The sequence below is a fragment of the Vigna angularis genome, chromosome 5, assembly GCF_016808095.1.
Source record: "Vigna angularis cultivar LongXiaoDou No.4 chromosome 5, ASM1680809v1, whole genome shotgun sequence".
Classification (NCBI taxonomy): domain Eukaryota; kingdom Viridiplantae; phylum Streptophyta; class Magnoliopsida; order Fabales; family Fabaceae; genus Vigna; species Vigna angularis.
This window is the reverse complement of record NC_068974.1, coordinates 21,741,378-21,813,466: the sequence shown is the minus strand read 5'-3', so window position 1 is coordinate 21,813,466 and position 72,089 is coordinate 21,741,378. Positions and strand designations below refer to the sequence as shown.

At 36.8% G+C, this 72,089-nt stretch overlaps 2 protein-coding genes across 3 annotated transcripts; one reads left to right on the top strand and one right to left on the bottom strand.

The window, feature by feature from the left end:
• Positions 1 to 1,815: 1,815 nt before the first annotated feature.
• On the bottom strand, positions 1,816 to 2,727 carry LOC108340102 (protein NDR1). Its single transcript, XM_017577328.2, has one exon. The coding sequence runs from the start codon at positions 2,603 to 2,605 to the stop codon at positions 1,967 to 1,969; it is 639 nt and encodes a 212-aa protein (XP_017432817.1). The 5' UTR covers positions 2,606 to 2,727; the 3' UTR covers positions 1,816 to 1,966.
• A 20,632-nt stretch (positions 2,728 to 23,359) lies between these two features.
• On the top strand, positions 23,360 to 48,178 carry LOC108340163 (pentatricopeptide repeat-containing protein At4g04790, mitochondrial). 2 transcript variants are annotated; one of them, XM_052878369.1, is made up of 17 exons: positions 23,379 to 23,453; positions 23,580 to 23,767; positions 24,000 to 24,053; positions 24,196 to 24,813; positions 26,320 to 26,499; positions 32,771 to 32,835; positions 35,629 to 35,736; positions 39,136 to 39,249; positions 40,985 to 41,080; positions 42,268 to 42,366; positions 42,637 to 42,756; positions 43,120 to 43,224; positions 46,841 to 47,005; positions 47,077 to 47,207; positions 47,312 to 47,390; positions 47,519 to 47,736; positions 47,836 to 48,178. In XM_052878369.1, the coding sequence occupies exons 2-17, from the start codon at positions 23,587 to 23,589 to the stop codon at positions 48,020 to 48,022; spliced, it is 2,520 nt and encodes an 839-aa protein (XP_052734329.1). In that variant the 5' UTR covers positions 23,379 to 23,453; positions 23,580 to 23,586; the 3' UTR covers positions 48,023 to 48,178. The 2 variants fall into 2 exon arrangements, with proteins under 2 accessions (XP_052734330.1, XP_052734329.1); XM_052878370.1 differs by lacking the exon at positions 47,836 to 48,178 and having other exon boundaries at positions 23,360 to 23,767; positions 47,077 to 47,214; positions 47,519 to 47,660.
• Positions 48,179 to 72,089: the final 23,911 nt, after the last annotated feature.

Genomic DNA, 72,089 nt, shown 5'->3' with positions numbered 1-72,089 from the left:
CTTTTTAGGAAGTACTTGTCCCCTTCAGTCTGAATAGGAGTTGTGCCTATAAAAGACATTTCAAGTCTGAATAGGAGTTGTGCCAATAAAAGACATTTCAACCCTCAAGTTACCTAAATGCATCAAATGATGATAAATGCGATAATGAATGTAATTAATGTACCTCGTAAGATGTGTCATTTATACTACTATTTATGAATCCTTACCTGTCCTTACTTGGATGAGCTTGAACCATGTAGCCTAATTATCTATTAATATTAGGTTAACATTTTTCTTAACTTGATTATGGATTATCATAATTAATATATATGTCTAGCTAACTTGATGTCATCCTGGTCGAATATATATGGACGAGTACATGTCAACTTAGTCTCCTGACATGTACTCGACAAGGAGTACATCCTATATTGTCATCGCCGAGGTGTATTTGAACGTTTAGCCTGCCAAGCTTAACTTGCTATATGTTATAGATTTGTAGAAAGCTTATGTGATGTCGGATGTCGACCTTTGTTCTGCTTGAAAGGATATCGGTCTTCGCCACTCGGTGACATCAAACCACCCCTTAATCATCGTCGTGAAGCCTCTCCCACTTGCAGGAAACCAGATCCAGCAAAAACGAAGGCCACCACAACAGAGCTAAGATCTCCTTCGCCAACAACGATCCCAACAGATGAAACGCAAAACCATCGTCGCGATTCTCCACCTGCAAACTCGCAAACCACCTCTACTATATGTGAGCCATAGTGAACCCTAAAAATGTGAAGTTGAGCTCGCCGTCGTGACACAACACGTCTATGCCATCGCAACTTTCAGCATCGTGAGCATCTGGATCTAGAACGAGTGTTTTCCCAACGTTTGAGTGTAAGAAAAAGACCCAATGACGCACCAGAAAGGAGATATACCAAATTTAAGGTTTCTAAATATTAGGATTCTATATTGGGGTTTTTCTATGATTTTAATCAAAAACTATTCGAAAAAAACATTCATTAATGAAATGAAAAAAAAAGATTTCATATAAAATCAATTAAGCAAACAAATTCTAAATTTCAAAATATGATTTCTCATAAAATTGAAAAAGAAAATTATGATTCGTACCAATTAATTAAAAACTTCGTATTTCATAAGAGTGTTAGGAGGAAAGCAAAAATGTCGACTCCCATTAAATGTTAAAAGATGAGATAGTAATTATATATATTAATTATACTTTCTTGACATTGAATAATCTTTTACACCTTTTTATCTTATCCTTCATCATCTATATTTTCTTATAAATATAAAAATAAAATTTCCTAATAACAATATTATTTTTAAAAATGAATTGTAAAAATTAATTGTCAAATAAATGAAAAATGTTAAAATATCATTTCCCTGTTTCTCTAAAATCAAAACTTGGTGCTTTGTTTTCGTTATGTATCATGACGTCTTATCTTTTTTTTCTTGAAGTTTGCTATAGACTAAGAAAAATGAATATTTTTTATTTTTATAAAATCTATTTTGCAATTTCTTCTTCTTGTTACATTTACGAAAGCATGCCTGAAAAAAAAATGTAATTTTAATAGTTAAAAAAAGTGGAAAATATAATGCACTAACACAAATAATATTTCAAATGAATGACCTATTTTTCTTCCCTGATATTGCGATATATGATATTTAACACTCATTAAAAAATTAAGAGAAATATTTCAATTAAAAATTCATTTCTAAATTTTTTAACTAGGGTTAGTACTAATTAGTATCTATCTTAGTTAAAATGTGTGAATACATAAAAAATTTAACATATTTGGTGTTTCTTTTTCTCTTATAAATCAATGACAAGATACTAAAAAATGACAGAACTATTCTTAGATAACACCAATACTTACCACCATTTCCGATTGCATGAACTTTTTTACCCACCATATCAGCATCAAAGCAATTCAACACAATATAAATTACCAATTATAATTAAACATATCACACTCAATAGTCAACCGTCAACACAACTGAGAAAAAAAACTGTGACAAAAACTCCAACAACCGCCACATACGAACTCCGAACCATCGCAGCTCGGGACCCGAGCCTGGGAGGGACGTCTCCGAGCCTAATCGCTTTAGGCTCCACCTTCTCCCCGGAGCTAGCATTAATCTCAACATTAGCCCCTCCGACCAAATGGTGCCGTTTAATGTAAAACGACAGCCACACCTTGTACTTCACCCGAGTAGCGAACTCCACGCGCAGGAACACATTCCCGTTCTTCACCGCCGCCGTGCGGTTGAGTCGGGCTAATAAGCGCGGCGCCACGGCGGAACCCCACTTGCGCGCGGTTTTTCGGCGTCCCTGGTAGAATGGGAGGAGCGTGGCGTTGGCCAGAGGGCGCGTGGTGGTGTTGTCGAGGAAGAGCGCGAAGGTGACGAGAACGACGCCGTATTTGACACCCTTGTCCTTGTTGACGTTTTGAAGGGAAAGTTGGAAGACGACGGTGTCGTTTTCGGTGAGAAGAGAGAGAGATTGGAGGGAGCATTTGGGAGGGTCCGTGCGGAGACTGAGCCAGAGGAAGAGCGCCGAGAAACCCAGGGAGAAGACGATGCCGAGGCAACACTTGCAGAGGTCCCGGCAAATATCCATGCACGTGACCGAAGAAGAAAAAAGAAAAGAAGAAGAAGAAGGAAGTGCGTTTTTTTAAGTGAACTGGTGATGTATTGAGATGCTGACACGAGAATCGACGATGGAGTATTGCTGTTTGAAATTCTTTTCTGTTGTGGCGGTCTTCGAATGTGGTTACGTGAATGTGATGGAGCTTTATATTTAATTAAGGATAACGATTCTTTAAGAATATTTTTTTGACAATATTTTAACAGTATTTACATGTCATTTTATGATTGGTCTAAAATTATTTTATAATTAATAATAATAATCATAAATACCAACATGGATCAATTACATAATAATACACGTAGATGATGTTAAAATATTATCAAAAAAATGTTGTCAAAGTATCATTATCCATTTAATTAATTATCCTTACATAAGTCATTGGAAATTTTGACATTTCAAAAATATTTATTTCAAGTTTAACCGAACTGAACAAGATTAAAAAAACATAAATTTTTATTTTTAAAATAACCATATTGTTTCGGTACATAGGGACGACCGTCTTGTTCGATTGTTTTTCGATTCACTCCAAGTTGATTGGTAATTGACTACTTTGACGCTCAAGTTAGATGTGTCTCTCAAAAAGGTATAAAATGTACTTAATTATGTCACAAGTGTTTTTACCTCGATATCAAACCTTTATTTATAGAATTTTTAGTAATCAGACTTATTAATTAACCATTACTAGCCATTAAGATGTGAGTTAACCATCCATTAACGACCGTTACTATATTAATGAGGCTTTAATACCCTTTAACATCTATCACTTCTTATTGGTCATGTCCTGTCGGCAGTCAACTCGCTTGGATATATACCGATCGGTATAACATATGGTACATAGGCCCCTCGAGTCCCAAGCGACTTTAGTTGCGATGGGTTTATAGTTGTCACCGGTCGGTTAAGGTGTTGGTGCTGGAGCGCGGTTACTTGCAGTTACCATTATAAATTTAACCGTTTGTTAACCGCTGATCGTGGGACACATGGATACACAAGATTTGTTTTTATGCTGAAGATGAAAGGTCAACCATCCTTTGTTGTTTGATCAAAATGCGATCAACAGTCATGATCAAGGCCCATAAGCCCCTTTTATCGGCTATAAATAAGAGGTGGGGTCGTTGACATTGTCACACTTTTCTGCTTATTTCCTACTAAACCGATCGTTCTTCTTATCTTCGGATAATTATGTCGTTTGAGATGGAGTTGTCCGAAAGAGAGGGTCGGGGGTATGTCGATGATGCGACGGAGGCACTCTCCTCATCAGCTCAAAGGGCCGAAGATACTGCTAGGGTTTCTCCTATCGAGGTCAATGATTCTTCCGAGGAGGTCACAGAGGAGGAAATCGTTGTGGAGATAGAGATCGATACTACTAGAGAATGGAACGGTCGTTGTGTTCCTCTTGTCGTTGCTCCTGGGTATGGCTGGGCTCCTCATGAAGTAAGGCTTTACGCTCCTTCCTTCGTTACTGGGTTATCCTTGGAGGAGCTCGTCGGACGCGTGTACATCTTGGCTAGTGAAACTGACGCTAACAACATTAAACTGATCGTTTGTAAATTGAATGAACAAGCCTGTCACGGGCGAGAACAATTTAGTAGTGACTTTTTCTATGTGTACTCGACCTTGTTTCGTGACTTAGGCGTTCGTCTTCCCTTCTCCGACTTTCAAATAGTCGTTCTCCACGCGCTGAACGTTGCACCTACACAGCTCCATCCGAATGGGCGGGCAAGCTTTCAGCGTCGTTTGCACCGCCTTGGCTCTTACGCCCACTCTTGCTTCTTTCCTTTATTTTTTCCGAGCGTTGCCTCATCCTAATAAATCGTGGATATCGCTGATGTCCGTTAAAGATCGTCAGTTGCTCACATTGTTTAACACGTCGTACAAAGATTTCAAAACCAAATTTCTCAAAGTCGCAATAACAAAAGTCGGTCGGTCCAACTTCTTTACAGACGATGGTCAGCCGAAGTTTCCTTTCTACTAGACCGAGCACCCTAAAAGGATGATTTCATGGGCGAAGTCTAGTATGACCCCCGCCGAATGGGACGCAATCGGCCAGCTTGATTAGCTACCTCGTCGGACCTCTTCCCGGACGCTCATCGGCTTCTTGGGTTCCAACGCGCTATATACTAGAGTGTTCGGTAAGCGCTTTAAAGTATTTCTTGTTGGACCGTCATTTGTAACTTATCTAAATTTTAGTTTGCGTTGTTATGGACAAGGGAACAACCAGTGCTTTTGCCATGATGATGGCCCAGCGAAAAGAAGAACTCAAGAAGATGGGAGAAGGAACATCCTCTGCTTTCACTTGTCCTAAGGTTCCCAAGTCGTTGCCCTCCTCCTGGTCGGTCCTAGCCGCTTTGTGAATAGCCCCTAAGCCTGATCCCTCTTCTACTCCTAAAGCCTCTGAGTCGACCCCATTGCACAAATTTCGGCTCCCAAGGGTAAGATGTAAGACCCTTGAAATTTGTTGTAATTAAGATACTAGATATTTTTGAAATAAAAAATAATTTTATGTATAAATGCTACAATAAAATACGTATAATTTGCTTTTGTCTAATCCTAAATATTGAATATGGAGTATTTTGTTTCTGGATGATCTTGAATTTTGAATGAGAACATGCTTCTGTGATGAGACACAAGTTTGATGGTTGTAAAACGTGATATTGATTCTGTTATGCTAATTGTACGTTATTATTACTTAGAACATTTAGTTATTCCTTTTGCAATTTTGGAAGGATGAGGAGTTGTCTAACCGGCTCTGCCAGATTCAACTTCTTGTTTCCCCAGACCTTTTGTTGTTTCTTATCTCTTTATATTGTATTTTTGGAAGGACGAGAAGTTGTCTAACCGGCTCTGCCAGATTCAACTTCTTATTTCCCCAGACCTTTTATTTCTTATTTATTTATATTGTATTTTTGGAAGGATGAGAAGTTGTCTAATCGGCTCTGCCAGATTCAACTTCTTGTTTCCCCAAAAATTTTATTGTTTTATTTATTTTTTTTATTGCATCTTTCTTGAAGGATGGGAAGTTGTCTAACCGGCTCTGCCAGATTCAACTTCTTGTTTCCCCTGAATTTTTATATTAAGATTTTTTGATGGTAGGGGTGCTAATCCTTTCTTACATATGATATTTATACATATTATGATCATGAATATGAGTTATGAACATGTTAAAATTTTGGTAATGATAGTTATCTATTCACTTGTGTAAATTTAGTTTTCATGATTATAATTTTTCTTACTTTCGAGTTACTGTGGTAAAACATTCCTTTTAATTGTTTTTACCGTTGGATTTAGCTAAAATTTTGATATATGATTCCTAAGAAATATTACTATAATTTGACCGTTCGGATTCGTAATTAGAAGTCTATGTGTTGAGAAATAAATTTCGAAATTTTGAAAAATATGATGAACACTATATTTTTGTTCTTAAGTTATCATGGTAAAAACTTCATATATATTTCATTTAACGTTACATTGAGCCCAAACTTTAATATGTAGTTCCTAAGATATATTGATGTATTTTGGATGATCTATGACCTTTGATTGGTGAAAATATGTTGAGTTATACTCGTTATGGGAAAAAATGAGTTTATAATATGAAGTATGATATCTGGCAATATGTTTAATTTATTGACACCAAAATGGGTTATTGTCAATTTATGATTAAAGAATGAACATGATTGAGTTAGGTGGATAAGAGGGTATGAATTGTTGATTTTATGAAATGTTGGAGTGGATATAAGAAATCATTACTTATGAAATGATGTTTACTACTAGGAGTAGTATGTTCGGTTTATACCATGAGAGCTTGATATGAGCAAAGTAACACCCGAGGTTTATGAAAGCAGGCAGAAAGTGGTCTGACCATAAGGCTTTGACATAAACATATGATTCGTAAGTTTTATAGAAGCAGGCAGAGAGAGGTTTGACCATAAGGCTTCAGAAAGTAAGACATAGTATACAGGTAAGGCTTAAGGAAGCAGGCAGAGAGCGGTCTGACCATAAGGCTTCGTGAGTAAGCATGGTATACTTGTAAGGTTTATGAAAATGAGAAAGATGATTTTGAAGAAGTTAAAAAAAATGAATTAAAGACATCGGGATAATGGTATTTATAAATTGCAGAAATACATGATTGAAACATTTATATTATAAGTAAATTTAATGATTGTATGATATGGTTGGCTTACCCTTATTTGTCTGTGCTATGATCATATAACTCATGTTATATGTGAGCAGATAATGTTGCAGATGCGGTTGAAAAAACTTAGAGATGATGAGAGAGATGCGGGAAAAAACTTTCAGGGATTTTTGTAAAAAGAATAAATTTGCATTGGAAAAATATGTTGTGTAAGACTTATAAGTTTAATTTCGAAGTTATGTTAAGTGGTGAAGACTATATTGTTTAAAGTTTGTAAGTTTGGAATTGTAGTTTGGAAGAATTGAAATAAAGTTTGATTGTTTATATCAGATATCAAATTAATTTAGTCTTTACTACCAGTAATACCCTTTAAATTATTTGGGTGTTACATTGTGGTATCAAAGCAATGGTTTTCGAAAATATTTTGGGACTGTGGGGAGTGAAATTATTATTCTTAGTAAAACTATTAATGGTTTATGATGAAAATGACTATTTGAAGAAATTCATATCATATGCTAAATTGTATTATTATCTTTTTGAAGAAATCATTTAAAACTCGACAAAGATGCAGCAACAACAAGTTGATCAAGTACCTCAAAATCATTCTAGCTTGAATGACTTCTTAAGGCATGATCCTACTAAATTTAACAAGGAGGCTAGTCCTGATGAGGCCGACTCTTGGCTAAGGCAGAATGAGAAGATTAATTGATTTTCAATCCTTGTCATTAGCTCAGTTACAGTGCTTCCAATCCTTGATTTTCAATTAAGCGAAGATTAATTGGGTTTTCATAAAACGAATTAGGCAAATGAATTGCACACTAAGCATGTCCTAATTACAGTTGCACAAACAGATTGGATGTGAGCAAAGCAAGGCAGCAAAATTACATTGATAGTGCGAAAATCTCAAGGAAAACACTGCAGCAACACTAATGACCAACCTAAACCAGTTAAGCTTCAATTATTAAAACATAATGTAAACAGAACCAAGAACCAAGCATTGGCAACACCCAAACTCAGAAACGAAAACAAAATTGCAAAAATAGAATTGAAACTGGACAGCAAATAGAAAACGTACAACAACCTAGAAAACGAAATTCAATGAAGAAAATGCAAGTAGAAAACACAACATAATAGAAAACGAAATTGGGGGAAAACGAAATTAAAAATGGAGAATGGAAATGCAGAGGACAAAAAAAATGAGAATGAAATTGCAATCAAATGATAATTTGAATTTAATACATAGGAAAGGAAAAACGAAAAACAAAAACCAAACCTTAATGAGAGAGCCTCCTCTATCCAAGAGCTTCCAAATGTGAGAAAATGTTGAATGAAGGAGTCTCCCCCCTTTGGGCAGTAAACCCTAGGTAGTAAATCAGCCCCCACAATTGGGCTTCTCCAAAATGACCAATAATGGTAAGTCTGCCCAAAAATACATATCTGGTCCAAATAATAAAGGAAAAACGAAATTACAATTTAATTAAAACTAAAATGTTGATTTGGAGAGTAGAGAATAATGTGGCAACTCTCGTAATGTCCCAAAATGCATTTCCTAAAATTGTCCTGAAAATAATAATGGAAATAAATAAGCCCAGATAATTCAAATTAATTAAAATAAGAATTATTGGTCAAATTAAGACCAAATAGTGAAAATGAGACAATAATGGAGAATTAAACACAATTCATTAATACAATTCGATGCAGAAAGCTAAGTGAATAGTACAAAATAATGATTCATCAAAATAGACTACAAATAATCTTTTGCACTCTTGGGAAAAATCAAGATGCAGATCAAGGAACAATTCAGAAGACATCAAGATTGTGACACAACCTTAGGACACAAAAACAAAAAGACACAAACAGATTTACACAATTCTCAATGAATCTGGAAAAAGAAAATTAGTAGACAACATCCAACACAAAGAATCAGAGAAACCAGATACTCATGGAAATCATCCAAGAAATCCAGACATGGCAAAATAATCAATCAGCTCAAGAGGTGAATCAAAAGCAACAGAACCTCACAGATGCACTATCACTGTATCTCTCAAGTGTTTAGGGTAAACAATGTCAACTCATTACACTCAAGAAAGCAAGAAACAAATAGATTTGGCAAGGCTTTAATATCAACACTCAAAACATATGCGTGTTTAAATCGAAAGGCCTTTTCATGGTTGTAATGCAGTCAAGGACAAAGGAGGATAAAATATGCATGAGAAGCTACAAGCCAAAAAGAATAGAGGAGCAATGGGGAACAAGTGAAAATACAATCAAATCACACTAAAAACCTCTAATTCAATCATCTTCTTGACTCCATTATTCAAAAAAAAAATTCTCATTTTTTTTTATCTTTTCTTGTCTTGTCTCTTTTCTTTTTTCTTAGAACACAACTGCAAGAGACAAGATACACAACATATTGACAAAACAACTAAGAAGAGGAACCAACTAGCCAATTCATAAGAATCCCAAGAAGACCACACTTGTTCCCAAAACAATTCCAAAGCTCCAAAATTCCTTAAGGTTAAGGTAATCATGGTTTTTCACTTAAGGCTCATTATTGAGCTTGAAAGCAAAGAACAGGGGAAAACATATTGGCTCAAGGTAAGCTTATTTGACTAGAGAGGCTCAAAAACAAAATTTTCTTTATCACTTCCAAACATGCATATCAATCAAGAATTATCAACAAGAGTCAAGCTTGTTGAAACAATCGGTACCGTTATAGAATTTTGCACAGCGGAATAACTTATAAAGCGGAAAGCGTGTTTAGTCAAACTCTTAATAAGATGGTCAGTTTTAGAAATTTAATTTACTTAGAGACAAATTTCCAAACAGTTGATGTGTATAGAACAGTAAAGAGTATAGAGAGCAAGAAAATTCAACACAGAATTTTTATCCTGGTTCGATTCAAAAGAATCTACGTCCAGTTGTTAATCACTATAAAAAGTGATTAACGTTTTCACTAAAAATAGTTTCACAAGTTTACAATAGAGTGAATGAAACAGAAAACAGATAAAACCTTCCTTCGAACGAACGAACCGGAAGAACAGAAACTTTGCCAACTTGAAGAGAACCGCTCCGACCTTTGACCCACAAAGCGCGAGCTTCTCCTTTTCACAAGACTAGGCAATGCAATGAACAAACTTTTGGAACTTCCTCAGATCACACTGTATTCTCAAAAGCTTTTTGTTCAACTCTTTTCATTCTAATTTCTCCAAAACAAAATATATAGCCAAGTACACTGAATGCCAAAGGTCAACTCTCAACTGCCATGAATAATCGATTATTGTAAGTGATAATCGATTATTCAAGTCCGTTATAGGTTTTCGAAAATGTGATAATCGATTATATGAAGTGATAATCGATTTATTCAAGTATGACTTGTGATAATCGATTATTGCTTCATCATAATCGATTATTGTAGTTAAAAATGTAAGTTTACAAGTTTTACAAGAATTTCCTACTACATTTAATTTCTACAAATTTCCTTTTAACTAATTCTAATATCTTCTGCAACTAAAACTTCTTGTAGCATCATCAAAACAAATTTCTTCAAGATTTACCAATACTCCTTATTGGTAACAATCTCCCCCTTTTTGATGATGATCAAAAAATTTAATTTTAAAAGCAAGTTTGGCTTACCTGCAAAACATACAAGCTAACAAACAACAACAAGGTTAGCAATATCTGTAATAATTTATACTTCTCCCCTTGTATTATTCTTCTCCCCCTTTTTGATCAGAAGCAAAAAAATCAGATGTTAAAGGCTCCCCCTAAATATGATCTCCCCCTCAATTAATTAAAGGATGCATATAATCAAGAGATCATTTTATTTATGAAAATAAAGATTACATTGTAAGAAGACACATAACAAACAGAATTATAACATAGATGAAATGGCAAGTAAACAACAAAACAGTCTAACAGAGAACCTATATCTAAAACTCAGGACTAGGAGATCTCGCGGGAGGTTGAATGTTGAGATGATTCTCGATGTTAGATAGGCGAACATCAAGATCAAGAAATTGATCAACCATGTGCTCATCAACAGATCGTTGCCAATCATAAATCGCCTCAAAGTGAGTCTTTTGTGCAAGACTCATATCCTCCAATTGTTTAGATAACCTTGCAAAATGTTCTTCCATAGAAATTGAGGAAGAGGAGGGTATGTTGGATGGTCCAGCATCAGACGGAGCAGCGGCACTTACTGGGTCAGCCATATGAGTGTCCATGTCATCATCTTCATTTACATCAGGAGGATCATCATCTTTGTGAATAAGGACTCTGCCTCTAGTAATGAATCCCATCTGACGAAAGGTAGTATCGCCAATTTCCGAGCCAACAACTTGAGTGGCTTGGACAAATTCTCCGTCAACATTGACACCTTTGTACTCCAAGATTCGAGAAATAAGAAGAGCATTAGTGGTTGCGTAATTTTCTTGGGCAACATCTGAAGTCTTGAAAGTGTAGTAAATCACTCTGGTAGCTTGTCAATCTTTTGAGTCAAGACATGCCCTAATGCATAGTTGGATGCATCACACATTAGTTCAAATGGAGCTATCAAATCTGGTGCCTGAATGATTAGAGTTTTGGTCAAAGCTTCCTTAAGGCAATCAAAAGCTTGCTTACTTCTATCATCAAATTCAAAATCAACATCTTTCTGCAACAGTTTGGACAAGGGAAGGGATTTCTTGCTAAAATCTCTTATAAAGCGCTTGTAGAAACCTGCATGCCTAGGAAAAGACCGCACCTCTCACATACAAGAGGGGTAAGGCAATTGTGTAATAACAGATATCTTAGCAGGATCTACTTGAATACCCTCACTTGAAATGATATGCTCTAAAACTAAACCTTGTTCCACCATAAAGTGACATTTCTCAAAATTGAGAACAAGGTTGGTTTCAATGCATCTTTGAAGAACTCTATCCAAACTGTCTAAACATGAATCAAAAGAGGATCCATATACAGTGAAATCATTCATACACACCTCTATGCAACTCTCAAGAAAGTCACTAAAAATGCTAAGCATGCACCGTTGGAAGGTTCTAGGGGCGTTGCATAGGCCAAAAGGCATCCTCCTATAGGCAAAAGTGTTAAAGGGGCAGATGAATATGGTCTTTTCTTGATCTTTAGGAGCAATATAGATTTGAAAATATCTAAAGAAACCATCAATAAAATAGTAGTAAGACTTACCTGCCAGACACTCCAGCATTTGATCAATGGAAGGCAGGGGGAAATGATTTTTCCTTATTGCTTGATTAAGCCTCCTGTCAACACCCAATTTCGTCCGGATCATTTTTGAATTTTTACTGTAGTCTTTTCTCCTAGGTTTCATTATTTATTTATTTTTATTTATATTGTTGTTTTTATTTTGATTTTTATTTTCGTTTTTATTTATTTATTTATTTTTTATCTATTATTATTTTGTTTTTATTCTACCTTTATTCATATAAGTTATCTTATTTTATTTTATTCTCCCCTTTATTTATTATTTCTTTTTTATTTTTTTGTTTTGTTTTACCTCTTTATATTTTATTTTATTTAAATATAATTAATATAACTTAAAAAAAAAGAAAAAAGGAAAAAATGTTTGCATGTGTTGGAGCGAAAGGGGACAGAAACGATTTTCTGTAGAGAGCAAAAGTGGTGGCAAAGGCGGTTTTGGCATACGGATTGGCAGAGACGTTGGGGCATACGGATTTGGTACAAGGCAATTTGGCACATACAGAAGAAGCACAAGAAAAGGGGACGAAAAGAGAAAAAGAGGGATAGATTTGTTTGGGAGAGGAGGATCAGAAAGCAAGAAAAAAACTTTGCTTCATCAAGAGCTAGAGACGAGCTATCTGGGCATCATCACTGCCAGCACCAACTCCACTCCTGGCAGCCGTCGCTGGAGACGCCAAGCAATAACACAGGAGCTCCAAGAGTCTCTATGAGGAGGATTTCACACACTGTCACCTTCACCATTGGCACCTGCAAAGAAGAACAAGAGACATTATTCACAACAAAGAGAAGGGAAAAGTCAGCTACTCAAGGGAGAAGGGGATTCATTGGAGACGCAAGGTTGACCATAGCAAGCGGATCTTCGAGAGGTAAGTAATGTTGTTTTAGTGAGTTGTTTGCTTGCTCTTGCACGTATCTCTGTTGAAGTTGCTAGGCTTGCGTATGACTGTCGTTGAGTGCATTCTTAGTGTTGTGGATATTGGTTTATGAGTGTTATCGATCATCATCTTCATCCCTTTCCTCTTCATTCTCATCTCCAACACCTCATGACCACGGCCCATCATCTTCATCCCTTTCCTCTTCCTTCTCATCTCCAACACCTCATGACCACGACCCAGGGGCACGGGCTCTCCCATCACCACAAACCTTACCCGTAACCACCCCAACCACTTTTCCTTTTTCACTCTCAACTCCATTGCCTCCAACCCATCATCCATATTCACCCACTGCCACAGCCATCTTGACACCCACGACTATCATCAACACCTTTCCACTATTTCCATTCTCATCCTTCTCTCCTATTTCCCCTACATTAAAAAAAAACAGATAAGGTCAAATTAACATCGAGTTCAACTTCACCCATCTCACCAATAACCCATATCCACCCACCTACCACGCACAACCTCAAATAACCTTCACCATTTTTATTCATCTGAATTCATCATCCATCATTTTCCCACCTTCCATTTATACATTAGGACCCTCACCCTCAACCTACAAAACCAAATTCAAAACCAGAGATAGCCAAGCCGCCATAAACCCTACAATCCTTCTTCAATTCGGCTGATCCAATCACCCAAACAGTAGCTTCAACATCTTTCCCACGCGAGAATTGACTCAGCCACCGTGAATCTCCCTCACTGTTCCCCATTCAAACCGCAAGACCATCTTTTTCCTACAACCTCCACCCCCGAGTGCAACAGCCACTTCAAACTAATCATCACCGTGAAATCCCCAGCACCACCATTCACCATCACAAAACCCATTTGTCTCAACTCTCAACCCAATTCCAACCCTCAGGATTTCCTGCGCAAAGTTTTGATATAGCCATGGAAGAGTTTGAGTCTGTGGAGCGTGCCGCTAAGGTGGCGGCGGCAGCAGCGGAGAAGAGAAGGAAGGAGGTAGAGGAGCGAGGGCTTGGCGTGGTAACTGGCAGGATCTAAGGCAGCCATCGGCGCACTGGCGGCGGCCGGTCTTAGCGGAGGTGGTGGCGCACGTGTAGAGGAAGCAAACCCCTCCTTGGGTTGCCGTTTTCGAATGGAGAAGAGGGAGAGAAGGTGGTGGCGCCGCGGCCGGCAATGGATCCGGTGGCGTTCGGTGTCGCCGGCGAGGCTATGGGATGAAGTGGGTGCTTGAGGGGTGGAGCGAGTATGTGAGGGAGAGACTTGGATCTTGGATGTTGAGTGCAAGTGATAAAATGAGAGGAAGGAAGAAGAACCCCTGATGAGTTTCTGAGTAAAGAAGCTTTGGGCCTAGGCCAAGAATTACGTAGCGTACCCCCACTGCCCACTCGCACCCCTGTTCCGTTTTGGGCTTCAGCCCACTCTGTTTCTGCAAACAAACTTAACAACCCCAGTTTTGTCCTTGCACCCCTGATAAATACCAAGCTGGAAAGAAAAGGCTTTGACCCAAACTTAAGAACCTCAATTTCATTATGCACCTCTAGTTTTTATCTCTACACCCATATTCCTATTGGACTATTCTCTTGCTTTAATTTCATTTCTTGTTTTATTTCTTTATAATTTGTTTTATTTTGTGTTTTATTTTTATTTATTGGATTTGTTTGTTCCCCGCATTTTAAATATTAAAAAATATGATAAATCACAAAAATACAAAAATAGTTTTTTATTTATTTTCTAGTTTCTATTGTTTTATTTTAAACACTTACATAAATGTAATTTTATTTTATATATTCTTATGAGATCATTATTTTTATATTATAAAATTAAAAAGGGTAAGAAATAATAAAAACGTAAAATAAAATATAAAAATAAAATATAAAATAAAAAATAACAAAAATACGTTTTAAAGGTTAAACAAACGTGTGACCGCTCGCGTCGTCCTTGTGCTAAAAACCTCTTTCTCTTTCTCTTAAATAAAAATTTACAAAAATACGTTTTAAAGGTTAAGCACACGTGAGACCGCTCGCGTCGTCCTTGTGCTAAAAACCTCTTCTTCTTCCTTATATAAAATTTACAAAAATACGTTTTGAAGGTTAAGCACACGTGTGACCGCTCGCGTTGTCCTTGTGCTAGAAATCTTCCCTTCTTTCTTAAATAAAATTACAAAAATACGTTTTGAAGGTTAAGCACACGTGTGACCGCTCGCGTCGTCCTTGTGCTAGAAATCTTCCCTTCTTTCTTAAATAAAATTACAAAATACGTTTTGAAGGTTAAGCACATGTGTGACCGCTCGCGTCGTCCTTGTGCTAAAAACCTTTCTCTCTTTCTCTTAAATAAAATAACAAAATACGTTTTAAAGGTTAAGCACACGTGTGACCGCTCGCGTCGTCCTTGTGCTAAAAACCTTTTCTCTTTCTTATAAAAAATAACAAAAATATGTCTTAAAGGTTAAGCACACGTGTGACCGCTCGCGTCGTCCTTGTGCTAAAAACATTTTTCTCTTTCTTTTAATAAAAATAACAAAATATGTTTTAAAGGTTGAACACTCGTGTGATCGTCCGCATCGTCCTTGTGTTCAATACCTTTGTCTCTTATTTAAATAATTAAATAATGATATGAGTACTTGTGCGATCGTCCGCATCAGCCTAGTACTTAATATCTTCAATCTAAAAAATTAAATAATGGTATGAGTGCTCGTGCGATCGTCCGCATCAGCTTAACACTCAATACTCTTAAGTCTTCCTAAATAAGTAGATAACGGTATGAGTGCTCGTGTGATCGTTCGCATCGTCCTAGTGCTTAATATCGTTATTTCTCTTTTAAAAAATAATTAAAAAATATTTAAATACCATTCTAAAGGTATGAGTACTCGTGTGACCGTTCGCGTCGGCCTAGTACTCATTACCTTCTTTTTCTCGAAAATGTAAAAAACAAATATATAAAATCTTCAAAAGCTAAAAACATCAACACGTTCAAACAAACAAATAATCTTTCCCCCAGAACTACGTGATCTTTGATTCTCCATCAAAAGTGGAGATACGTAGGAGCAAGGTTAGCCCTTGTCAGGTTCACTTCCCCAAAAATCCAAATTTATCCATAATCAATTTCTCAAACAAATTTCTCAAACAATTCATCAAACAAAATTTTCAAACAGTTTCAAAAGAACTATGTAACCCTGATTTCTCATTTTGAATGAGAATACGTAGGAGCAAGGTCAATCCTTGTCGGGCCCAAAAAACTAAAAAATATGTTTTGTTTATTTAGAATTTTATTTTAGGGGATAGTTAAACATTTTGAAAACTACATCATATTCGTGCATTTAGTTAAAGGTACTGCCTTAGGGCAGGCGTTGTAGGGTGCTAACACCTTCCCTACGCGTAACCGACTCCCGAACCTAGAATCTGGTTTTCGCGGACCGTGTCTTATCATTTTATGGTTTTTCCGTAGTTTTCCAGAATAAACTATGGTGGCGACTCCAAATCTCTTTTTCAAAACCCCGTTTATTTTTTGGATCGTCGTCCCATCGCGATTTCCAGTTGCGACACCTCCTATAGTCAATGCAGACTCTCGAGGTTTTCTGCACTCTTGTGGGAATGAGCTCATCCCTCTCATTTTTCACCACAGTGAGGTTAGTCTTCTTTGGCACAACATGGACCGGGCTCACCCACTAACTATCCGAGATAGGATAGATGATCTCATCCAAAATCAATGGTCACCTCCTTCTTGATAACATCCAAAATCACTAAGTTTTGCCTCTCTACGACTGCCTTACTAATTTTGCTCCATCCTCCAAGTGTAACACTTATTCGCTCGTTTAATGTGTATATTTATGGATTTTATTCTCACTCTTTAAACCCTAGATACTCTTAATAGATTTCAAGTAATCTTTTAATAATCATAAAATATTAGGTATATCTTTTGTTACCTTTCAATTTCTATTTCTTAGAAAATATCTTCTCTTGTATATAATGAATATTCTACACATAATAAATCTGATATCTTTTTAATAAATTTGTTAAAGAAATAACCATCATATACAACTTGTTTATATTATAAGAATTACTTTATATACCTTTTAGGAAACTTATATTATAATAACCACTTTATATATCTTTTAAACAAAATAATTCTATTGAATAATTAGTATACCATAAATTTTTTTAAATAAAAAAATAATAAATCACTTTAAATATATTTTTTAATTATTATATTTTTTCAGGGTCTTCGCTCAATTCGATGGACACAATTAATCTTCTATTATAATATAACTATTTATTAAATATTTGTTAAGAAGCCATTTTTTTTCCTTTGCTATAATATCGCGTCCATGCAAAAAGCTTATAAAAATAAAATAAATTATAATCGCTTTAATTCTTAAAATTTATTCTATAATTGTGTTTGAAGCCATGATATTCATGTCTTCAAGTCCTTTAAATTACAAAGCATCATTTTTAAGTTCTTCTTGTATTGAATTAAGAGATAGAACTCTATCACTTCTCTAATTGAAGAGAGCATGCATGATTATATTTCTTGGTCAAACACTTAAACGAGGTCATTTATATTTTTAAGTTGAGTGTGCACTGTTTAACATCATTCTCGTGCTTGAATGAGGTCATTTGGTGTATTACACAATTAGTTTTGTTTTTTTCACAACTCAAGTCCTTATAAAGAAGAGTAATCTTCCTTTGGATGTCAACCCACAAGCAACATAATATTTGTGTGAAAAGTAAATAAAAATGATATTAAATTCATGACTATTTTTTGCTTGAAGATTATACATGTATCACTTGCTTAAGAGCTAGCAACCGCAGCATAGGTCGACGACAGACGGCAGTACAGAGTCGACGGCAGACGACGACGCATGGTGGACGACAACACACATTGAACGACAGCACAAAGTAGAGTTAATGACAACACTTGACGACAGCGGTGGTACAGGCGGCGAAGAAGAACCAATGTTAGCTTCTTTCAAATACTTTTCGTGCTTTTTCTAAAGATTGTTGTGGCCCAGTTCATCAATGATTCATAAGCTACCAAATCACTTCTCGAGACCCCTGCAGAAAATGCTATCCAATGTATTCTTAGACAAAGGTCAAGGGTTTATTTGTTTTTTTTTTTAAGGAAAGTATGTAAAAATTTGTCTGTATGCGTAGCATTCTTCATTTGCAACTTTGGTGCATGGATATTAGGAAACCAAGTGTGAAGAGGGTGTATGAGGATCCTCACGGTTGCAATGAGATCCATGGCAACATTTTCTTACCAAAACAGTAAGTTAGGTGTTGCATAAGCCGTTATTCTTTTCCCCTCTTTTGATATAAAAGGATTGAACTTTACTGTGGAAAAGAGCTACAAAAATGGACCCACCATTATCTCAGTTGCCCCCTTAGGATTTTGGTGAAAAAAATTTTCTTCTCAGCTCCCTTCTTTGATTGGCAGAAACGCAATGTGGCGGATCATGAAATGTACATATATAATCTCTTAACTGTTCTTATTAATCCTTGTCAGTAAAATGTGTTTGATATATTATAATTGTGAAGTGATGAGCACTTTTGATATCTTAGGACGGTAATCTCTTAGATGATATCCAAATATCATTTTCAGATGGCAGAAAACCAGATTGTGTAATGATATTTACATAACTTTATCAGGACAGGGGGTGAGTAGTGGTTAACCTTGAAATTGGCTAGAGAATATAGGTTAAAATGAAAAGTTGATGTGTCATTTTCATTAGGGAAGAAGAGTTATACGACACTGCATTGTAACCATTTGAGTGAACACTGCATTATAACTTATAATTTATAAGATTGACCGGTCTCTTTATTCCATGATATGCATCATAATGGATATAGTATTTTCTTTTTTAAGAAGATAACTTTCACAAGAAAACAAATTTAAACTTCAAGAAGAAGTATTCTCTTTATTCAATGTAACTTTTATCATTTCTCAATTTCTTTAACTCAATTTCAGATTCACAAAATTTAGTAATTTTTCCTTCATGTTATTATATTGTTAATTTGCTGTTGTTCTACTTTGGTTGGTTTCGTTTTTTAAATACTATGTTTGTTGATTACCTATGCTTGTTCTATTAACAGGTCTTGCGCTTTTGATTGATACTCCACCGGATAAAAACATAACGGGTAAATGTTATTAATGATCCATTTTGTTTTTTCTGCCTTTTGTTTTGTTTTTTGTTTTTTTGTTTTATTGAATTCCTGCAGCCTGCATTTTGTGTATTGAATGGGTGGGATATTCTTTTTTTCTGATTAAGATAACATTCTTTTTTTCGTTTGAATTTTCATATTAGGTATTATGCTTTATGTTGTTATCTTTTCATATATGGATAAATAATTTTAATATCATGATTTTAATTTGTTGTTGTCTTTTCATATTATGCTTTATGTTGTTAGCTATAATGATTTTAATAGTGATTTTGTGACCTTTAAACTTATTTGATTCATATTTAATAACACGATTTGGATTTATTTTGGGCATCTTTTGTCTTCTCCTTTTTCTACCTTAAATTTGCCTCTTAAATATGAACCACTTTAAGAGTAACCCTTTAACTTGGATTGATGATCTTGCATCTTAAACTCCTGGTCCATCTAAAAGTATTTCCACAAATAAAAAAGTTTTGGTTCCTCCTGAAATTCTCTTGTTGTAATGATTTATCTCTGTTGAAGTCAGTTATTTATCTCTGTTGAACTCAACAATCTCTGTTGTTTGGTGTGGGGAGGAAATTAAATGGTCAAGATATCCCAGTAGTTGGTATGGGATTCAACTTCTATGGTTTATGTAATTACTTATTATATTTTATGACACCCCATCCTCCGAAAAACACCAGAGAAGTACAAAATGCAAAAATAATACAATAGAAATTTGGTACAGGGGAAGATACTAAATAAATGTTGAAGATATCCCAGCATTCGGTGTAGGATTCAACTTATATTGTTGATGTAAATACATATATTTTATGACACCCCAATCCTCTAAAAAACTTTAAGTAAAGTAGATAATGAAAACGAATAAAATATAAATTTGGTGCAGGGAAAGAGATTAAGGGTGTGTTCTTTTGAGGGGATAAGGGGGAGATGATTTGGGAGAGATGATTTGAATGTATTTGTGTGGATTTGAGGGTAATTTTGTAGGTTGTTTTTTTGAGTGGATTTGTGTGTAATTGAGAGTGGATTTGGAAGTAAAGTTTATGAAAATTAGTGTAGGATTTGATTGATGTGATAGATTTTAAAAATTAGTTTAATTGGTAGAAAATGAAGATGACCAAATTGCCCCTACTTCTAAAAGTATTATAAAATGTTATTTTGTAATGTTATATTTATTTGTAAAAATGTTTATGAAGAGGAAAAAATTAGAAATAATTGTTAAAATTAATGATTAAAAATTATAAAAGTTATAATGTAGTAAAATGATTGTATTTTAAAATGTAATTATAAATTGTAATATAATTTAGTACGAAGCGATATGAATTTATAAGTCATTGAAGTGAGAATGATTAACATTAATCAAACAACCACAATCAACATGAATCATGCATCACCGAGGTAGTATTTTCCTACAATTTTGCACATACAAAGGTAATTAGTCACTACTAAATAACTTCATGCACATGGATTGTTTAGACACTGACCTTGGGGGATAACCAACGGATTATCTCGATCAAGAGCATTTTTTAAAATTCTTGAATCCGATGCAGTGCCTTCCCATTGATGAATCATTATTTTCTTCACTTCATTTAGTTTATTGTACTAAAATTAATCGGGGAATTGTGCTTAATTGTCCAGTATTTTCCCATTTTTCTTAATTGTGCTTAATTCGATTAGAAATTCTTATTTTAATTAATTTGAATTATCTGAGACTAATTATTTACATTATTGAGTGCAGAAAAATTCTGTAAATATTTTAGGACATTTGGAAGAATATTCATTTACACACTCATTTGGAAGAAGCTACTCTACATTGATTTATTCCGTGTGTTGATATGTGGAAGATGAAATATTTTTTGTTTGGATTGACTAAAAATTAGAAGTGCAAGGAGGAGAAAATCCGTGCAGCTGGATGGAAGAGAGCCACGGCCTTATTGTGGCAAGCATACACCAAAGCACATGTTTTGCAAAAGAGGAGGGACCACCTTTGTTTCGATTTGCCGTGAAGTTTGATAGAAATAGAAAGCCACCTCACGTTTTTTTTTTGTTTAGCTTGGTGCAGAATTTTTGAAGTGCTTTTCCACTTGGGAGTTCACGGTTTTGAGAAGAGAGAAATGCAGCAAGCTACATAATGTCACGGCCTTACACCATCATCCAAGGGCTAGAACGTTTGGAATTGATCATTAAATCAAGCTTTTGAGGAAACAACACAACAGCAAGGGACGGTCCAGCACCAACACTTTAAGCGTTCATGGCAGCAGCAAAATGAAGAAGGAAGTCCAGCAAAGAGAAGTCAATACATGGCCTTGGAAGAAGGGGAAGCATCCATAGAAGAGAACCATCTAGCAGCCATGAGTAAAGGGCTGGAATGAGGACGTGTTGAAGCAGCCGTGGAGGAAAAGATTTGATCCATTGTCTTGGCCTTGGAGAGGGAGACGTCATGTGCACAAGGAAGAAAGCATAAATGTTGGCTGGAAGAATCAAGGAGATGGAGTTGGACGTGTGAAACCTGGATGGAGAAGGAGCAGCAGTGATGAGTTGAGCGAAGCAGAAGAAGCCGTTTCCAGGAAGCAGTGTAATCGGTTACAAGCCTCGTAACCGGTTACAGCTATGCACACTTTCTTTCACATTAGTGTAACCGCAAAGCCAAACCTGTAACCGGTTACGCCTGCATCATCCACTGTTCATCATCTTCTCAAAGACGCCCATCCCCTTTCTTCATCTTCAACATCCACCTGCTGCATTCCAACAACACGCACAACCTCCTTCTTCCTCCTCCTCTACAACCCTGCAAATCAAAACCAACACATTTGTTTAATATATACCCTTCGTAATCGGTTACCCTTCACCATAATCGGTTATCTGGTGCAGAATTGATAGGATGCACTGGAATTTAATATAAAGTTACGGGGCACACACGACATTTTACATAAAATCACTGCAAATCTTCTCACTTCCGCGGGTGATGAATATTGGATGTATCCCGCAAATCGGTCCGCGCTTTTCTTTGCCAATCCTCTCAAACGAACAACACCTCACTTTCAATTCATCGCCCTGTAATTCGCATGAACAGTAAATTCTGTTCATGCGAACACAGCCTAAAGGCTCTAAGATATCCCAACATTTGGTGTATGATTCAGATTTTATGGCTAATGCAAATATTTATATTTTATGATGTCGTCGTAAAAAGGTTCTAAGAATGCAGAATTGTTTTGACTAGATTTTTTATTCTTTTGTGTCTGCATAATGCCTTATGTGAGTGATGTGTTTGATATAGTTTGATATGATGATTTTATATTTCTATATATAAAATTTGATAAAAAGAAAGGCCATGGACTCACTTGACCCATAGGACTTTGGAGGATTTTTAGTCATATGAGTTTTTTTAATAAATAATTTTTTGGTCCAAGGCCAAATCTTATCAAAGGAAGTCAACTCAATGAAATTATAATACTTGATGAATTATACTTTTAATTTGAAAAAAAGTATATTAATTGTTAATTATAACTTTTGAGTCAATTATAAATGTTCAATCTAAAAAAAAATATTTACAAACTCTGAAATGATTTAAATATTTTTTATTGATTAAAACAAAGTTTTAACTTATTAATATGTTAATTTCTTCTTTCTTCACTACTTTGAAAAACATTTTAATAGATTACTTTTTTAATCTATTCAAACTTAACAAACTTATTTAACCTTCTCCTAAACTAGTTCCAACTAATTTCAACACTAAAATTTAGCAAAATCAACGAATGCACAGATGTTTACACAAGATTACAGCTTTAAATCTAAAATATACCATTTCAATTTTCTAGCTACCAGTAACAGTCGGTGCAAAGTTTTCAAAAAAGTTTTGTATAAATTTTTCAAAAATGTTGAGATGTAAATGTAATTAAAGAAAAGGAGTAACTATCTAATATAATACCAAGAAGTAAATTAATAAGTATATCGATTTCATACCATTGTTATCAATTCTGAAGACAAATGAATTATTATAATTTTGAAAATTAAATTATTAATTTAGTAAAGAGCTTTTAGTTTAAAAACAAAAATATATATAACAGTCTGAGGGATAAAAAAAATTCTTGTTTGATAAAGAGTTTTAAAAAAAGTATACATTGACATTTTTAAAGAAAACAAGTGATTTGTAATTACATTTTAATAATATATATTAGTACTTTAAGATAAAAATTAAAAGCATGCATAATTAGGTTATTAATATATTAATTATTAAGTAATTGTTTTCTTTTCGATGTGTGTTATTTCTCTTACTGTTATTTATTTATTTTTTAGTCTCCTTTTTTATTATGATTTTCTTACGCTCGTCCCACACCCTCCGTGACAGCATTTTGTGATTCTGTGTACACGCCGTTCTTCGCCATTTTCACGTTGGTCTTTCGTATGCAGTAGTTGGGTTCTAACTTCAGCTTCGTACACCAACAAAAAGCGCATTTTTAGAACGAACGAAACTAACACTACTGCAACAAAACCTAAGCACCCAACAAGTAAACTCGTATTTTTCTTCCTTGTTGCAGAGCTTAGATGCGCGCCCCCGCCGGAAGAAACCTATCCACTCTCGCCGCCCTCGTTCGCTCTCGGTTAATCCGCAAACCCAACACCAGTGTTGAATCCTTTATAGCACCTTCTCCTGAATTCGAAGTCGGTTTTGGTTCTGAACTGCAACATTCCTTAGAACACGACCTCGCTGGTGACTTTTCCCTAGGTACCTTGTCAAGTTTCATTTTTTATGCCTGCCATTATTTTCATCTGTGTTAAGTTTCATAGAGGAGTCGTATTGCGTTAATGAGTTTTGTGTTTTTTGGAGCTAAAAAAGTATTGGGATTTGTGGTAGTGAATGCGTTGGTTTCAGTTGTTTTGTTTCTTGGGGGTTACTTTGGTGTGCCGTTGGGGTATTTGGGTGTGTAATGGTGTTGTTTTCCAATATTTTGGTGCAGGGGATTTGGTCGGCGAAGATGAGGGTACTGGGCAGATATCTGCTTTACTGTGCTGTAAGTGTTTGTTGAAATTACTGAGAGAATACTGGTCATGTGTTTTACTTTGGATGACGTGGTTACTTAGAGAATTGAAATGACTTTTGCTCATGTTTTTGTTTGTATCAATGTTGGGCATTTGCTGTTTTTTCCTTTGCAGCTAAACAGGACAAGGGGTCTGGTTACGAGGAAGTCGACCAGGAAGAAAAAAGGAAAAGTGCGTTAGAAATACCATGGATAGCAGACCTGTCTCATGGTAATCTATCGGTCAAACGAAAGGAGGTAGTGCGTGAGCGGAAGCATAAGTGGATTTTTAAATACTCTAGTAATGACCGTTTCAACAGGTTAATTAAATTGTGTGCACATAGGCTAGGAGCAACAAAAACAATTAATGTGTTTAGTCACTTGGGTCGAAAAACAGGCGTAAAGGAGTACAATGCATTGATAAAAGTGTGCATAGAGAAGGCTAGGGCGACTGATGATGAATACATAGCTGTAAATGAGATGAGTAAGGCTTTTCACCTTTTCAAATCAATGAGGGATTTTGGATGTCCGCTGGAAGAGCAAACATATGGTCCACTTCTCTGGTATCTAATTGATATGGGTCTGGTTCAAGAATTTCAACTTTTCTCTGATGTTATCAAAGCTGAGAATCCTCGTTCAGCTTCACGATTGGGTTACTATGAAATGTTGTTGTGGTTAAGAGTTGACAATGAAGAAATGATCCGGGACATTTGCGAGTTTATTATAGTTGATGATAGAGATTCAGCCTTACGAGGTTGGTTAATCAATTTTCATGATTTTTTTTATCCGATTTTGAACATCCACTGCAGGATTTTAAAAACAAGTTTTAAGAAATTTATGAGTTGCTTTATTTTTTTCATGCATGCTTTGGTTGATAAAGAGAAGAGAAATATGATGGATGAAAATTGTTTGAGATATGATTTCATTATGTTAGAGATACACGATTTAATTATATTACATAGGGAGATATGATATTTGATAGGGAAATATCTTACCAAATATTTCCCATTATTAGATATTTATTTCATTTTTTAGTATTATGTCTTTTCTTCGTTATAAAGAGGAATACTCATATGTACACATGACACTAAATTCATCTTATGGTTTTTCAATTTGTCTTATCCTTGGGTTTTGTTTTGTCACTAATAATTTGAATATGGTATCTAGACTCTCTTCAGAACTGTTTGGCTGTTGAACCCATTGTCTCTTTCCAAGTTTGCTTACTTTACTCTTTTTTTTAAAGCAAGTTGTAAGAAATTTATGAATGCCAACCTCGGTGGTTGCACATCTAAACTCCGACCAACAGCTGTCCAACTGCTGCACTGCTCTAGGCACATGTCTCAAGTGCCATCTTTTGGTGGTCAGAATCTTCTTAGACTACCACGGTTTGACTTGTTGGAGCATTTTGGGCCCATTTCTGCCCTTTGTTCTTCATTCTGGGAGCATTTGGTGCGACTTCTAGTGTTAATCACAGTTTTCCTCACTTGAAACCCTAGGCTTCTTTGTTGCATTTCTGGACTGTCCTCCTGCCTCTACCTTGCTCCTCATGTCTTTAGGGACTATCTCCTCTGCCATAGTTTTTAATTGTTAAAAAAGAGGCCATGGAACTAGAGATCAGCGTTCTTGCAGTAGAGGATGTCCTCAATGCACATATTGTAAATGAATGGATCACATCAAAGAAAATTGTTACTCTTTATGTGTCTTCATTGACTAGGCAGCCAACATTCCAAATTTGAAGTTTCTGAGCTAAAGTTCTCTAATGTAAAGTCTGGCAGCCAAGCAAAATCTTTGAACCAATTGGATAAGGGAAAAGATGTATGACTAAGACCCATATCAACAAGACCAACTTGTTTCCATCCCCTAAACCAAAAAAAGTAAAAGCAATAGGGACAACAATGGTGCCTTTTATAAGGCATTCTTGTTCTTGCTACCAGGGTATACTAAGTGACATGCTTTAAATGATAACTGCTTTGGGAATGTATGTTTGAGGCCTGTGTTACAATCAATGGTTTTTTCTTAATTCATGCCATGTTGGAAGCAGTAAGAAAATTGAATTTGCACTGAATCGTTTTCCCAGTATGTTGATGGATCCACCTACCTACAATAGAAGTGATTGTGCTAAGCATAATTATTTGAAAATTTGTGCATCTAGTATGATAACATTTATTAAAAACAATTCTTGTTTATTTTTATGTCCACGTGCCATTACCATTTTTGTTTCACGTGGTAGAGTAAACTCAGCTAAAATTAACTGTTGCAGTAAGTTACTTGATGGCTCTTTGTGAAAGTGATAAGACAATGCAACTTTTGGATGTGGTGAAGAATGTAGACATCATCAAGCTTTTATCTGCAGAATGTATTGTAAATATATTCCGATCATTAGGCAGGCTCCAACAGCAATCTGTTGCAGATGACATACTTTTGGATTTGAGAACACGTGGTATGATTATGATCTTATTTTCTTCTTAACTATTGTTGTTAGTAGGATATTAAATGTTTTACCAGAAGTTGTTAGAAGCTATTAGAAGGTTCTGGAGATTTTTTTGTTATTATTACTTAATGGTTAGAGTTTTCTATATCTCAATGCTGATGTACTATTTTAGATGAATTTTCATTTTTTCATATTAATCCTTTCAAGATGGTATTAGAGCTCCCAATCTTGGGAGTCGTGCTTCAACATTTCTTCTTTACCTCTTAGATATGGTTCCTTTTAAATTGTGGTTCTGCTGCTGCAGTCACACCGAGTTTGCTGTCCACTGGAGCTGCTATTGACCTTTGCTAGAGTTGTCCCCAGGCCTACTTCAGAGCTGTTGTTGGACCTTTGTCGAAACTGTCATTGGACCTTTGTTAGAGTGGTTGTCGGAGCTTTAGTCATTTCCATCGTCGGAATTGTCACTGTCATTGCAGCAGCCACTATTGATGCCTTTTGTTTTATTATTCTATTTTAGTTGAAGGGGGCTAACGAATCCCTATTGTTACTTAAGCATGACAACTCCACTAAACAATGTTGATCTTCTAACTTTAGAGGTACATGCACTAAGTGTTGATACTGAAATTCTGAAATCTTTCATGCTCTATCAGTAAGTCACCTTCTTTCTAGTACTTGCTCTCTAGCCATGACCGGTAATGTTAGGAATAAAAGAGAATGAGTTAGACACGTGTGAGACACGTGTAAGGAGAGTAATATGTTATAGTTGTTAGAAGAGAGAGAGGGTATAAATAATAAACTAAGTAGGGGGAGAGGGGTATCGGAGAATTTGTTCAGACTGGATAGTTTCCAGAGGAGGAAGGTTAGGCTTCCTTGGGGGTGATTCTTGTATTCTGATTCACTCATTCATCATTAATACATATATACATATTTTTCTATTCTTTATTCGAGAGTTGTGGTGAGAAGATAGTCTTGATTAGGTTATTGGCATAAAGTAACCTAACAAATTGGTCCGACCTGCCGGATCCAAATCGGCGGAGTTGCGCGATGGAGAACATGTTGAATGCACTGGAGGAAAAGTGGGAAGGAAGATTTGATTCCATGGAGGCGACGTTGGAGGATATTCAAGCGGAGTGGAGGGGAATGGCTCGAAAAGTAAATCGTGACCGTGGAAGACGAAACATTAATCGCGACCGTGGGAGAAGAAGGAACCAGCGTCGGAGCTCCGAAGGGAGTCGCGATTCCGTCAACGCTGAACGCAAACGGCGACCACCAGAGAAGTCGGAGGACGAAGCGGAAGAGGACAGAGGAGACGTGCAACGTAGCGGGATGAAGCGCATTGAACTCCCAACATTCGAAGGAGTGGACCCCCTGGGCTGGATCGCGAAGGCAGAGAAATTTTTCGATCTACAGAACTTGACGGAGAGGAAGAAGATGAAGTTGGTATATACCTGTATGGAGAAAGGCGCGAGCTACTATTGGATTCGTTTCTGGCGGAAGAAAACCCGACATCCAAATTGGAAGATATTCACGGAAGCGCTGACGCGGAGGTTCGGCGAACTGAATCGAGACACCGTTTGTGAGGAGCTGGCAGCGGAGCGACAGGAGGGAAGCGTTAACAAGGACTTCCAGGAGTTGGGAAATTCGGTGCCACAAGCATCGGGAAAACCAGATCACTCATTTTCTGTTTCTGTCGATCTTGGAGCTGGCATTATAAATGGTGTTGAGGTTGTGGGGGCTATTGAGCGAAGATCAGATACTTATTCGTTGATTGGTGATCCGTTCGATCTTGGGTCGACAATGATGAACAGTGATTGCCTTCGCAATGACAAAGAAACCAAACAAAACAATTTGGCAAATAGACCATTTAATTCCGAAAGGGACAGTTCGGTGGAAAGAAAGATTGATGAGGATATTTTGAGCTCTCAGGAGAGGAGGGTTAGGGATTGGCACTACACTCACTTGGAGCATGATTGTGCTGCTTCACTTAATAATGTTTCTCTTTCCGATTGGAATCACGATGAAGTGTATAGGAGTTTTGGAGGAGATCATGGTATGATTATAAGGGGTCACAGTTTCGTTGTTGAGTATCTGGGAGAAAGAATCACAATTCCCTTGAACCACATTGTAACAAATGTGTCAAATGATATCAAGGAGCCTGGTCAAAATTATAAAATCAAAGTTTCTACAGCAAATAACAACGATTTCTTTGGTGATACTGTTCTTGTTACTGTTTTACTGGGCAGTTTGAAGGCTGGAACTATACAGTGGTACCCACCTTTGCCACAATGGAAATGTTTTTCGGGGAAGCGTTTTAGTCATGGAACTCTAAATACAGTGGTTCTGGAATTTCCTAGTGAAGTTTGGGATTATGCTGGGGACTACTTGGAAGCAACAAATGCGAGGAGAAACACTAGAGGTCACTACTTTATGTTTTGTAATGTTAGGAACGCAGTTGGGGTTCCTGCCCTTATTGCATTAGAAGTTGGTAAAGTAGCCATAGATGGTCAAAGCTGGAGCTCTTCGGGTCATCTCAAACATGCAATTAAGGTTCTCCGAAAATTTTTTGGGCAGGATTCAGTTCCAGATCATGTTACATATGTGGTGACTGATTGGGATACTGTTTGGGGGGCGATGATGAGTGGACTACGTGAGTCTGTTAGCAAAATGGACATATTGAGCACTGGAAATGAATATATTGTTGAGATGAAGGGATTAGAAATCAGAGACAAACTTTATCTCTTTGAGTCAGGAGATTTGGATGGGAATTTAGGAGCTACCTGTTTGGCATCCCTGGGAAAAATGAAAGTAGATTGGTGGCAGTTGAGCATGGAGATTGAGCAGGAAGAATGGAAGACATCGGTGGAGGATTCGAGGAGCAGAATGTTGGAAGTTGATAGAATCCAGGAAGAATGGAAGATATTGGAGGAGGATTTGCCACCACCCAAGCCTCCAGACTTAAATTAGCGGGCATCACCTGGGAAGGGAAGAGGAGCATTACGGCAAATAACAGTTCCCTAACTTCAACCTTGAGGACAAGGTTGATTTTGAGGGGTGGAGTAATGTTAGGAATAAAAGAGAATGAGTTAGACACGTGTGAGACACGTGTAAGGAGAGTAATATGTTATAGTTGTTAGAAGAGAGAGAGGGTATAAATAATAAACTAAGTAGGGGGAGAGGGGTATCGGAGAATTTGTTCAGACTGGATAGTTTCCAGAGGAGGAAGGTTAGGCTTCCTTGGGGGTGATTCTTGTATTCTGATTCACTCATTCATCATTAATACATATATACATATTTTTCTATTCTTTATTCGAGAGTTGTGGTGAGAAGATAGTCTTGATTAGGTTATTGGCATAAAGTAACCTAACAGGTAAGAACTCCAATTCCTCTTTTAATATTTCTAAAACTTTATGTAAGTACTCTTGGGTTCTAGACTTTGATGTGACAAGTCATATAATCCTTCATTCATCTCTTTTAACATCATATGTTTCTCTTTTTAGTAACGGCATTATTGTTGCTAATGAGACTTGTATCTCAGTAATTGGACATGGTAATGTTTACCATTCCTCAACATTAAAGGTGTTCTTTATGCTCCAAAACTTTCAATAATCTTATTTCTATTTATAAACTAACCAATGACCTAAAGTGTTTTGTAACCTTCTTTTCCACAATTTGTGTTTTCTAGGATGTTGCCATAGGGAGGATGACTGGAACTGTTAAAGATAGTATCAGTACACAAACAAGTATCACTTGTCTCCAATCTTGCACCACCTTTGCATCATTGTCTAGGGCATCATCCTTTTCTATTCTAATGTCCATGTTTCCTTCCTTATTTTCCAAAGAGTCTATTAAGTCACTTAAATGTGATGTATGTTAACTTGCAAAACATCATCGCACCACATCTTCCTAGTAATACAAAGAATGTCCATCCTTTTGATTTAGTTCATTGTGACGTTTGGGGGCCTACATTAAAACTATAGTAAATCTAATGCTAAGTGGTTTGTCATGTTTATTGATGGTTGTACCCATGTTATATGGATTTTTCTCATGAAAGGAAAATATGAAGTATTTACTCTATTTGTTAAATTCTTCCATATAGTAAAAACACAATTTAGGAAGTCAATTAAATGTGTACGTTCTGGTAATGGGAGGGAATGTGTAACCCATGAGATGTTTAAATTCCTTTCTGAAAATTGTGTTGTTCTTGAATTTACATGTGTGAATACACCATAACAAAATGACATTGCTGAAAGAAAAAATAAGCATCTTCTTGAGGTGGCATGGACATATTTTTCAAATGAGTGTCCGTAAATCATAATAGGGAGAAACTATCTTCACTGGTGCCTGTTTTATTAATCGATTACTCTCTTGAGTCATAGATGGTCTGACTCCATTGAATCTTGTATGAAAGGGATGTGTTGTGTTTGTCCATATTCATAGTCAGTTCTTTGGAAAATTAGATCCTAGAGCTATTAAATGCATATTTGTTTTGGTTATGCATCTAATAAAAAGGGATATCATTGTTACCGTCCTTCGAGTCGAAAGATTTTTACCTCCATGAATGTTACTTTTGATGAAACTAAGTCTCTTTTTATACATTGTCAACTTTGGGGTGAAAGTTCTTTTGAAGTTGAGTCTTTTGAATCTCTGAGTTATTTTGTCCCTTTCATACAAGAATCGTCTCATGCTAATACTACTCTTGGTACTCGTTATACTTCTCCTAGAAAATCTTGTATGGATATCTCTAAAGCTACTTCTTTTAAGGGCGTCTTTGTTCCCGAGTTAGGATCAACTTCAGAAATTAGTCGTGTTGCTGAAGTTACTCTTAACAAGGACATCTTTGTTCTTGAGTTAGAGACAATTCCAGAAATTAGTTGTCCAGATAATTTCTCTCATAATATCGGAGCAGGCAAAAGTAACCTAACCTGATCTAAGAACAACAATAATCATCTAACTGGGGGTAAGTGATCCTTATTCTAAAACCCTTGAACCTCTTGAAAATTCCTTGACTATTGATTGTGAACTTGACCTTGATGACTTGCCCATTGCTTTTAGAAAAGGACCTCGGTCTTGTACCAAGTATCCATTTTCTGATTTTGTGACTACTAAAAACATATCTATGCAGCACCAGAGTTTCCTCTGTCATTGATGCAATTATAGTCCCTACGTCAGTTCAAGAAGCATTGAAGGATGAGGATTGGGTTCAAGCCATGAATGAAGAGATGAATGTCTTTGAAAAGAACCAAGCATGGGAAATTGTTGATAGGCCATTGGATGAAAGGGCAATAGGATGTATATGGCTTTATAATGTAAAGTATAAATCTGATGGCACATTAGAACGTTACACTTAAGAAAGATACACAAGAATATTAGAATGAATTTGATAGAGTGACTTCCCTTCTCTTAGGATTTCATATTTATAATAACTCTAAGCCACCACATACAATGAGAGGGAAAATAAGGGAATTTGAAGAGAGACACCTAGGAACTAGTTTTGGCACATAGTACCTTACAATAAAACCTATTAAAGACTATTTATTTTAACACTTCCTCTCACTGTAGAGCATACAAATGATCGAGCAATAAGATTTTGTTTCTTGCTTTTCGAAGAGATACCATTTCCGTCTGACAACACACAATATCCTATCATAAGCGTCTATCTATAAGAGAACTAATCCAATCAACATTACAATAGCCAACAATTTGGGTATTCCTTTTATCTTCATAAAGAAGTCCTTATTTTGGAGCCTTTTTGAGATATCTTAGAATACAAATGATAGCATTTGAGTGATCAGTATAAGGATTTTGCATGAATTGATTCACAACACCAACTGCAAAGGACATATCTGGTATAGTAATAGTGAGAATATGCTATTTTCTTAAGTAGTATGGAGATATTGAGAATAATTTTTTATCGTAACAATATGCTATTTACAATTACACCAGTAAGAGTTAAAATAAACTATGCTTATATGCATAAACAAGTTTCAATTGGAAATTATTGGAGCTTTAGAATAAAAGATTGCCTTTAACTTTCTTATATCATAATGTATAATTTACTTAGATAGAGACCTAGTGTTATATAATATAAATATAGAGATATATTTTCTTTTAAAGCTTTAGTTGAAGTTGCAAATGCACTAATTTATGTTCTTCTAGTACTTTGCCAATATCTATTAGGAATTTTAATGGATGGTGGCAGAAAGATGAAGTATTATCTTCCTCTATAAATTTGTGGCATGTAACGCTAAGGATGTTGATGATGGATTGTTATGTGGTGCAGATTATGATGAAGATAATATTTCAAACTTCATTGTTAGTTATGCTGTTAGCATTCCTAATTTAGCGGTGAGGAACTTCTCATGAATACTACTGGTAAATGTCCGTGGTGCTGTATTATAATGTGATGTGCTTTTGCCTGTATTATATTTGCATTTCTGGATATTGAAGCAGAACGGCTGGCCCCAAAAGTGGGATACCAGATGACCACTATTCTAATATTATATATATATATTAAAGAATGAATTTATAAGCTTAAAAACATAAAACCTAAGTTATCAAATTATAATTTTGTAAGTCTTAATAATACTTGTTGAAATAAGAGGGACATAGGCTGAATCCCTAATCTGTTTTGAATTCATAGGGTTTTATATCTATAAATAGGAAAATCCAGAGATATGGACCTAAGCTCATTATATTTATCTCTCCCCTTAAGTTGGTGCATATAAATCATATGTACCAAGCGTTTTACAAATATAATTAGTTCTAAGTCCCCATAATTATTTTGTAAACACATGCTAGTTGGTCACGAGAATTACTAAACTCAGTCTTGATTTTTCTAGATATAATTTTTTCTCGAATAAAATGACAATCAACTTTAATGTTTGGTTTTTTGATGAAAGATGGGATTTGAGTTAATACAAAGAACAACTTGATTGTCACTTAAGTGCCATTTAAGTGTCCTCTCCAAATTGAAAATTTTTAAGCAATTGTTTAAGCCAAATAAGCTCACAAATATTTGAGGTTATAACTCTATGTTCTCTTCCACACTAGATCTTGCTACAATATTCTCTTTGTTGTTCTTTCAAGAAATCAAATTATCACCAATGAAGACACTATATTCGGAAGTGGATCTCCTTTTAGAAAGAGAGCCTGCCCAATCAACATTTGAATAACATATAATTCTAGCATGATTATTTTATCCATATAAGAAACCTTTCTAGGAGAACCTTAGATGGATTTCAATATACAAATGACAACATTCCAATGATTTGTACATGGATAATTAAGAAATTAACACACCAATTGCAAAACAAATGTTAAGATGAGTATCTGTTAGATAGTTAAATATTCTAACTAATCTTATATAATTCTTAGGATTTCAGAGTGGCTCCCCTTAATTAGGTAGAAGTTTGGCATTGGGATACATGGGTGTGTCACTAGGCTTTAAATTCATTGACCTAGTTTTCTCCAAAATATCCAATGCATACTTTCTCTGAGAAATAACAATTTCACTTTTCAATTGTGCTACTCCAAGTAATATTTGAGTTTGCCAAGGTCTTTGGTTTGATAGTGGTCACAAAGGGTTGCTTTACCTTTGAGATGCCATAGCGACCTTTACATGTAATCACAATATCATCAACATATATTACTAGATAGATACACCCAATGCTTGAGTGACAAAAATATTGAATGATCTGCCTCACTTCGAGTTATACCGAATTGTTGAACTACAATGCTAAATTTGCTAAACCAAGCCCTAGGAGACTGCTTGAGGGCATATTAAAATATGCGGAGATGACTTGCCAATTTAAAAGACTCTCCTCCCTTAGCAACAAAACCTGGAGGTTGCTCAAATATTGATTTCTTCTCGTACATCATCATTTAGAAAAACATTTTGGACATTCAATTGATATAGAGGCCAATGTTGAAGAGTACCCATGACTATGAATAAGCAATCAAAGGTCATTTTTACAACTGGAGAAAAAGTGTCAACCTAGTCCAATAAAAAAATTTGTGTATAACCTTTGGCTACTAGGCGAGCTTTGAGACGATCAATAGTATCATGAAGACCAACCTTGATAGCAAAAGTTCACCAATAACTAAGAACACATTTCCCAAAAGGTAAAGGAATGAGTTTCCAAGTTACACAATTCATAAGAGCACTTATTTCAACAAGCATGGTTTGACACCAACCAGGGCAAGTTAAGGCATCACCTACAAATTTTGGAATTGTAACATAGGAAATAGGTGAAAGAAAAGTATAAAGAGATAGAGATAACATATGATAACTCATAGCATTATTATGAAGAGAGGGATTACGGGTAACTCATAGGCCAAGATAGTTGGAGTCAGTGTGGTGAACAAATGATGTACTTGTGTGTGCAACAGAAGTAGTGGAACTAGAATTTTGACTATCTTTGTGCCGTTTTGAGAAATTTGTTGAAGATAGTATAGGTTGTCCTAATCTTTGAGAATCTTTGAAGGTACACGTCACATGGCTTTCACTTAAATGCCTTAAAGGCTAGCTTAAGAGAGAGGTCTTTGCTTATACTACTTGATTGAACAACATTCGCCGAGGCAAAACATATGCTTGTTTCCAATTGGGACTAAATCTTCTCCTTTTACAACAAAAAAGGAACAATAACCCAAAAAAACATAAAATCACAATAAACATATTAAAAACTGAATTTGAACTAAAAACTAACAGGAAGACATAATAAAATAAAAATAAGTGTACAAATGTAGGTCAAAACAAAGTAGGGTCAAAAGTTGTCTCCTATTTATAATTTTTTTTTCTATCACAAGTTGTCTCCTTCCTATTGTTTTTTTATATCCTGTGTCTTCAATTACTGTTTCTAAAAATATAAATGTAACATGTCTCTAACAAACTAGTTTTGTAAGTTTGAGTTAGATTGAAATCTAAATTTTAAGAAGTATATATTTTTTAAACTTGTGTGAAGAAAACTATATTTTAAGTTTTAATAGTATGCTGTTTCATTCCTATCTCATGTAACTTATTTAGGAATCAGATCATACAAAAAATTTGTGTCCAACAAATTCCATAAAGTTAGAAGTCCTATAATAAGTCTGTAATGATGTGATGTGATTGATATTTCGTGTTGTTTGGTAATATTGAAGGTTGAGGACATCATGGCAAAAGTCAATAATTTGCATGAATTACTAGAAGTCTTGCTTTCATCGTCATCATATGAAAAGCTTATTTTGCATTGCTGTGGTTTAGACCAGGTATACCTCTTTTTATTCATCCTTATATTGTGGGCATCACTTAACTTGAAAAACGTTAATCATAAGAAGGAAGGAAGAGAAGAAAAAAAAGATAGAACGAAAATGATAACCTGATCAGTATTGAGAGCCTTTTCAGAGCAATCAAACCTGTTTCAATGCATCCATCCCATGGGTAAACATATTCCAACACGAAATGTGATCTGTTTATTATTCACTCCAATTGCACAAAATATTATTAAATCAATTTATTTACTAAAGTTTTCTCCAATTCTCTTGAGAGCCTTTTCAGAGCACTCAACTTTTTCAATGCATCCATCCATGGCTAAACGTATTCCAAAATTGAACAAATATAAACAGTAATCTGTTTATTACTCACTCCAATTGCTCAAAATATTATTAAATCAATTTATTTACTAAAGTTTTCTCCAATTCTTTTTATTCTCTCCCACAATAATTGGTGTTTTTTTCTTCTTCCTTTTCAATCACTAAATTTTGGATCATAAACATCCTAATTAGATACGGAAATAATTCAAAATACAAAGGAGAATAAATGCTCAGAGATCGTCTTAGATACTCTAAAATATTCTAAAATAATATTTTAGATGTTTTTATGTTTCTAACAGTATTGGTAATGCAAAAGTATTTTTATTTAGCCAACTAATTTTCTGCATCTCTAATAGCATTCATCCTACTCAGAAAATGTTACATACCTGAGTACGTAAACTAGCCAAATACACCCTTTGACACTCTCACACATGTAATAGAACAATAAACAAATGATAACGGATGAATGAATCTCTTTTATTAATGGTAATATCTGAATAAACAAGGGTAAACAATAATTGGGAGCATAACCTCCTTCAATTACTTTGGAAGCATAACCTCCCTCACAAGACAATAATGTTTGTCACAAAACTCAATAATAAAAAACATGTCTTTAACTCTAGACTCTAACTTTATTTATATTAATTATTTCCCGCCCATCTCTTATTAAATATTTCTCTAGAATATATCTGCATTTAATATAAATATCCTTATATTTAATATTTAATATAAATATCCCTATATTTAATATAAATATCTCTCCGTATATTATCCTAGCATATATCCTTAATTATAAGTATCTTATATTGAATATTTTCCTAAATATATATTTATCTACTCTAATTAACTTATACTATATTTATTTACTCTAATTAACTTATACTAAATATTCTCTCTGCTCATATACTTTCCAACCCTTATTATTACCCCTACCTTATATCGTAACATTACACCCCGCTGCAAAACAACCTTGTCCTCAAGGTTGGAAACAGGGAGCTTGATCTCATGGCTCCTCATCAATTCATGTCTGGAGGTTCGGGTGGTGGTAAAACCTTCTCTAATGTCTTCCATTCTTCATCCAGCATTGTGGTTAGCACTTCTCCTGAATCATAAGCCCTGAGGGAATGGTTTTCAATGTCTCTCAGTACTTCACGTCGCTCTCTTCCTTCTGCCAGTGTACCAAACACTGCAAGCCCCCTGTTCTTTTTGTCGGCCCATCTCTTCACAGACTCCATCGTTCTCTCCAGGGTATTGATTCTTCCATCTGCCCTTCCTTCCAAAGCCTTCATTCTTCCTTCCAATACTAGACCGTTTGGTTCAGGTAGTTTTCTCACGTTTGGTTCTGGCCGTCTCCTCCCGTTCGGCTCGGTAAGTCCTCTCTTTGTAGGTTCCGTCCGTTCTTTCATGTTCGGATCCAACAGTCTGCTATCGTTCGGCTCTGGCAGTTCGCTCACGTTCGGATCCGTTAGTCCACTATCGTTCGGTTCCAGTAGTCCCTTCCCATTTGGAGCTTGGACTTAATGGCGTATTCCACTCGACTCTGCCTTCAACCTCCTTAGGGACAACTCCATGTTCTTTAGTCTCTGCCCCATGCTCTTCAGTTTCCCTTCAACTGCATGCATTCTTCCCTCCATGATGTCTTTCACTCATCTCTATTAGGATCCGGCAGTTTCCTCCCTTGACGTTCCGGCAGTTTCCTCCCTTGACGTTCCGGCAGTTTCCTCCCTTGACGATCCGGCAGGTCGGACCAATTGTTACGTACCTGAGTACGTAAACTAGCCAAATACACCCTTTGACACTCTCACACACGTAATAGAACAGTAAACAAATGATAACGGATGAATGAATCTCTTTTATTGATGGTAATATCTAAATAAACAAGGGTAAACAATAATTGGGAGCATAACCTCCTTCAATTACTTTGGGAGCATAACCTCCCTCACAAGACAATAATGTCTGTCACAAAACTCAATAATAAAAAACATGTCTTTAACCCTAGACTCTAACTTTATTTATATTAATTATTTCCCGCCCATCTCTTATTAAATATTTCTTTAGAATATATCTGCATTTAATATAAATATCCTTATATTTAATATTTAATATAAATATTCCTATATTTAATATAAATATCTCTCCGTATATTATCCTAACATATATCTTTAATTATAAATATCTTATATTGAATATTTCCCTAAATATATATATTTATTTACTCTAATTAACTTATACTATATTTATTTACTCTAATTAACTTATACTAAATATTCTCTCTGCTCATATACTTTCCAACCTTTATTATTACTCCTACCTTATATCGTAACAAAAAGTATTTTAGATCTGACTACTAGAGAGAGTGAGATAACAAAGAAAATACTTCCTACACCAGAAAGCGACGGTGAGAGTTGTTATGCCGGAATGGGGTCAGACTATGATCACCATGATAGCCAGAATGAGCATTTTATATTGGTTAAGAAAGTAGAACTCCTAGGTTTCATGGAAGATGAGTGTTAGAATAATTACTGTTACATATCATCATTAAGGCTAGTCTGCTAGACCAGTAATGAGTAGTACCTAGTTTTGTACCTAGAGGTCTAGTGCAGACTCTTGGTGTTCCATGTACTCTTGCTTTTTCAATATATATAGAAGATAATGAGAGGGATTTGTTAAACCCTCAAGAATATATTTTTATCAGTTTTTAATCTCAAGTATGAGGAGAGTATCACAGGGGCTCAAGGGTTTTTGAAGTAGAGAACACTGTACACTGGTTCAATAGACCAATTGAGTACGGAAGGATCAACTATACACTGGTTCAATAGATTGAAACAAACAGAAACCTCTTTCACATGGGAAATATTTAAAGTAACATTGATTGCAAGGTTTGGTGGAAGAAAGTTTGAAAATCCATGGGATGTTGGTTGAAATAGGAAGTGTAGAGGTCTTCATAGAGCTCATTTCTGTCCTCTCAAGCGAGGAAACTGCATGAAAGGCAATACTTTGGGTTATTCATAGACAACAACTTAACTCGCAAATTGCATTTGTATTAATTTTTTTGCCTTTCATTTTTCAATGCAGGTGGGCGATGCTCTAGATATTGTTGAACAAATGTGTGATGCTGGCTTTAACTTGTCAACTGACGTGTTACAATTCATATTACAAATCTGCGAGGAATCTTTTGAATATATTTGGGTATAATTCATCTTCCTTACATGTCATCTATTTCTTCTTTTTGATAATGTACCCAATGATCTATTCATCTCTTCTCACAACATAATAAAATTTTGGTCATAGATTCCCAAGCAGTCAATGTTGAGTATGCGTTAATTTGCAGAACTATTTTGTTTTTTAAGGTCCGTAGGTCTCAAAAGACTGACGATAATCCAAAACTACCTTGTGCAGACGTTTCGTTGACATTAGACATAGACATGTGCACTCAGAGGCATCATAGAAATTAATAGCTACTGAATGCTTTGAAAACTAAACAAAGTATTTTTTCTTTCAATTGATTGAAACTTGTCTTTCACAAGTAGTATGCATGAGTTTACAAATAATATTTGCTCTCTGTAAATTAAGCCCTTATAGAAATTATTTATCAAGCACATTTTGAATCATTTATACAATATGTCTAACATAATGAAACAATAAATCACCAAGGGCTCTAGTAACAAGTCATTATAAAATATTAGTAAACTAATTTCTTAAAACGATGTCTAGATGTACTATTGTATTGATGCTATTATTTTATTATATCATGATTATAAAATTTATATGTAGCAAACATGTAATGCATATGAATAATATAAAAAGAAACGATAATTAGAAATCAAACATCATTTTGAAGTGCATAATAATTATTTTCATGATGGTCTATTTTCATGATTTAACCCTTTACCTAGTAAGAAAACGGCTTTGTTTGCAATAAATCCATGCAAATGTCAATTTCTTTTAATTGAAATTTGGAACAGGTAAACTTCTTATTTGTTTTTCTTATAATTATCATTCTAGTGTGTTTAATATGCTCACTCACTTTATTTGCCTTTGAATTTGAGATGAATGATTTTTGATAGTTTTTTGTTTTTCTCCTTACAATAGCTGGGATTATTTCACTAATGTTGTTTTGGAATATGTTGAATAAAAGAATGTGAATAGTATGATGCTTATTTAAACTTCTTAATCTAAATAATGTAATCCATAAATGCACCCAAATAAAACTTGTAACTCATGAAAAGGCATGAGAGAGATAGGTCAAAGTGTATATGTAAATAGCTTAAGGGGACAACTCATGAACAAGCTAACTTGGCTAAACAGAACTGAAACTTAAGCTATGTAAATGGCATAGCTTGTATATAATATAAAATATAAAACATAATACAAATATATATATAGCAAGTGAGTAGCCATTGCGTAATTTTAAAATAATTGGTCATGGAGTCTCTAATACCACCTTACACTTTTCAACTTAAATGGCTTAAGATTCAAGGGAGAATTTGTAGTTAATTATAATGAAAATGGATTGTTCTGTCCACAACATTAGTTCCCAATTATCATAAAATTTTACCCTTTTTGTTGGTCAATTATCTAAAATGATGATGTTGGTTAGAAATGAAGAACTAATGTTTTACAATACCTTTGTCAAAGACTAAGCGATATGCACAACATAAGATAGGAAAAAAAGGTTATTGGACAAGAAAATTAGTCTTCATGCATAGATGGGAATTACATCATGGACTTCATTGTGCCCTTTTTGTATTTTCATGCAATTTCATTCTTAAAGTTAAGAAGTCTTCAATATTTTTATATTTCAGGAGAGCTTAATTCTTTTATGTGGAAATTGATTGTGTCATAATTTTTAATTGTTTTAAACCTTTATTCTTCATATTGTACTGATATCTTTCTTTTCTTCCATGCTTGACTAAAAATCAAGGTACATCGAATCCATTCAATAATATGTCGCTATCATTTGGAGTTGAATGGTGAAATATGCAGGTGCTTGGTACACTTTTGTGTGAGGATAAAAGATGTAAGTTGGATCTTTTATGTTTATATGGGTGCATGGGTATGTTGATTCAGAAGAAAATATAGTAATAAGCTTTAGTATGATATAAGTGTTTTGTTAGAAGTTATTAGAAGATTCTAGACATCTATTTGCAATCTTTACTTTAGGGTTAAAGTTCTCTATATATAGAGTCTGATGTGCAGTTTCAAATCAACGAATTATATGAAATCTCTTATTCAGATTAATCTTTTCAAGATGTCCGTTTCCTGAAACATGGTTTTTGTAAAGTCGTATAAAAGCTGAGGAAATTCTATTCCTTGGTGTATAGTTTTTATGTTAACAGAGTTATTGAATTACATTGTGAGAAATGATCTCATAATCAATTAACTTGAAATAGAGACGTGTTTGGGTGAATGTTTGCAGCATTGATTTTGGTTAAAGTTGATTTCGAAGAGGTTTATATTTTAATTTTTTTACCTTGAAAGCTAGTATGTTTCAAAGTGTAAATTTTTCAACCTATCGCAAAAGCACTTTTTATGGATGTTGTTCAATTCAAGGGGGTTTTGATAGTTCCCATTGTGAAGTCAAACATGCATGCTTGAAAGTTGTTGGATATTGTTAAGATAATATTAGATATTGTTAGTTACAATATGATGTGTATTTAGGCCTAGCCCATATTTTCCTATATGATTCTTCATTATAAATACATTACCTTAATGTATATTTTCTACACAAGGAGAATTAATCATGTACCTAGTCTTTTATTATTTTCACAAAAGTAAAACTGATGAACATTATTGGTTGAAATCACTTGAACAATGCTCTAGGGTACAAATCAAGGTGTATTTTGTAACAGTGAGATTTCTATATAAGTAGGAAGTTTGCTAACATTCACCAACTTGATTTTTGAAAGCAGTAAATGACTACAATTATTTAAAAATACGCCCAATGTGTAGCTTGTGGATGTACTTCTTCAAAAGAACAAGCCGGTGTATGCTAGCAAATGCATGTGTATATGTGCCTCTCTCTCCATTATATATATATATATATATATATATATATATATATATATATAGATAGATAGTTAAAAGAAATAGAAAGAAAAAAGAAAAGAAATCATAGTAGATAGGAATTCAAACTGTCGGTCTCATATTGGTGTCAACGTGTCAAGTATGCAGCAAACTTATTTTGTATTTACTTTCTTAATGCAGTTTGAAGGCGCATACAAAATAATTGGTGACATAGAGGAAATGAATGTTAAACTTACGGCAAACATGTTCAATGCTATAATGGCAGGATATTTTCGAGAGGTGACATTCCTGAATTTTTAGGATAGGTTTATCAGTCAAACATGCAACCATTTTGCCAACTATATTTTAATGTTTGGCATTAATATCAATTGCAATATGTTGCTATTTTTATCTTTTTCAACAATAAGTGAAAATAGCCTTCTGACACACATGGACTTATTATCTTATATGCATATACTATTTTTGAACTTTTTTCTCTTCATTATTGAAAATAGTATTGAATTTGTTTCAAATAATGCAATCTTTTTTAACCATTTTGATGTTTTGTAGAAGAATATCAGTGCTGGGTTAAGGGTCCTGAAACACATGCAAGGTGCCAATGTAGACCCTGATTCTCAGACTTTCAGCTATTTGATCAACAATTGTGAAACGGAAGAGGATATAATGAAGGTACCTTAAGCTTAATGTAATGATAGTAATACATGGCTCGTAATTGAGCATAAACTCTTATATTGATGTCAATTTATTAATTTTTGTCTAGTGTTCTTGTGAAATGGTTGTAATTATGGATATCATGATTGATTGAAATGAGTGAACCTCCAGTAATTGTTGATTGTTAAATGCTCCAGCATTCACACCCAAAAAGAAACATTTGATTAATGATTAATTGTTTTTTAATGCATCCATTCTTGTAGCTATATCCATCCACTTTTGATGACTTGATGTAATTGAGATTTTATGTTAACTGAAGTTCTGATGTTTAGATTCGATGTATGGACATTTTCAGTTGCTAATTACCATATTTTTTCGTAGTATTGTGATGAAATGAAGCAATCTGGAATTCAACCTACAAAGCAAGTTTTTATGGCCCTTGTTCATTCATACGCAGCTTGTGGAAATTTGGAGAAGGCAAAACAGGTATGGATACAAGCAGTAAACCTGGCATTACGGTTACTGGACTAAAAGGGTAATAGACGCATTGTGCGAAGTTTAAATTTCTAGATGATAGAACTTGCATTATCATGAGTAGCGGCGTGTAGATTGTCATGTTTGCACTTATTACATGCTAATGCTTTCAAGTAATTTTATCTGACTAATTTGATCTAATTAACCATAAATAGTTTCTGAATTCACATGCCCTGGGCTTGACATCCCTTTATGGGATTATTTCATTTCTATTTTAGCCAACTTTGATTCTGCTTTACATTTATGATACCAGCTGTAGCTTAAGTATAATAGAAGCTTTTTCTTTCTTATTCTCCATATTCTTAGTCTGATTGATTCTCTATAATTACTCTGCATGCCTTGTTTAAATACCTCATTGACTATAAATGTGGGAAAAGTAGAGCTTATAAGGGCTTGAGCAATCCTTACTCCTGATATAGATTTTGGGATTTGATTTGATCTAACTCAATTTCATGTGGTATTAAAACCTATCAGAGTTGATATTTTGACAACCCTCACGACTTTTTCCAGTGTATTGCAGTTTTCCTAATGAAATACAAAGAAACCTTTTTGACAATCTCCATGATTCAAATGCTTCCTATGCATACGGGCATGTGTTGACATCCCACATTAATTACATAAATTAAAATAAAAGAGAGAGAGGCATAGGCTAAATCCCTAATGTTTATTAAGCACATAGGGTTATGCATTTATAAATAAGAAAATACAAAGTGATGGGCTTAAATTGACCCCATTACATCTAACACTCCCCTCAAGCACATGCATTTAAATTGTATGTACTAAGCTTGTTACTAGTATAATTGTTGGAAGTCCCACATCGATAGATATAAGGTCAATTTAGAGTATATAAGTAGGTGCAAACCTCACTTTACAAGCCGGTTTTGTGAGGTTGAGTTAGGCTTAATATCCACTTCTTAACATGGTATCAGGGCCAGGTTAGAGTCTATCCTAATGATATTTGTTGTTTGTTGGGTATATTGTTCCACCCGCTATCGGACGTCAGTGTGAGGGGGATGTGTTGGAAGTCCCACATCGACGATGATCTAGCTCTGTCGCAGGGAGGAGAGGAACCAACTCGTGTGGGTTTCGCCTCTCAGTTCCACTTTGCCATATTCTCTTTTTTGTTCTCCAACGAGGGAACTCATGTTGCAAACTCTCTCATGTGCCACTCTTGATCTCGCAAGAGCCTTTTAATATTGAAACCCAAGCAACCAGTATTGTTGTTGTGCGAGCCTCTACTGAAGGGCTTTCTGACATGGGTTTCTTCTTCCTATTCGGACCTGTTCTCAAGAAACCAAACCAGGATACTGTTGTTCTCAACAATGATGTTATGAGTATCCCAACAGACCTCTCTCGATGCTACTGCGTCACCTCTTTCTTGGATGTTATTGGTCACTTTCTTCTTGGGCTAGAGTTTAGCCCGAACTTCTTGTGATACAGTGTTAAGTATCACCACTTGGGAGTTGTCCAGCAAAGAACTTTGGACCTCCAACCTATCTTTGGCCTTTTGATGCCATAAGTCCCAATCTTTGGTGTTTTGGTTTCTGCCATCAGTAATGTGAAAGACTCTCTTCACTGCCAAAGCTTTGTTATAACAACTCGTGAGTTGTTCTTTGAGACTGACCGCTGAATTCAATCTTTCGAAGTTATGGGTTTCAGATTTTTCCAAACCCTCGTACGGATCGGTTCTCAACAGTTCTTCCACCTTCACGTTTATGTCGTTCAGTCGTGAGGGGGAGAAAGTTTAAGCCGCTGCAGGGTAGTGTAGTCCCTGTAGCTTTGTTGCTGTTAGCCTTTGCAGAATAGTTATTTCCTGCAGGTTTGTTGTTGTTCAGGGTAGTGAAGTCCCTGAACACGTTTGATGCTGTTTAGGGGGAGTATGTTTCCAAGACACTGCAAGTCACATAAATATGGCAGTTCAAGCCACATAAGTATGGTAGTCCCTACAGTTTTGTCGCTTTCAGCCACTGCAAGCCCCATCACCCATCTAACTCATAGATGGGGATTCAATGGCAGTTCAAGCCACATAAGTATGGTAGTCCCTGCAGTTTTGTAGCTTTTAGCCACTATAGGCCCCATTACCCATCAATATCAGAGATGGGGATTCAGTCCTTGTAGTTTGTCATTGTCCACTCTCCTTCATCCACTTTTGAAGTTGAAGTTTCACAAGCTGCTGTTAGTTGTTCATTGACATGTGATAACCCATCTGTTTGCCTCACACTCTTGAAGACAAATCATCTAGTTCAAAACTGAGTTCATCTATTCCAAGCTTGGTTCATACAATTTGTATGTTCCAGTTTGAGGAGGAGTGTTAGAATTATTAATTATTGTGTGTGAACTATGTGTGAGCGTGTGTGTATGAGTTGTGTTCAAGTGTGTTCCAACTAAGAGTGAGTTGGAAATGAGTGTGGTTAGTTACTTTATTTCCCTATAAATGTAAGCTTAAGGTTAGAGAAGAGGCAAGCCCTCAAGTAATACATATTTCTGTATTCATTTCAACACTTTCAATTCACACCAACACACACGAAAGATAGCAAAAGAGAATGTATATTATTGCTGTAAAACAAATGATCCAATCAAGAATTACACTCAAGGGAAACTCCCTCCTACTGGAACAATGATCCAGTCTAACTATACAAGTCAAAAACTACCCCCCTGTACAATTTAAACCCTTATTTATAGTTTCTTCCCCTTTCTAACAAACTAACAAACTGCTCCTAATCACCAACCACCTTTCCCGTTATTTCCCACTATTTTTCTTTCTCCATTCATACATCTTTCATGCTCTACCAGAAGAGGCCATAGATAATTGTAGAAAGCAAAAATAATTATCAAGAGAAAGAAATAACCCTAAAAAAATTTAGCAAATTCCAATGAACTTCAATCACAATGAAAACTAATGATCCTGAGGGAGGATGGAGAGGCAAGTCTGACATTGATGGTCGCCGTCGAAGAAGAGGCTAGATGTGTTATCACACACACAGGAATTGCAAGCGTGTTAGAGCTCTAATCATTCTTATTCTTGTAGTGTGGTGGTTGTGTGGCCAAGATGAGCACAACAGTCAGTTCTAACCGTGGTAGTGGTGGCGGTTGCAACATGGCAGGAGTACCAGTCTGGGTGGTGGTAGCACAATGGTCTCAAAAAACAAAGAAAAGTACAAAAGGATGGACCTAAGCTTGTTACATCAATCAACATATATTGCCAAAATTAGATCTTATAAAAGGTTTGAGAGCAATTCTCACCTAAGAAGCTAGCTTTTGAGATTGTCATATGCCCAATCCAAATTAAAGCTTTTTCATATTTTTAAATTACACCATATTATTACAAGTGTTATTTTACATATTTATTATTCACCTAAAACTAAAATAAAAATAAAAATATTAGCTTTTACAGGCTCCACACTTAATTTAATTTTACTGGGTAAATACTTAAAATTAGCCTAATTATTAGTTTCTTCATGTTGTGTAGTATCCCATGCTTTTCTAGAATCCCCCTTTTGGAGTAACTTTGTGCATCACCTCGTTTTTCAATATTGGTGTAGAGCATAAGTTGTATTTCATGTTGCAGGTAGTTTTGGATCCAAACATACCAGTCAAGATCTTAAATGAAATCAAGAGTGTACTTGTCGTAAATCTTGTATCACATGGGCAATTGTCCGAGGCTCTCCTTGTCTATGAACAGATTAAGAAAGGTGGACATAAGTTGGAGCCAAAAGCAATTACATGTCTAATTGTAAGGTTTTGTATTAGTGTTATTTTAGATTATCTACCTTCAACCTTATAATTAATTGCTGACATTCCTAGGAAGAGTTGACTCAACACAATGGGGAGTTGGATGGATTGCTACTTCTACTCAACGAAATGAGTGATCTAGACTATTGGGTTGATGGCTGTTTCAAGGTCATCTTGTACTGTGCACGGAACAATAATTTGAGGTTTGAGGTTTACGCCCCATCCACCACCCCCCGCATTGAATTTTAGTGTTTCAAAGTTAGATTCTTTAAGTTGCTTATCTTCATACTCTGGTCTTATGGTTCAGCTCTGCTATTCTTTTGCTCAAACAACTCAAGGATACGTTTGAAAATGATGAAATGGTACTGGAAGCCCTTTTTGACGGAGTGAGTTCTATTTTCTCTCCTAGTTCAATTTTATAAACTTACATAATAGGTCAGGATACTGATATATTTAATTTAATGTCTAATTACTAAAAGGAAATGTCTTGCTAATGTCAACGGTGTGTCTATAGGTATTTTCTGCAATTGTAGCATCAGAGGCCACTCATTTACAGATTGGCCTGGACTTGCTTTGGGCAATCAAGGATGAACTGGGTCTTAGGCCCTCACGGCAGTGTCTTGATTTTCTTCTAAGTGCTTGTGCCAATGCTGGAGATTTGAACAATGCTCGCTTGATTTGGAGGGAGTACGAGATTGCTGGGTTTCCTTACAATGTATTAAGTTACTTGCGGTAAGTTGTTGGCCTTCTCTCCCTGACCCTGTTACAGTTTTTACACAGTTTTTATCTTTGCCTAATGGTTCTGGCTTTTAATTATTTCCATGGATGTAGAATGTATCAAACACTTTTGGCAGCTGGAGATGGCAGATCTGCATCCTTTATCCTTAAGAAAATTCCTCGAGACGATGCGGAGGTTTGTGCTGTCATCATGGCATGTGCGGAAACATATAGTGCTCTTAATTCTGTAGGAGAGAAGAAAGAGCAAGGAAAACGTAAAGGAAGAAAGAGCAAAACCTGAATACACTTTCCAGTGACATTTGTAGGGTAGGTAGGGGAAAGAGAGATATGCCTAATTTTTTCTGTGGCTTTAGACATGTGCTTCACACCTGACATGATGTATCCATTTTGTTATGTAGTAAGATATCCATTAAAATATCTTAAATATCTTAAACGGTTAAGATATTTATCAAGCCACTAATCACATTTTTAGGTAAGGTGGTTATTTTTATTTTTATAAATACAGTGACAGGACCAAAGTCCAGGTACGTTCTCTTTATGTCTAGAGACCCTAAATAATATTTCAGAGCAGTAATCACTCTCTTGAGAGCTGAGGCTCCATAACTCACATCTGACTTGAGCGTCGGAGTATCTTTGCAGGTACCTCCCCTTCCTTTGGCGAGTATGAACAACAACAATTGGAGAAGAGCAAGCGTCCCAGATAGCCAGGAGCAACAAAGACACACCGGAAAATATCTACACCGAAACATTTTGGCGCCCACCGTGGGGCCGAGTGTCATCTCACAAAAATCGCAAGAGGAGCACTCGACCTCGATGAATCGCTTTTTCGGAAAGAGCTACTTCCTCAAATCGATGCATTGCCGGGAACACCTCTGCGAAGTCGCGCCGATAAGTACCTTAATTCAGAGGTATCATCAAATCGGGGAATGTAAAAGATCAACTGGGAGCGAAAAACACTTGTACCTTTTTGTCCCATCGAAGTGCAACGGTGAATCCATTTCCATGAAATCGTGAACGCACATCGAATCTCTCTTGCCGTTATGTTTGACGACATCGTTCCTTGCTTATCCACTCAATAACACTCTTCCATTTCTTGTATCGTCCCTACTGGACGAAAGATCTTCCATGAGTGCGTCCAATAAATGGAAAGCAATGCCACCGCACCACCACCAGCAGCCTTTCTGCACTCGCACGCGCCAGATCAAAACCACAAACCCTAAATTCCCAAATCAAGGACAAGCCCTTTCGGCGCCTCCAGGTCTGCCGCATTGTCAGACCCATTCTCCACGTCTTCCGCAAGACTCGCTCCATCCACGCCTCGTTCGGTTCTGCCTCCACATGATCGGCCATTTCACCTAACGGACGTGCGGCTTCAAGCGTTCAAGCAATCAGCCGTTCGTCCTCGTCTTTGGATTCGAACGCTCGACACTTAATGTGGACGAGCCTTCAAACAAAAGACCGTGCGTCCTTGACCCTCGGATTCGAACGCTCGACAATGCCTGTGGACGAGCGTTCAAGCAATCAGCCGTTCGTCCTCGTCTTTGGATTCGAACTCTCGACACTTAATGTGGACGAGCGTTCAAACAAAAGACCGTGCGTCCTCGACCCTCGGATTCGAACGCTCGAAATTGCCTGTGGACGAGCGTGCAAAAAATCAGTCGCTCGTCCTCGATTCGAACGTTCGACAATGCCTGTAGACGAGCGTTCAAGCAATCAGCAGTTCGTCCTCGCCTTTGGATTCGACCGCTCGACACTTAATGTGGACGAGCGTTCAAACAAAAGACCGTTCGTCCTCGCCTTCTGGTTACGACCGCTACACGCTCCAACTTTCGTCCCTTCGACACCATTAATGTTGGCCACCCCTCTCAACGACATTCGGACGCTTGGGCTCAACCGTTCGACCATCCGTCTCATCGACGTTCGGCAGATTGGCATGAACCGTTCGGCCTTTCTTATTGACGTTCGGCCTTTACTATTCAGCCTTTAGCGTTCGGTCATGCATGATCTCAACACTCAATCGTTGGGCCATTCGGTCTCACCGCCGTTCGACAATTTGCAGCATCAATCGTCCAGCCTGCGTCCTTAATAACGTTCGTTCTGAAAATCAGCATGAAGCGTTTCAGCATTCATTCTAACGGCCGTTCGGCCTAAAGCGTTCGGCACTTCACTCACATTGACGTTCGGTCCCTAGCGCTCGACCTAGAACGTTCGGCATCTTGGCTTCAACCGTTCGGGCAAGAGCTTCATTAACGTTCGACAATTCCCGCAGGAAGCGTTCGGTCATTCGGACTCACTAGCGTCCAGCATTCGGCCTAATGGACGTTCGGCCACCAGGTTTGCAACTTGACCAAACGGTCTCACCTATATGTTTAATATTATTTCTTACAGTGCAGATAAGCATATCTTGTACGTAAATGCAGACACCTGAGAGTCGTTCATCCTGAAGCACTCCTAGACCCGGTAGATGTTCGCCCTAGAACACCCTGGTGCATTGAATAAAGGGATACACTCCCGCTGGTAGATGTTCGCCCTAGAACACCCAGGTGCATTGAACAAAGGGACGCACTCCCGCTGGTAGATGTTCGCCCTAGAACACCCAGACCATCAAACATGGGGGACCATCCTCTAGCCCAGCTTATGTTCGCCCAAGAACATCAAAATTTCAAAGATTCTGTCGTTCGACAATTCATTTCAACGAGCGTTCAAGAACCGCTCGTCAATCCATGTCAACGAGCGTCATAACATCGCTCGACAAATCATTTCAACGAGCGTTCAAGAACCGCTCGTCCATCCATGTCAACGAGCGTCCAGACATCGCTCGACAATTCATTTCAACGAGCGTTCAAGAACCGCTCGTCAAATCCATGTCAACGAGCGTCATAACATCGCTCGACAAATCATTTCAACGAGCGTTCAAGAACCGCTCGCCCATCCGTGTCAACAAGCGTCCAGACATCGCTAGACAATTCATCTCAACGAGCGTTCAAGAACCGCTCATCAATCCACGTCAACGAGCGTCAAAACATCGCTCGACAATCCAACAAGCATTCAAATACCGCTCGACAAGCCATGTGACGAGCGTTCAAACCGTCCACGCGTTCAACCTACATATCGAGCGCTCAAATCGTCCTCACGTTCAACTGCTCGACACTCGATTTGGATTCGGCAACTCGACGCCAACGACGTTCGTTCTATTGGGGCCACTCGTTCGGCCATTAGATCTCATGGACGGTCGGCTTAGAGCGTTCGTCGATTCGACCATCATCGACATTCGGCCTCAAGGGCCCAACACTCACTCAGTGATCATTCGGGCATCATTCCATCTCTTTGACGTTCGGCCTCTAGCGTTCGGTCATGCACGATCTCACACTCAATCGTTCGGCCAAACTCTCGTTCGGCCTCGCGTACGTAAATGACGTTTGTCCTTGAACGTCCCGCACTCGGCCTCGCGTATGTCAATGACGTTCGTCCTGCAACATCCCAAACTCACCCTCGCCGACAGTGACGTTCGTTCCGCCGGCCTCAACGTTCGGCCATTAGATTTCTCTGACGTTCGGCCTAGAGCGTTCGTCACTTCGCTCATCATCGACATTCGATCTCTAGCGCTCGACCTCACGTGCTACTCGACCGCTCGACAACTCATGTGTACGAGCGTCCACACAGTCTACCATTTGGTTTCGAACGCTCGATTTGTTGAACCTCAAATTTGTTCGACCTTTTGGTTTTCAAGCGCTCGACAACCCATATGTACGAGCGTTCAAAACAGTCGGTCGTTCGACTTCCCTTTGGTTTCAAACAGTCATCACGTTCGGCCTTGCATGCCACTCGGCCTCTACCGCTCGGTCATACGTATCCTCGCGGTCGGTCCTTCAAACTCAACCGTGCGGTCATCTTTGGTTGGAAACGTTCATACCACAGCGAATACAGCCTCTCTCAAACTCATAAGTCCTATAGTTACCACGTCCGTAAAACGGAACCGTTAACTCGGACTTGGGGGGCATGTTATGTAGTAAGATATCCATTAAAATATCTTAAATATCTTAAACGGTTAAGATATTTATCAAGCCACTAACCACATTTTTAGGTAAGGTGGTTATTTTTATTTTTATAAATACAGTGACAGGACCAAAGTCCAGTACGTTCTCTTTATGTCTAGAGACCCTAAATAATATTTCAGAGCAGTAATCACTCTCTTGAGAATTGAGGTTCCATAACTCACATCTGACTTGAGCGTCAGAGTATCTTTGCAGGTACCTCCCCCTCCTTTGGCGAATATGAACAACAACAATTGGAGAAGAGCAAGCGTCCCAGACAGCCAGGAGCAACAAAGACACACCGAAAAATATCTACACCGAAACACATTTTATGCTTAATATATTTCCTACAATCGCTCTTCCACACTGTGCACCCTCTTTTTGTCATAGAAAGTACTTTTGATCATCATTCAAGATGCTGATTCCGTTTAAGATATGATTTCATCTTAGTAATTAAAAAAATATATATAGCTAAAAGTTAGGGATATTCTCCACTATTAGCCCGATTTCATTATATTATATTTTGAATTATTATAAATAAAAGATTTATATGTGTGATTAAGCACATAATTCACAATAGCGCATACACTTAGGTCCCAGTAAATTCACAATGGTAAATGGTAGTTTTGGTTTCTCTCGTTGTAAAATCTCATTTAATAGTAGCATTTCATTTGCAGCTTCTAAACGTGTTTTTTGAACATGAAGTCTGGTACCTACCACTATTAATACATGATAAACTTCTTGAACTTGTTATTCTTTACTTTTATTAAGTAGTCAATAAAATAAGATTTATATTTATCTATATATTACAATTTATGTCACATCTTCAGAATCTGCATAATCTAATAAAAGCCTTTTTTATAGAGTTTGACAGATGATGTGATGTAATTCATTGACAATTCTGATTTCCTTGGTTGGCCTACCGAACGTTTATAAGATAATTTATAAACGACTAACTATGATTGATACTGGATTTTGCAGCATTAGTTGCACTAATTCATTGAAATGTTTCTGATTTGCGTGGTTGACGTACTACGTATTGTAAACATGTTTTGGAATAGTTTTTCTTTTTGTTAATTTTAGATGCAAATTATTGTTTTTTTAAATATTTAACGATGTGTAAGATATAATTATAATGAACTTTTGAAGAGGTTATAAAACAATAATAATGCAACTTCAATTTAAAAATAAATATGCAAGTAAATAAATACCATTAATTAATTTAAGGTTTAATCCTTTTCGATATCCCTATTTTTGTAGGATCGTCTCAAACAGGTTCTCATATTTTAAAGTCTCTTGGTTAGGTCCTTAATTGTTAAAATTTGAACCAAATTAAACCTTGCCGTTAAATTAGATAGACGGCGTCAAAAAAATTGATTTGTGACTTAGTGACTTGACTGAGTGCTGTTGATGTGGCACATATTGGTTATCTGAGTTGGCTTTTTTTTTTTTATTTATTCATTTAAAAAAATTAACTTTAATCAAAACGCAACGTTTTGTCTACAAAAAATGTATTTTTTAATTGAGTGAAGAATGTTTTAATTATTTGGGGGAATTTGGAAACTTAAAAGGGATTTGAATAAAACCCTAAATTGTAAGACTGAAATCCCATAAATGAAACGTCTGCCTGAGGAGAGCAAGAACGAAAGAAGCTTTCACATCTCCACTAGCGAGAACCAAAGGAAGTCGCTCCTCCATGGAAGCACCGGAGAAGAAAGAAAGCAACCAGAAAAAGGAATTTCATGGAGCACCACTTATGAATGCTGAAGAGCATGACGGTTTGAATTTGACTGACGTGCTTGATTTTGAAGAGATATTAGTCAGAAAAAAAGAGGAAACAAAATATTTTGCAGCGTGAACAAATGGTTTTTGCAGTGTGAACGCGATACCAAATCTGCGAGTGAAAGGGTTTTGCCATTGCCTGCATCTGCACGAGCTGAACCTGGGAAAAGAAGAAGCTTCTCGATGTGGTTCTCCCACACATAGAAGAAGGAAACCTAGAAAATTGATAACTAATTTAGGGTTCTCTGCAAATTTTAAATTAGGGTTCTAAATGGATTCTGATTTAGGAAAGGTTTAATCATTTGTTAATGTTTTTTATTTAAACGTTCATTTCTTCAATTTAGGGATTCCTTCATTTAAAACGTTCATTTATTCTGTTAAAAATCAAAACGTTGCGTTTTGATTTAAAAATTTCACTTTTTAAATATAAAAACTCACCATTAAGCCAGGTCAACAACAGTACTGTGCCACGTCAGTACCATTTGATCATCTCAGCAGCCCATGCATCAATTTTTTTAACGCCGTCCAGCCAACTTAACGGGAAGGACTCAATTGATTGCAATTTTCAAATTTTGACACACTTTAGAAAACGATGACCTATCTGAGACAAACCTGCACAAATAGGGATGTCGAAAAGGATTAAACCTTAATTTAATAAAAAATTCCAGTAAATATTAATGTATATTATACTAAATAAGAACGGCATATTTTAAAATTAATTGTACATTTGAAAAATTCTTATTGTTTGAAAAATGTGGTTGTAAATTACAATATTAAAATAATTTCAAATGTATATAAATAAGTAGAAAATTTTCTATTGTATTTGTTAAATCTCTTAAATAGTTGACATTTTTAAGTTGATAATAATTGGTTAAATAAAAATCAAAGTACGGTGTATTGGAAAGGGGTGGAAAGGATAAAAGGGAAGGATGACTTGACTATTGAAAATTTTGTATAAGGAATGAATATTGAAAATAAAAATTGTTAATGGTGCAATTTTGTTGGAATGAAATTAATTAGAAAAAAAAATGAATTGATTTGATGACATAATTCAATCACTTTTTCTTAGTTTTATTATAACATTTTAATTTATTATATAATTATTTATGGTATAATGTTAATTTCTATAATTAATTTTGGATGTCACATTAATTTGTTTTATATATAAAATATTTAATAGATTATGTAGAAATAAAAAGAATAGAGGTATTATGCTTTTTTATAGAAAAAAAAATTGTGTCTAAATTCGAACTGTATATTTTTCTTTTTGTTCACTGAATGATGTAACATTTGATGTTTCCTATATGCAAAATAGTTTTTAGAATATCAATTAGCACTAAATTATATATATATATATATATATATATATATATATATATATATATATATATATATAGTGTACTGATAGGTCCTCCCGGCATAAGACACGCCCGCCCAGTAATCCGGACGTCCGCCAAATAGTCTGGACCGTCCGTCCTTAGAAACCGGACGACCGTCCAAGGACGTCCGCCCAGGAATCAGGACCGAACGAGCGGCCAACCATCTGAGAGGTGGACGTCCGCCCAAGGTTGGCATGTCCGCCCAAGAAGAAGGACGTTCGCCAATGTGGAGCGTCCGCCCAATGTGGAGCGTCCGCCCAATGTGGAACGTCCGCCCAAGAAGGACGTTCGCCCGAGAGTAGGACGTCCGCCCGAGTGGACGTTCGCCCAAGAGTTGGACGTCCGCCCAAGAAGGACGTTCGCCCAAGAGTAGGACGTTCGCCCAAGCAGTGGACGTTCGCCCGAGAGTAGGACGTTCGCCCAAGCAGTGGACGTTCGCCCAAGAGTTGGACGTCCGCCCAAGAAGGACGTTCGCCCAAGAGTAGGACGTACGCCCAAGCAGTGGACGTTCGCCCAAGAGTAGGACGTCCGCCCGAGTGGACGTTCGCCCAAGAGTTGGACGTCCGCCCAAGAAGGACGTTCGCCCAAGAGTAGGACGTCCGACCGAGTGGACGTTCGCCCAAGAGTTGGACGTCCGCCCAAGAAGGACGTTCGCCCAAGAGTAGGACGTCCGCCCGAGTGGACGTTCGCCCAAGAGTTGGACGTCCGCCCAAGGAGTGGACGTTCGCCCAAGAGTAAGACGATCGCCCAAGAGCGGGCGTTCGCCCAAGAGCTGGACGTCCGCCCAAGGAGTGGACGTTCCCCCAAGAGCTGGACGTCCACCTAGGGTGACATCCCTGACCGACCATCATTCCCAACCGACGCACTCTATTGATTACATGGTTATACGCTAATGACACGTTAAAGTCCTAAATAAAGATTAAGGCATTATTGGGCCGTTCCCAGGCCCCCAAAAGGTAAAAGCCCATTTACAATCAGTATAAATAAAGGTCTCAGGTATGATTTCGGGACAGATTGCTTAGAACGCAACACATGCATGCATTATAGAACACTCTGTCATATTACTGACTTGAGCGTCGGAGTGCCTTTAGCAGGTACCCGGCCCCTCCCCAGCTTGGAGCAAGGAGCAGCGCTTGGAACAGGAGGGTAACCGCCCGGCTTGGAGGGAGGAACAGCGTTCGTCCGTCACGGCACCGTCCGCCCGGTCTGCATCAGCTGGAGAGAAGTGTCCGCCCGTTTCCAACGTTCGTGATCGTTCATCCGCCCGGCTCCAGCGTTCGTCATCAGTCGTCCGTCCGTTCGACTTCGTCGTCCGCCCGTCCGCCATCAACAGTAAGTTCGTGTGTTTTTGCAGGGTCCGCCCGGATCCGGCCGAAACATTTGGCGCCCACCGTGGGGCCGTGTAACTTCGGTTACCCAAAGGTGACTACGAGAAATGAGCACGGACCACCCCATCACCAGTACTTCATAGCCGCACGACATATGTCCTCGGCAATTCGGCCTCCACATATTTAAGAACGTTCGGCCTCAGCATAGTCTCGGCCGTTCGACCTCCTCATATTTAAGGACGCTCGGTCTCAGCATTGTCTCGACCGTTCGGCCTCAGCATAATCTCGGACGTTCGGCCTCAACCTATTCTCGGCCATTCGGACACATAGTTTCGACCCTACAAGGTACGAACATGTTTCCCTTATACTGCAGGTGACCAACCAAGCCGGACTGAAGTGTTCGTCCAATCCGGACCTAAGCGCTCGTCCGCCCGGATTCAAAGAGTGTTCGTCCAGATCTGGACTCAAGCGCTCGTCCGTCCAGCTTCAAAGAGCGCCCATCCACTTGGCTGAAGCGCTCGTCCATCACGCCTCATCAGGCGCTCGTCCATAAGGCCTTAACTCTCGGCCTCAACATATTATCGGCCCGCTCGGCCTCAGCGTATTGTTGACCGTTCGGACTCAGTATTTAAGGACGCTCGGTCTCAACATTGTCTCGGCCGTTCGGCCTCGTCATGATTTCGGCCGTTCGGCCTCCACATATTTAAGGACGTTCGGCCTCAGCAGTCTCGGCCGTTCGGCCTCCCCGTATTTAAGGACGCTCGGTCTAAGAACTATTTCGGCCGTTCGGTCTCGTCATATTTTCGGCCTCGGCCTATTTCGCCATTCGGCCTCCACCTGATTAAGAGCGTTCGGCCTCAACCTTTTCCCGGCCATTTGGCCATAGCATATTTTCGGCCTTACAAGGTACGGACACATCTTTCGTTAAACTTGAAATTCGCTATGTTCCCTTCATGGTGCAGGTAACCGGCAACGATGGCGACAAAGCGAAAAACCGTCCGCCCTACCAAACTCCAAGCTGGTGAAAAAGAGTGTTCCAACGAGAACAACTCTCAGCTTGGTTGGGCGACGGAGCGAAAGACTGTCCGCCCTACTAAACTCCAAGCTGGTGAAAAAGAGTGTTCCAACGAGAACAACTCTCGGCTTGGTTGGACGACGGAGCGAAGGACCGTCCGCCCCATTAAGACCAAGCTGGTGAAAAAGAGCGTTCCAAAGAGAACGACTCTTAGCTTGGTTGGGCAAAAGGACCATCCACCCCAGTAAGACCAAGCTGGTGAAAAAGAGTGTTCCAACGAGAACAACTCTCAGCTTGGCCGGGCAAGAAAGCAAAGAGCCGGCCGTCCATAACTTAGCCAAAGCTGGCATTCAAGAATCAGCCGGTCATCCGTAACTTAGCCAAATCTGGCATTCAGCGATCAGCCGGCCATCCGTAACTTAGCCAAATCTGGCATTCAGGAAGTAGCCGGCCATCCGTAACTTAGCCAAATCTGGCATTCAGGAATCAGCCGGCCATCCTAACTTAGCAGAATCTGGCATTTATCACCAATCTGGAGTAGGAGGACGTCAATCAACCATCCGGCCATTTGTCCTCCGTCTGGAGGGTACGCCAAGTCGACCTCCACATGGACCCAACAATTCGGGGACCATCTAAAAAATCCCTTCGCACAATCAAATTACGCTCGGGCTTGGGGGGCTTATATACTGATAAGTCCTCCCAGCATAGACTGAGCGAACGGTTAACAAGGCCGCCCCCCAAAATGGCAATCTGGCCGAGTGTCCAGCCATTTGGACATCCGCCCTAAGATGGCAGTCATGACGGACGTCCACCCATGTGGACGTCCACCCAAGATGGCATGTCCGTTCAAAATGACGAGCGGCAACCCGTGTCAAGCACCAAAGACCGAACGCCCAAATAAACATTAGTCCGAGTTTGCATGGATCCAGCGGTTTTCCAAAATGACGCCCATCCAGGCACGGACAACCCCTTCGCACAATAAAATTATGCTCGGGCTTCGGGGGCTTATGTACTGATAGGTCCTCCCGGCATAAGACACGCCCGCCCAGTAATCCGCACGTCCGCCAAATAGTCTGGACCGTCCGTCCTTAGAAACCGGACGACCGTCCAAGGACGTCCGCCCAGGAATCAGGACCGAACGAGCGACCAACCATCTGAGAGGTGGACGTCCGCCCAAGGTTGGCATGTCCGCCCAAGAAGAAGGACGTTCGCCAATGTGGAGCGTCCGCCCAATGTGGAGCGTCCGCCCAATGTGGAACGTCCGCCCAAGAAGGACGTTCGCCCGAGAGTAGGACGTCCGCCCGAGTGGACGTTCGCCCAAGAGTTGGACGTCCGCCCAAGAAGGACGTTCGCCCAAGAGTTGGACGTCCGCCCAAGAAGGACGTTCGCCCAAGAGTAGGACGTTCGCCCAAGCAGTGGACGTTCGCCCAAGAGTAGGACGTCCGCCCGAGTGGACGTTCGCCCGAGAGTAGGACGTTCGCCCAAGCAGTGGACGTTCGCCCAAGAGTTGGACGTCCGTCCAAGAAGGACGTTCGCCCAAGAGTAGGACGTTCGCCCAAGCAGTGGACGTTCGCCCAAGAGTAAGACGTCCGCCCAAAAAGGACGTTCGCCCAAGAGTAGGACGTCCGCCCGAGTGGACGTTCGCCCAAGAGTTGGACGTCCACCCAAGAAGGACATTCGCCCAAGAGTAGGACGTCCGCCCGAGTGGACGTTCGCCCAAGAGTTGGACGTCCGCCCAAGGAGTGGACGTTCGCCCAAGAGTAAGACGATCGCCCAAGAGCGGGCGTTCGCCCAAGAGCTGGACGTCCGCCCAAGGAGTGGACGTTCCCCCAAGAGCTGGACGCCCACCTAGGGTGACATCCCTGACCGACCATCATTCCCAACCGACGCACTCTATTGATTACATGGTTATACGCTAATGACACGTTAAAGTCCTAAATAAAGATTAAGGCATTATTGGGCCGTTCCCAGGCCCCCAAAAGGTAAAAGCCCATTTACAATCAGTATAAATAAAGGTCTCAGGTATGATTTCGGGACAGATTGCTTAGAACGCAACACATGCATGCATTATAGAACGCTCTGTCATATTACTGACTTGAGCGTCGGAGTGCCTTTAGCAGGTACCCGGCCCCTCCCCAGCTTGGAGCAAGGAGCAGCGCTTGGAACAGGAGGGTAACCGCTCGACTTGGAGGGAGGAACAGCGTTCGTCCGTCACGGCACCGTCCGCCCGGTCTGCATCAGCTGGAGAGAAGTGTCCGCCCGTTTCCAACGTTCGTGATCGTTCATCCGCCCGGCTCCAGCGTTCGTCATCAGTCGTCCGTCCGTTCGACTTCGTCGTCCGCCCGTCCGCCATCAACAGTAAGTTCGTGTGTTTTTGCAGGATCCGCCCGGATCCGGCCGAAACATATAGATATATAGATATATTAGTTAACGTTTGCAAACTTTTTATAGTAAACTAATTCTGTTGATTGCAATGTATTAAAAAAACAATTAATTATATTGTATATTTGATTACGCTTTGTTTATAAGAAAATCATATATTTTTTCTACCAACTAAAAAATTAGTTTACTGTTTTTTTCATTTAAAGCTTTTTTTTGTTTATTTTATTATTTTCGTCGGTGTAAATTTTAATTGATATGTTTTAATAAAACTAAATTGTTTTTGTTGTAAATTATTAATGTTGTTAACGTAAATTATTATTGTTATAAATATTTATTTGTTGTTTATTTATATTTTATTGGTATTAGTTGTATTCTATTTTGCTATTTTGTTATAATTTTAAATTTTTCCGTTGATAATTAATATTTTTATTTATGAAATTTTTGGAGAGAACATTTGATAAAATTAACATAAAACTATTTGCACTACTGAGTTGAGATATTTGAAGTATGGAAAATTATGACTGGAGAATGTTTATAATATTTCTTTGGAAATTGTGATTTGAGAAGTATTTTTGTCGAAGATAATTTAATCAAGGCAACTCTACTAAAGATCTTTAGTAAGAGAAAAAGAAGAATGAAAAGATGTTAATAAAAAAAATTTACTCAAAATAATGGTTTTATAAATGATAAATTATAAAATGAATTAATTTGTTAAATAATCATGAGAATTAAAATTGCATCTGAATTTTTTTTAATTTAAATGCATTTAATTTTACGTTGTTTGATTTTGACTCATCTATATTATGTTGTTGATGATCGAAAAATATATAAGTTCTGCAATTGAAAGATCAATATAATATTATATATAGGGGTTTGCTAATGCGCGTACACCTGTTTTTCAGTTGGTATATTTTAGCAATGTGTACCGGATTTTAGTAGACAAAAATACCCTTATATATCATGGATTTTAAGTTTTAAGGTTAAGGGTATTTTAATAATTTTCATTCTCAAAACTTAAAAAAAAAAAAAATCCCAAACCCTTACTCATCTCTCTCATTCCTCTCAATCCTTTCTCTTTCATCTCTCTCACTCCAACCTTTTCTCTGTCATCCCTACTGTACTTCCAATTGAAAAAATCAGAAACATTTGCCTTTAAACAATTTGCCTTTGTAAAGAGTTGAGTCATTGACATATTCACCTTCAGGCAAAGGTTCATTCAAGATCTCTTCAATTTCACCATCTTCATCTCTAAAAAAACCCTCCAGGCCAATTACCAATTCTTTTGGATGTCATTATGCTTGTGAAAATTAGATAAAATTATATACGACAAAAATTATAAAATGAAAATTCATTATAAAGTCATTTTTTGTAAGAAATTGTTTAACAATGAGTGTTTCTGATTTTTTCCAGGCCAATTACCAATTCCTTTGATGTCATTATGCTTGTGAAAATTAGATAAAATTAGATAAGACAAAAATTATAAAATAAAAACTCATTATAAAATCATTTTTTGTAAGAAATTGTTTAACAACAAGTATTTCTGATTTTTTCCAGGTCAATTACCAATTCCTTTATGCTTGTGAAAATTGGATAAAATTAGATAAGACAAAAATTATAAGATGAAAACTCATTATAAAATCATTTTTTTTTGTAAGATTGTTTAACGGCAAGTGTTTTTTATTTTTTCAATTGGGGTTAGAGATGACATAGAAAAGATTGGAGTGAGAAAGATGAAAGAGAAAGGGTTGAGAGAAATTTTTGATTTTTTCAATTGGGGCTACAGTAGGGATGACAGAGAAAAGATTGGAGTGAGAAAGATGAAAGAGAAATGGTTGAGAGGAATGAGAGAGACAGAGAAAGATGAAAGAGAAATGGTTGAGAGGAATGAGAGAGACATAGAAAAGATTGGAGTTAGAAAGATGAAAGAGAAAGGGTTGAGAGGAATGAGAGAGGTGAGTAAGGGTTTGGGGTTTTTTTTTTTTTAGTTTTGAGAATGAAAATTATTAAAATACCCTTAACCTTAAAACTTAGAATCCATGATATATAAGGATATTTTTGTCTACTAAAACCCGGTACACATTGCTAAAACGTACCAACTGAAAACCAGACGTACGCGCGTTAGCAAACCCCTTATTTATATATATATATATATATATATATATATATATATATATATATATATATATATATGTTTATTTATTTGTGATGTCATGTATCTTTTCACGTGAATTATGGATCATCCAGTTTTCATTTATGGAATTTCTATGTTAGTCATGCTTCTTTCTCTAGTTTAAACAACTTGGTCTTCACGAGAATTTGAGGTAAGTTAGAAGTGATATTTTTTATTAGTTATCTTAAATTTGTCAAATTTACAAACAAGAGTGTTTTTACTTCTCATACACTTTTTAACTTGACTTTCTTTGAATTAATTAATAAAATAATTCAATTACAGTATTTATGTAAAATATAATAATTAACTTAAATATGATTTAATAAAATAAAAAGTTATTAACCATTAGAAAATTTGAGAAGAAAAAAGAACGTTAAAACATAAATTGAAAAGAGAAGATTAAAAAAGAATAAAAGAATTATTATTGAATTTCTCATTAATCAAGATTAGTATAAACCCTATGTTTTTCTGCTGCTATTTGATTTCAAATTGAAATCATAAGATCCGTATTATGATTGTGTTTTCTATTATTTTTTTTTAACTTTTATCTGCACTTTCAAGATTTTACGCTGTATCTCCAAGGCTTTCAAGTTGTACTTCTAATTTTTCTTAAAAGCCTATTATACTTTGTGGGAAAAACACTCAACAGATTTAAAATTTGATGAATACCTAATTAGATTTTAAAATCTAATAAAAACTTAATTAAATTTTGAATTTTGTTTAGATTTTAATCAGATTTCAAAATCTATTTTAATTTTTATTAGATTTCAAAATCTGAAGAAAACTTGAAAGTTTCATAATAATATATTTTCATGACCTACTATTCCTACTACCAACCTCAGGAAAGTATTTTGGATAACTTGAAAGGGATGTGAAATCTTATAAATACAGATGAAACGCCATTTAAAGATAATTGACATAAATTCTGATGATGGACCTATTGACTTCAATTTGAGTGCGTTGTTGGATGCAAATTGAATGAAATGAATTGGGAAAACAAAAGCACATTTGACTGTTACCTAAATTGGAAAGTTATGGATTGCAAAAAATCAAATAACTTGAGAATCTTTTGACAATGTTACGTTATTTTTTATATATATAATTTTAATATTTTTATTTGAATTACCCAGATGTTAACTTATAAATTATTGATTTATGAGTTAATTAAAGATAATGATTATTATTCTAAGGTATTTTTTGTTCACATACAAAATTATTAATTGTTCTTATATAATTAATATGAATAATAGTAAATAATATTATGTAATAGCTAGTTTGACTTATATATTCAAAGTATTAAGTAATTTTAATTTATGCATATTTTAATTATATAATATCCTTAACATGTAATGTATTTTTGTATTTTTCAAAAAGAGAACATAAGCATAGAATATTTATTTGCATTGAATATGTACTTTATTTTGTCTGTTCTAACTTTGTAGAAATAATTTCTTTTGTTCATATATGATTTACTAACATTATGTTCTCAGGTATGACAAGCTCTGAATCAAGAAAGAGCGAACATGATAGATATGTGACTTGGTTACTTGATATCACATCCCATGGATTGCCATAGAGAGGTTGGTGGTGGAGATTGATCCTTGATCGGGTACACCTAAAGGCCTACATACAGAAAAGTTTCGAAGTTATTTATGTTAGCAAAATGATGAAGATGAAGTTTTGATGATATCTAAATCAAGTCAAGAACAATCAAGACTCATGAAGAATGATTTTTGAAGACTTGTAACTTTTGTAATAACTGTATGAACATAGGAAATTAGTGGTTTTATGTATGCATTCAAAAGTGATATAAAAATGTACCAAGAAGCAAAAACTGTGCAGTGCTAATCGATTAACAGGGGTCAGTAATCGATTATTCCAGAGAGCAATGGAAAAGCTCAGCACTGCATGCTAATCGATTAACAAGGGCTGTTAATCGATTAGCATGGGCTGTTAATCGATTAGCAAGGTGTCCGTTTGAAAAACTAGCCGTTTTTAGAGTCGTTGGACTATCCGTTGGAGCGTTAATCGATTAACCACTTAAGATAATCGATTAACACAGTCAGAAAGGCTGAAAACGAAAAATGGAAGAGCCTTTGGATGAGTCTATAAATAGACTCTCATTTCCTCTCAAGTTCATCAACTACAACTCTTCCCTTGTGCTCAAATACTCAGAAACTCTTAAGAATTGTGTGCTCTTGCTCAACTAAGGAAACTCTGTTTGTAGAGTTGGTGAAATACTGCTACGGTGATAGAGGAATAGTTGGTTCATCCTTGGTGTGTCTAAGGAAGTGTTCGGAAGAGGAAGTCATCCTTCGTGAAGTATTCGGAGGAAGTGTTTCATCCTTTGTGAAGATTCAAAGGAGGTGTTGTTTCATCTATTGTGGCATCAAGAGAGGTGTTTTCTAAACTCTTACAAATTGTATCTGTGTGATTGTAGTTTGTAATTGTTTTGTGATTAGTGAAGTGTTTATCTTGTTTTGAGATAAGCGACTGGACGTAGGATTGGTAAGATCCGAACCAGGATAAAATCATCTGTGCAAATTTCTCTCAACCTTACTCTATTTTATTGTCTTTATTATTTGCTAAGTAAGTTTAATTGAGTAGAAATTTTTAAGGCACACGTTTTTAGTAAGAACCAATTCACCCCCCCTCTTGGTTTGTTATTCCACGCTAACCATTCCGCTGCAGCCGCTCTGACAATTTAGGCATGTAGGCCAAAACGCATGTCTTCATTGTCATTGCATATTGGGATGACGTACCAGAGATGGAGAAGAATCTCCTATGGCATGATATTCTAGTATGTTGACTTAAAACAAATACATTGTTTAATAGGTTTTACTTTAATCATTAGCATCTTTTTTGTTTTCAACAACAAAATTTTAACATTCCTGTTAGAAAAGGGAATCCTTATATCTTAAGCCAAGAGGGGGGAGGGTGAATTTGATTTTGCTTAAAAAATCGGTCTTTCAAAAAGCTTTGCAAAATCTTTGAGTTTTCTTGAAATCAATAAAACAAGTATATGAATCAACAATAAAAGACAAAGGAGAGAAAGATCAACACAATGATATATACTGGTTCGGCCAAGCTTACATCCAGTCTTCCTTCAACATCCTTAGTTAAAGGGATTTCACTATAATGATAGACTATACAAGCAAGAATACAGAGATATCCCCTCTCAATGCACTCTCCTTTCCCACTTAATATCACTTACAACAAGAAGATATAAACACCTCACAATCTTACCAAAACAGAGAGTAATCCCAACTCCCTAAACACCTTGAGAGCAATCCCAACTCTCAATGAAGAACACCACAGTTCTCTCCTCCTGCATGTCTTGCATAGGAACATAATCCACTTTATTAGAAACTGATCTTCAAGGAATACACCAATAGTGCAGATATGATCATAACTCTTTCAGCTCAGCTTTCTTACAAGAATATTGATGATTTAACCCAAATGTGATTTTGATTCTTCAAGACTTGTTCTTAGACGCTCCTGCAATCAATACTCAATCAACAAGTTAGTTATGAAATTGAAAGTTCATAGAATTGTATTGAAACAATGCGCAGGACATTTATATATAGGATTTTCAAATCCTGACGCACTTTAATCGATTACGCAATTAATGTAATCTGTTAAGCTTTTCCTTCTACTTTAACAGTTTTACATCTGTTTCAAATTTAACAGATTAAACAACACATGCAATTGATTAAGAAATTCACACAAGCCAACAACCAATTAATATGATTGTTATAGGTAGTTAAGGCTTTAAATGAAAATAATTTTCACAAGATAAACATTTTAACCGATTAGGAAAGTTATGTAATCAGTTATGTTTCATACTTAAGCAAATTTCCAAAACAATTTCCATTCCAAACATATCAATGCACTCAATAAACATATGTTGGTATAACAACATGTTTTAAACAATTATACAACTAATGTAATCGATTACTACACAACTATTTTGCCTTTGTTAAGCATGTATAGAAATATGGAGAAATTTAACAGATTATATACATTGTCTAATCGATTATTTCTACCGAAAATGTAATGTGAAATATGTTTAAACTTAGAAGTTTCTGCAATCTTTGATTTGTTGTTTCCCTAGACATGCGCGTCAGGAAGAAGAGTGAGGAGCTCTTAGACTTTGAGAGGGGATTCTCAAAGGTTTCTGCAACAAGGACAAGTGGTTCTGTGTGTGCAGGTGTATTCTGTTTCTATATTTGATTAAGAGTTTGAAAGGTGTTTACATTTGAGAGAGCTTTGTAAAACCTTTGTTGTAATACTCTGATCATTATAGTGAAATACTCTCCAATCTAAGGTTGATTGAGAGAGTGACTAGATGTAGGCATTGAAGCCGAACCAGGATAAAAATCTTGAGTTTGATTTTCTTTCCTTATCTTTTTATTTTCTTTGCATGTGAATTTACTTACAACACAAGAAAGTTTAAAGATCATTCTAATTTCTAAAAAAGATTTGAAAAGTTTAAGTTTTTATAAAACACCAATTCACCCCCCTCTTGGTTTTGAGAAACAAGCCTCCTTATTTCTGATGAAGTTACTCCAGCGGAAATGTCAGATGGAATGCAGCGGAACAAGGAATCCAGAGATGGCAGCAGAGATGTAGGGTGAAAACCAGTGGTGTAAGTGATGCTTGCAGAGCTGTTTGGAAGATGGAGATCTAGCTCAGGTGGCCTTCCACTGGAAGGAAGCTCGATGGAGAAGGGAAGCTCATTGGGATGACTTTTGGGCAGAGTTTTAGGTGCTGGAAAATGCATCAGCAGAGTAAAATTCAATATTCTCAAAAGTGTCTTTACAAGGATGGCTACCATGAATTTATATGTGATTCATGAAGCTGCCACAAGGAAGAAAGAGCATGACCCATGTGTAAAATGTGGAAGACTTATGAAAAACGTGCTAAAACTAAAGCAACACATGAGCTGGTGATGTTGAGGGATGAAGGTGCTGCCATGGTGTGCTTAGCAAAGAATGGTGGTGCATCTAGCAACTTTGACTATCAACTGGACAGTTTTACCCCTTCTCTTGGTATCTTCAAACTCCACTGAAATTGAAGGAAAAGAACGTGTCCTGTTGTGTCCATATCTTCAAGCTCTTCTTGAATTCTTCTAACCCTACTTCTAGTATTTGACCTTAATTATTTGATGGGCTTTGGCCCAAGTCATCATCCCCTCCCCCTTGGAAAGGATTTGTCCTCAAATTTGAAGGTTCGCTTGAGGCCTTATTTTTGTTGACGTTATAAGAGTTCTTCCTGGATCAAATATCCATCTGCAATAGGCATCAAACATATCTCTAATTAGTTTTATTTGATCTAGTAATATATATATATATATATATATATATATATATATATATATATATATATATATATGAATATGTTTAGAAGAAGGTTTTCCTAATTTTCAATTTTCAATTTTATTACAACAAAGAAACCTGTCTTCATTCAAAATGTTACTTTTGTCTTGAGTTAGTGATAACCATAAAGGTAACCTTAACTCAAGTGATGAATTGCCATATCCTGAAAGTTGTAATTTTTGAAAAGATGGAATGGCAAATTCTTTGAGAGAAAAGGTAAAATTTGAAAACTTAAGGAGAGATAACAAATTAAAAGATAGAAAACCTCCCCTTAAGAGTCTTGGTTCGATGAGGAGTGTGGACAGAGGTTCTATTCTCCCTTCTTTCTTTATTTTCTCTCCTCTTTGCTCTTGCTCTCCTTTGTCTTGTTCTCTTTTCTCTTCTTCCTTTCTTTCCTCTTGCTCTCTTTTTCTTCTCTCTATTTCTTCTTTTTCTTGTTCCATGTTGAGCTTCATTTGTGTTTGATCTTTGGCCACCTGGGTAGGTGACAGAGGATGAAACACAAATTTCTTATCATTTTTGTGCACAGTTATGGTATTGGTGAGACCATGGTGTGTAGTGTCATTATCAAATTGCCATGGTCTTCCTAGTAGTACATGGCAAGCTTCCATAGAAACTACATCACAAATAACATCATCTTTGAAGTTTCCTATGGAAATTGCCAATTTAACTTGATTCTTGACTGTTATATCCCCATCTTGATTTAGCCAATGAAGTTTGTAAGGTTTTGGATGGGGTATCACAGTAAGATTCAGTTTTTCAACCAGCCTTGTGCTACAACTGTTACAGCAAGATCCACTATCAATAATGAGAGAACAATATTTTTCTACAATTTGACTTCTTGTGTGAAAGATGTTCTCTCTTTGTGATAAGTGTTCTTTACTTGTTGGACTATTAAGCACCCTTCTCACCATGAGAAGTGGACCCTCACAAGGATATACTTTCTCCTCATTATCTCTTTCTTGTTCATTCTCACTTTCACTAGGGGTTTCACTTTCACTGCTATATGTGTTACTACCTCTTAAAATGATTGTTCTTTTGGTAGGACACTGAGCAGCTATGTGACCCCTACCCAAACATTTAAAACACTTAATCTCACTAGTGCGAGTGTGTGAAGAGGATTCCTGTTTGGGTTTTTCAGCTATATTGGCTAGAGGTTTGAGGGGTTCTTTTTCTCTTACAATCTTCTGTTCAAAGGGGGATTGAAATCTTTTAATAGAAGCTTTTCTCAAATTTTGTTGTTCTACCTTTATACACATTTGAACAAGTTCATTCAAATCTCTATAAGGTAGAAGTTCAACTTTATCCCTTATTTCCAAATTTAACCCACTCAAAAACCTAGCTAAAGTAGTTTCTTCTGCCTCTGTGATCCCTGCTCTCATTATGTATAGCTCCATTTGTTGTCTATAGCCTTCAACGGACATAGACTTTTGTTGCAACCTTTGGAGCTTATCCATGAGTTCCCTTTTATAGTAAGAGGGAATGTGCCTTTTCTTGAGAGCAGTTGTGAGTTCATTCCAATATTTAATGGGAGGAAGTTGTTGTCTTAGTCTCTCTTTGACTAGAGCAGTCCACCAATACATTGCATACCCTTGAAAACTAAGGGTAGCTAGAGAGACTTTCCTTTCCTCCGACACTTGTTGACAAGCAAATATTTGCTCTACTTTCATTTCCCCGTCAAGGTAAGCCTCAATGTTATCTTTCCCATGAAAATGAGGCAATACCACATTGATTTCCTTAGGAGGAGGAGGAAAATTTTCATAGTCACGCCTATGCCTTCTTGATGAAGAAGGATAGTAATCTCCTACTCTTAAGTTTTTTTGCTCACCTTGGGATTCTCCACTCATGCTTCTCTCCCTATATTGAACTTGTTCATCTCTTAGCATTTTCAACTCATTAGTAACCATGGCATTGTGCAATTCTCTTTGAATCTTTTCTTGCCCTATTTTCCTTTCAATCTCTTTGAGTTGATTGACAAGAGTTTGAAAACAAAATTGTTCTTTAGGCTCCTCATTAATTCTAGGGGAGTGTCTTCCAGACATTTTATGAACTTAAAAATTTTCTTGAAGTAAAGACTAAGAGAGTTCACTTGAGGACAATATTCCAGGTAAGAGAGGTGGACCTTGTAGGTCACTTAAGTACCAAGTCTTGCCTTGCCAAATATGTCCTTAGTTACTTATTAGAAGTCTTTAAATCAAAATCACTTCTAAATTCACTATATATATAGAGACACAAACAAACACAAAGAAAGAAAACCTTAGACTCTAAGGCCGGACTCTAAGACTTCCTAGGCGAAACTTGCAAAATAAAAAGAAATTAAAGGTGAGGTCTCCTAGGTGAGGCTTAGAAATTTTGGAATCTAAGACACACTCACCGTCTACCAATTTTAAAGTGATGAGACTTTAAGTCAAGTTAGCAAATGAGGGAAGAACACTTATGAGCTCTTCCACTTCACTTGCTTGAAATGGCCAACTTACAAGAATGGAAAAGAAAAACAAAAGCAATACAATGGAAATAACCAAATTTTGGGAAAGCAAGAAGGTAGTTTAATGTAGCAGCTTTGGTTGCTCTCAAACAAGTAATGAATCAGAAGTGATTCATGCAAATCTTTCAGCTGCAGAGTGAAATTATGCTGCTGTTGCAGCCACCAGAATTTATGCAGACCAGTAAAAACGTGGTCCTGCTGCACCAAAAATCAGCCCCAATGTTGATCTTTCCTTGCTCCAATCCACTCCCTAAGATGCTACCAGTGTTGTGGGACGTTTTGAGATAGTTCTGCATCCAACAGAGAGCTCATACAAACCACTAATAGTCAATGATTAAGCTAGAAAAATCAATACTGCTACTGCCAAAAAACTCTTAAACCAGAATGCACAACTGTAGTTTTATCAAACAGCTTATGTGCAGGATTTTTCAAACAACTTAAATCAATCAATTAATCGGTTTCCAATGAATGGTAGCACTCAAAATGATCTTAGGAAAGGATCTAGAGTGGATTTGAAAAGCAAGAAACAAGTATAAGTTGCAGATATATAAGATTCAAGCTCAATGAAAATTTGACGAATCTGTTTGACAAAATGCCTCAAAGAGATTCTGTGAATGATGCATCAGAATTTAAAATTTGCTTGGCACTGCTGGTTCACACAGCTTTTTAAAATGCATGATATTGTTAATTTTCAATGTTGCACTTCTTTATAATCACTTGAACCAAGCTTTTGCTACCAATCTAACACTGAATCTGATGCATTAATCATACCAAACTCTGAATTTTCAAAATCTGCAACTTATATCAGAAAAAATGTTGAAACTTGGTGGTTTAGATGGTCAATTTGCACAAACGTGTTTGGACTTTCAATTAAATGATTTGAACAACTTTAGTTTACCAAATATGACTTGTGCAAGCTGCCAGCAGAGGCTAAATGTTATCAAATCAAAATTTCACTAGTTCAGTTGTTTTTCAACCCCAAATTTGACCAATTCACCAACCAAACTTCAGCAGAGGATTCAAACGAAACTATAAACAACTTTTATGACTCCAGAACAGCAAATTAAACTTGAACAAGACTCTAGAAATGCAATTAAGAGATGTCCAGAAGGGAATTCTAAACTGGACAGATTCAAAAATCAGAAAAAATGGCTCAAACAATGATGATTGTAGTTCGGTCAAGTTGCTTAAACAAGGATTTCCAGATTCTGCAGAATGGTGCATCCAGTTTGCATGGTCTTAGACAATACAATGTTCATATGGTTTGCACATATTGTAAATTCAGCACATCAACACAGCCAAGGATGATGTTTCCATACGGTGCAGTTTCAGAGAAAACACATGATAAACCATATTTAAAACAGATTTGGATAGTCATTCATTGATACTGCACTGTGATGGAATTCAAGATGCACTAAGCTCTTTAATCATTGCTCTTGTGATGTGCATCTATTGAAAACCATTCCAGATATGCAGATTCACCCAGGCACTAAACTTACTCAGAATTTTGACAAAATCACAGCAAATGCACATGACTGGACATGACTGAATAAGATTGCAAAATTAAAATACTCAAGACAAAGATTGAACCGATTAAAATGATGGAAAAATAAAGCAATTAAAAGCTGGAACAAACGAATCAAACACTGGAATCTACTGGAATCAAAGTTGCAATGAAACAGTGTGCACAAAATGAAGAACACGAAAGAAATGGTGATGACAGAATGAAGGAACAATTGACTTAGCTTGAGCGTGATGCAGAACCTAAGCTCTGAATACCACTTGATGAAGTTGCTCCAGCGGAAATGTCAGATGGAATGCAACGGAACAAGGAATCCAGAGATGGCAGCAGAGATGCAGGGTGAAAACCAGTGGTGTAAGTGATGCTTGCAGAGCTGTTTGGAAGATGGAGATCTAGCTCAGGCGGCCTTCCACTGGAAGGAAGCTAGATGGAGAAGGGAAGCTCATTGGGATGACTTTTGGGCAGAGTTTTAGGTGCTGGAAAATGCATCAGCAGAGTAAAATTCAATATTCTCAAAAGTGTCTTTACAAGGATGGCTACCATGAATTTATATGTGATTCATGAAGCTGCCACGAGGAAGAAAGAGCATGACCCATGTGTAAAATGTGGAAGACTTATGAAAAACGTGCTAAAACTAAAGCAGCACATGAGCTGGTGATGTTGATGGATGGAGGTGCTACCGTGGTGTGCTTAGCAAAGAATGGTGGTGCATCTAGCAACTTTGACTATCAACTGGACAGTTTTACCCCTTCTCTTGGTATCTTCAAACTCCACTGAAATTGAAGGAAAAGAACGTGCCCTGTTGTGTCCATATCTTCAAGCTCTTCTTGAATTCTTCTAACCCTACTTCTAGTATTTGACCTTAATTATTT

Bases quoted from the DNA above. Each gene is read 5' to 3' on its own strand.
- LOC108340102 (XM_017577328.2), bottom strand. From the start codon at position 2,605: ATGGATATTTGCCGGGACCTCTGCAAGTGTTGCCTCGGCATCGTCTTC.
- LOC108340163 (XM_052878369.1), top strand. From the start codon at position 23,587: ATGCGCGCCCCCGCCGGAAGAAACCTATCCACTCTCGCCGCCCTCGTT. The intron at 42,757-43,119 runs GTACCTTAAGCT...ATTTTTTCGTAG, and splicing joins CGGAAGAGGATATAATGAAG to TATTGTGATGAAATGAAGCA. The intron at 47,006-47,076 runs GTAAGGTTTTGT...TGACATTCCTAG, and splicing joins AAGCAATTACATGTCTAATT to GAAGAGTTGACTCAACACAA.